Source organism: Cyanistes caeruleus, chromosome 2 (genome assembly GCF_971803275.1).
Source record: "Cyanistes caeruleus chromosome 2, bCyaCae1.hap1.1, whole genome shotgun sequence".
NCBI lineage: Eukaryota > Metazoa > Chordata > Aves > Passeriformes > Paridae > Cyanistes > Cyanistes caeruleus.
In genome coordinates, this window is record NC_141702.1 from 78,175,113 (window position 1) to 78,247,201 (window position 72,089).

General features: G+C 39.3%; 1 protein-coding gene across 5 annotated transcripts; it reads left to right on the forward strand.

Annotated features, from left to right (window-relative positions):
- Window positions 1-909: 909 nt before the first annotated feature.
- RMDN2 (regulator of microtubule dynamics 2) lies at window positions 910-55,505 on the forward strand. Of its 5 annotated transcripts, XM_086878089.1 has the most exons (12): window positions 910-1,298; window positions 4,550-5,440; window positions 9,767-10,239; window positions 16,358-16,553; window positions 17,513-17,615; window positions 21,299-21,359; window positions 32,567-32,642; window positions 34,305-34,382; window positions 43,335-43,433; window positions 45,222-45,275; window positions 45,364-45,444; window positions 55,253-55,505. In XM_086878089.1, the coding sequence occupies exons 3-12, from the start codon at window positions 9,785-9,787 to the stop codon at window positions 55,304-55,306; spliced, it is 1,257 nt and encodes a 418-aa protein (XP_086734215.1). In that variant the 5' UTR covers window positions 910-1,298; window positions 4,550-5,440; window positions 9,767-9,784; the 3' UTR covers window positions 55,307-55,505. The 5 variants fall into 5 exon arrangements, with proteins under 5 accessions (XP_086734215.1, XP_023779544.1, XP_086734214.1 ...); XM_023923776.2 differs by lacking the exons at window positions 910-1,298; window positions 4,550-5,440 and adding an exon at window positions 8,884-9,024; XM_086878088.1 differs by lacking the exons at window positions 910-1,298; window positions 4,550-5,440 and adding an exon at window positions 9,177-9,300.
- Window positions 55,506-72,089: the final 16,584 nt, after the last annotated feature.

Here is a 72,089-nt window from a genome sequence, read left to right on the forward strand (position 1 = left end):
GTGACACATGTCACAGGAGGTAGGAATCCAGGTCATGACCACTTTCATTGCAGAGACAAGCTCTCTTGGCATTTAATTTTTTACAGAGACTTTCTCTACCTTCTTTGCTTCTGCCTTTACTTTTCATTTGTGGTTATTCTACTCCTGAGCATCTGTTCTACTGCTTCCATTTATCTTTGGGGTTTTTTTGTTTGTTTGTTCGTTTTTTGGGGTTTTTTTGTAAGTTTTGGTTGTTTGTGGCGTTGTTTGTTGTTTTTTTAAGAATCAAAGGACACAACACTCTGAGCTGAATTTTTCTTATTAAGGGACATCTTACACAGAGCCACACCATGATAATGCACTGTCATTCAGATCTACACTAGAAACAACAGCATATACTACAAATACATGCTGCTCTCTTAACTAGTCCTGAGATACCTGATAGTCTGACTCCGGTATAGGTACAGGATACAAGGTGTAGTCTTTCTCGATTTGTATCTCTTGTACCCTTTCTCCTACAAAAGCTGCAATTAGAGATGAACTTGCATAAGATGAGCCAAATCAGTAATTTTTCTACTTCAGCTCCTGGCCACGAGCTCCTGCCTTTGTTTCTCACCAAGGGCTTTACCTTGAGCTGATTCAACCCAGCAACCTGGCAGAACAGAGACAACAAAAGCGCGGTTTTCTCATCCAAGGCAGTGAGCTGAGCTATATAATGGACGCAGGATTCAGGGCAAGGATGTAAAAGCACTGCTTTGGATGGCAGCAGGAAACCGTGGCACGCTATCTGATCTCTCCAAATCCACCCTAAAGCACGCGGACGAGTGAGGAACACGGGGGATGGGCGTGCTTTAGGACGTTTGCTGCGGGCTCATATCCAGGGGCGCCGCCGGACTGCGGGAGAGAGCCAGGGAGCGAAGGCGGCAGCGCGGCCCGCTCTGGAGGCCGCGGCCCTCGGGCGCCACCCAGCGGTGCCGCCGGGCGGGGCCGCGTCTGAGGGCGCCCAGGAGAGGCGGAGGGCGGGGTGTCAGCGCCTCAGGGACAGGGGCCGGTGTGGCTGCTGGCCCTCCCCGAGAGCCTGTGCCGTGTGGGGAGATACTCGGGGACACGGTGGGCTCCGCGCCCCTCCTGCCTCGGAAGCGGGAGCGCCATGTATGGCGCAGTACACGGTGTGGCTCCTGTCCCCTGCTGTCCCCTCACGGCCCCTCTGAAAGCGACGCTCCTTCTCACGCTCCGCCGCCAGGCTGTCGTGTAACCCGGCTCCTCCGGCAGCTCGAGTCTGCCCATGGCTAGCACGGACCGCTCTGCGTCTGTGCCAGGTGTGTGCTTTGGCACGGGTATCCCTTCTGTGCCAGGTGTGTGCTTTGGCACGGGTATCCCTTCTGTGCCAGGTGTGTGCTTTGGCACGGGTATCCCTTCTCCCTGCCAGGTGTGTGCTTTGGCACGGGTATCCCTTCTGTGCCAGGCGTGTGCTTTGGCACGGGTATCCCTTCTCCCTGCCTTCCCCCGCCGCGTGTGATCCCGGCAGCACCCCCGGCTGGAGGTGGCTATTGCCCTTTGGGGTGAGGAGACGGTGACAAATGGCGGGGCGGTGTGGCCCTGAGGCAGGTGTTGTCCCCGGGGCGGTGTGTGGCTTCGGGGAAATCCCATGGGCCACGTGTGCCTCAAAGCAGCCCTGCAAAAGCTCTGCTGTTGGGAGGAACCGGGCTGGAGATAGGGAGCCCATGATCCAGGCGTTGCCTGAACTGGCTGGTGCCCTGACCTTCCTAACCTGGTGCTGCTCGATGTGCACAGACCCACCTCGCCCTCCAAACTCCCACTCGCAAGCCCGCAAGCCGAAAACAGTTCCAAATATCATGGCCCAGAGGCGTAATTGCATCATGACGCTGGCATGATATTGTTCTCAGGGTAAATACCAAAGAATTTTTAAATGTTTTTGCTCAACATTAGTTTGCAGACCAACACAAATGAGTCGACAATGCCCGGAGATGAAACAGATTTCCAGTTCTGCACATTTACAAATTCTGCTTGCATTCTCATTTGGGATAAGTTAAAAAATAAGCACATTTTTTAGCATTCTTTCTGTATTTTGGAATCAGGTTCTGATGCAAAATAGTGCAATTGTTACCTTATCTGCATCATTTGATGCCTCACATGCTGTTGGCTCTTCAGAGTAACTCTTGATGAGTATCAGACTTGTCCAGGGTGTAGTGCTAAATTTTATGCATATTTCAAACTTCTTGCTCAGTAGGATTTGTAGTTGTGTGAGGAATACATATCTCTAGACTCATTTAAAAGTGTTTTAAATTTTAAAAATGTTTTTTGAAAAATAGGAATGTGAAAAAGGATTGTTTCACAATTGGAAGATAACCCATATTTAAGGGCAGGGCTGTATTTGATTCTTCTAGGTGTTTTGGTTGCTTAAGTCCTGCTTTCACAATCTAAGACTATTGAGTAAAATATAAAATAGTTTTTATGAAAACAGATGATCTTGAAAAGCTGCTTAGTAACTTGGTAAAGTGGACTATAACAGTATGCAATAGAGGTCTGTCAAATACTCTATGTGCCTGTTGACATACAAATCTGTATTTCCATGTGCTTTTGAAAACTGGAAAACAATAAAACAAACCAAATAAAAACATGTTTCAGTTGTTTGTACAATTTCTTCCTATCTCTGGAATCTTAATCTGTTCTCAGAAAAAAAAACACCTGGTATTTCAGTTTGACTATCAAAGCACGTGCCAGGGAAAATGCTTCTAAAACAACTACTCTGGCCAAAATCTGTCTGCTTCATAGAAATATTATAATGTTGCCCAAGACGCTTTTCTATCTTTTCATTAGATGTGGATTTTTGAAATTGCATCTTGCACAGCCATGCAGTAGCTTTAAATAGTGTCTCTAAGAAGTGGCAATAGAAGAAACAGTTTCACTGCTTTCAGGGACAGCAGTACTGCTTTTACTCCAGAATGTCCTGGGAGGAATTTTTGTTACTTCTTCTAAATTTCAGTACAAAATTCTGGACCACACTGAAGAGAGCCCAAGTTGCAATCTGGACCACACTGAATAAAGGTTCCCCATATAACCTAATGGATTAATCACACTAACACAATTTTTCTAAATTAGAAAGAAACATGCAAACATTTAAAAAGTCATCATCACAATTGACAATGACTCAATATCAACTTTTGAAAGTATTGCAGTTGCTGCTGCCTTTTCTCCCACAAGATAGCAGCACTGTAACTATGAATAAGCAAAGGACTTGTGATTCCATCTCACCAAAATTCAGAAAGGCCACCTGGATTATTTACTCTAGGAATCTGCAGCTCAGAATCACAGGGAAAGTTTCTTAAACACCAGGATGGGGTGCAAACACCAAGTAAAAGAATAAAATCTACATTTACATTTTACTTTAATGGACCTAGCTCCTTACAAAAAAGCACATCAGGTGTCTTGAAACCATCTGCAAAACTAAAATGCTGTGTACAGAAATATATTTGGGTAAGTGTATATGTGTGGGTGCATTGCATACTGTAATAATCTTGTCTTGTTATTGTACATAGCAAAACTCTTTTAAGTGGTTAGGTGTTTGTTAATGCTTCCCCTTAGCTCACCTGGTTTCACCACTTTTCCTCGTGCTTTTAGCTGCACTTATTGATTGTCATTGTTCAAAAGCGATCACATGATGAAGGAGGAATCCCTTTGCCAGCACTCAGCAATTGCCAGTGGGAGGTGAACTCCCTGTAGTCACCATCCTGAATGATTGTGTAACCCACATCAAACTCTCCTGGTGTAAATATGTATGTATACAGTAATAAATTGGGTTGGGTCAGGTGTGCACCTTGAAGGCAAAACTCCCAGCTTGGCAAGCTTTGATTGACCTTGTACCAGGCATGGAACACCTGGTTGCACTTTGGGAATATCCATTGCAGAAACACACCCGAGGCTCTGCAGCCACAAATGGGGACACAGCCCCTGTGTTCAGGCTGGAGTTGGCAAAACTTAACCCAGGGCACAGCATGGATGTCATGGCATCAGCACCAGCTGCCCAGAGACCCACTCCTGTCAGTCTCCCCTGCTTGCTAATGTACATGAAGTCTTGGTGGCCTAGATGGAAACTTGAAATCAGAAAGGAAATTTTTTTAAAGCTCACAAGTGGTAGCAGAGAAGAGGGACAGAAATGATGGAAGAACAGACCACATCACCTGGATGATGATTTTTTTTAATGTGAAATTGCAGACATCCTAGGGCCATTAGGCAATATTTACTGGAGTTCAGGAAGGGGCATGCTGCCATTTGCAGGTAGAAACAGTAAAGCTCTAAAATACTTCAGAATGCTCTTCAGCATATTTATAGAGAAGCTGAAAAAAAGGACAATTTCCATCTAGTAACAAAAAAATACAATGGGTCATGTGGAATAGTGTGTACACACACACATCTTTATAAAGAGTTTGATTCTTTTTGAGTTTTGACTCCCAAGGAGCATGTACATATACATATCAAATATACATTTATACACACACATTCTTTTTCTTTTTATGACTGTTTATATGTTTTTCCTCTTTTTACCCAGGCCCTCCAAGGACAATTTCTCTTTGTGAAGAAATCAGGCAGTCCTGTGGAATTACATCGGATGTAGCCCTGCTTATTTTTTCCTATTGGTTTCAACACAACATAAGCAAACTCTTTTGGGCTGCCAACTCTCATCTCTTGCATCAAGGAAACTGAATCGTGTACCTTGGCCTAAAAAAATTAACAGAGCTTGTATAAATATATTTTGATATTGTCCTTGAGATTCCTGAGGACATAAAGAAGCAGGAACAGTACATACTTTTTTTTCTTTTGCTGTTTGAAACGCCACGCCATCAGTGACCATTTGCATTTAGCTGGAATTGCAGCACTGGATCCTATCAACTCAATTAATAAATAAGCAGATGGTTGTGAGTGCAGCTGAGCTAATGAAGCCAGGTTTCCTATCAGGTTATAACTTGTAGTTCTCTTCATTCACATCTGATAAACTGAACTCTGCTTTAGCTTTTCCTGACCTTGCAAAATGTTTTTCTCCTGTGTGAATTCTCTGTTGTGTGCCAAGGGATAAGCAATCTTCCCCATGGCAGTGACTCTAATTCAGGGGTTTCTTCTTTAAAAGATCAACTAACTCAAGGAAATTTTATAGAGTTTCTCTGTTGAATTTGACTGAGATTGGCCGAAGATTCAAGGGAGGAAGGAGAAGTACAGTTACATTTGCACACACAGAGACAAAGGCAGAGGCAGCCTCATCTCCCCAGGGAACTGTGCTAAGCAGTATATCTTTATTTCAAGAAAACAAAAAAGATCAGTGTGCTATTACCCATCACCTTTTAACTTCAATTGATTAATTTTTCATAAGGGCCACTGGGCAACTGTTCAGGCCAAATGCAGCAGAGAATACTGACAAGTCTGACAGTGAGTGCTTCTCTTAGAGGTAAGATATAATTTTCTCTATTTCTACAGCAAAAAATTCAGAAGAATTCAACCAAACTCGACAGAGCAGTGATTTCTGACTGTTCTGACATCCAGACAGGATTTCTGGCAGGCTGGTTGCAGGTCTGGTCAAAGGTATTTAAGCTTTCACAATGTTTGGTAACATATTAACAATATTTGACTTTACGCCTACAAGACAACTGCTGAAGTAATGAGTATGAACAGCTACTAGCTTATTAAAGATTTCTGTATCTGTTACAAGATTAATCTCTCAGGGGAGGAGGAGGGAGGGGCATTTCAGAAAGAAGAGCATATCACAAAAGAAATTGGATGGAAGAATTACAGCTAAAGAAAACTATGAAAATTGTAAAATTGCCTTCCATAAAGAAATACAATTACTTACTATGTAATGATGCCTCTCTGATCCATTGAACACAAACACTCAATGATATGCTAACTTTTCTAATATGACACAAAAATGCTGTCCAAGTTCAAAATTTCCCAAAAGGCCAGTAAGTTGCCTGTCCTGGTTGTACAAAAATAGTGCTATAAGAAGGCTGGTGCCCTATGCAGGTGTGTCAGTGTTGCAGCACTCGTGTGCTGAGCTCATTCCTGTACATCTCCCTGGGGATGGGGGTGGAGGAAGGCAATGTTCACAAGGTCTTGCCACTCCAAAGCTGCTGGCCTTGTTGAAACTACCTGGAGTGGCCTTTCAATATTTCAAAGAGTCTACAAAAAAGAGGGAAAAGTGGCTTTTTACTTGGGCAAATAATGATAGAACAAGTAGGTTTTGATTAAAAGAGGAGAGATTTAGATTAGATGTTAGGAAGCAGTTCTTCGCTCAGAGGGTAGTGAGGCACTGGAACAGGGTACCCAGAGAAGCTGTGGATGTCCCTTCTTTGGAAGTATTCAAGGCCATGTAGGATGCAGCCTGGACAATCTGTTCTAGTGAAAAGTGTTCCTGCCCGTTACAGAACTGTTGGAATTTGATGATCACGAAGATGCCTTCCAACCCAAACTACTCTATGATTCTACAATTCTATGATCTTGACACATTTCTTTTGTCACAGTTGGCTGAAATTAAGATCCATGTTCAGGAGCTACTGGGTGGAGGAAGTGTCATGGTATGGCTTGTCAGGAGGACAACACATGGACAACCTGGGGGCATAAACTTTGTGTTCTTAGGAAATAAGAAAATACAGAAAAATATTTGGGGATAACCATTTTATAACAAATGGTTGTCTGGACTTGTTTTTTAGGACTTCAGGTACAAAGTTTCTTTTGAACTAGGAAAAATCCATATGTAGAAGAACAGTACTTTTCTAAAAACATTTATTTCAGTTTTTTAGAACATTTGTCATATTTAGGCCAATTGAATTATGTCAGATCTACATAAATTGATATTAAGTTCTCCAGCTTGGAAAGCTGCCGCATTCCAGCAAGTTTCTACATATATGTAGTAACTTTTATGATTTCATGCTGCTCTGCCTGGGTAAAATGGCTACAGGTAAAAAGCAAACAAGGAGTTTGGGACCAGACAGGTGACTTGATTTTCATAGTTGCTATGTATCCAGGCAGCTGCAGATGGCAGTTCTCCATTATTTTTGAAAACAGTTCTCCTTGCCTAAGGCCTGCAGCCTGAGACAGTCACTTTGGAAAATCTTTGAAAACACTCACTTAGCTTTTTGCATCCATAGTATTTTGTTTCAGCTCTGTTCTATGTTTGCCCTCCAATTAATTCTCCTTTAAAAATCCTTTCCTATTTTAATTTGCTTATAGAAAGATTTTAGCAGACTATACTGAAAAAAAAGAAAACAAAATCTGAAGGTTTTCCGACACATTTATGTTACCATTCCTGAACACTTGAAACATATATGAAACATATATGAACATATATGACTTGAAACAGCATATGGAGATTTATGTTTGCTTGTTCCACTTTAAAACACTGTACATCTTAAAACCATTACTTATAGTGAAATTTGTTAAAATAATATGAGTTTAGTGAAGTTTCCATAAAATTGAAGAGATTTCCATCCTTGGTTTAAAAATTTCAAATTACAAACATATGAAAAGATAATACATTTTGTTATTGGTGTATTGTAAATGGGAAACCTGTAAAATACTGAAACAGTATTCATTTTTTCCTTCTAGCAAATTTCTACCTTTGTAGATTGTAATTTGGTCTCATAAGGGTAATTTCATCCTCAGATTCTTAATGAAGAATTAATTTAGAGATGTAGTTGTTTTAAACTAAATTCTTTGAAGATGATTAGACATTAGACTGATTTACAATTGCTAATTTGTACTAAGACTGAAAATTCTTGAGTTCTTGGTACCTGTTTTAGGTACTTTTTTGTTTTGAACAGTACTCTCTTGACTTTTTAAAGGCAATACGTATGTTTTTTAAGAATTGTGTTCTTTTGTTTCTGATTGATATGGTTGAGGACAATTTCATCTGTAGAAGAGCTTTTTCCATTGCACAGACACAGTGGTTTCCACGATGGTTTCCTTAAGCCCTCACACAGAAAAACTTGAGTTTTATGCCTGTAAATGCTGGCAGGATGTTGTGCACCGGCCCTCCACAAGCCTTCAGGAAGACAAATGGTCAGAACCAGTTGTCTGTAATGATCCCTCTTCCATTCTAGGCAAGATATAGGGACCAGCTCCTTTTGTCATAAAGGGCAAAGAAGTGCCTTGTGAGAGTCACCAGTAAAAGTGACTTCAGATGGGGCACAGGAGCAATACCTCCCACACTCTGATAAATCCAAGTTCTGCCCCTCTGCTCTGCTCTGGTGAGACTCCACCTGCAGTGCTGCATCCAACTCTGGGGTCCCCAAGACAGGACATTAATCTGTTGGAATGAGTCCAGATGAGGAACACCAAGCTAATCAGAGGGATGGAGCACCTCTCCTGTGAAAAATGCTGAGAGAACTGGGATTGTGCACCCTGGAAAAGAGAAGGCTTTGTTGTGACCTAATTGTAGACTTTCAGTACCTGAAGGGAACTTAGAGGAAAGATGGGGCAATATCATTTACAAGAGCATGGAGTGACAGGACAAGGGAAAATGGGTTCTAATTGAAAGAGAGCAGGATTAGATTAGACACTAGTAAAAAATTCTTTACTGTGAGGGTGGTGAAGCACTGGGACAGATCGCCCAGGGAAGCTGTGGATGCCCCGACCCTGGAAGTGTTTATGGCCAAGTTGGATGGGGCATTGAACAACCTGTTCTAGTGGAAGGTGTCCCTGGCCCACCGCAGGGGGACTGGAATTAGAGGGCGTTTAGGGCTCCTTTCCACCCCAAACCAGTCTATGATTCTATGGTAAGTTCCTCCAGACTCTGAGCAATCTATAATGGACTTTGGTGAAACCAGGCTTAGGCCCTTAGATGGCTTAAATTGCAACGAAGCTTTTGCGCCGGGACTGCCCGTCTTCCTGGCAACTGGGCGGGGTTTATCCGTGATTTTGCAGCTTCAGGTCTCCACCAGTGCAGTGGAAACACAATTTCTCTGTGGCCTAGAAGTAGCAAAAGGTTAAATCGGTGAAATCGAGCGGCCACCGTACCGAGGACAGACACACGAGCAGGTACACTGGCCCAAGGACGGCGCATTTCCAGCCGTGTCCGTGGCAGGTGCAGCCGGCGTCCCGCAGCGGCGCGGCCCGCCGGGATTCCCAGCGCTGCGGGAATCCCTCCTCCAGCGGGCAGGGCGCGTCACCCGGGCGGCCCGGCCGGCGCTGAGGCCGAGGCCCGGCCCCCTCGATCCGGGTATCGCCGCCCCCTGTGCCGCGGCGGGAGAGCTGCGGGCTCCAGGGCCGGACGCGCCGCTGTTCCCGGCCCGGCCCGGCCCGGCCCGGCCGTACGTACGTAGCGGGGGCGGCGCTGGGCTCGGGGCCGGCGCTGCCGGGGCTGGGGCGGCTGCGGGGCGGCGGGAGGCGAGCGCGGGGCTCCGGCTGCCCCTCGGCGCGGCGGGGCTGGGGGACCGGCGTGACGCCCCTCCGGGCGGCGCTCCGGCCTGACAGCTGGGTTTCCGCCTCTCTGCGGTAGAGAAAAATCCGATTATGTGAGTTTCTCGCATTAAAACAAACTAATCCCGATGCCGGGACGGTTAAGAGTGAAGGCTGCGGTCCTGCCCACGTGCCAGCGCCCTTCACACCCCCAAACCCGCTTTCGTCTTGTTTTTGCTGCCTTGCATTGCAGAACCTGCAAAAAGAGTAACTTTGTGTCTGCAGTTCTTCCTGCTTTACACTTTCGTGATTTCAGAACAGAGCAAGTCGCTTGCGCGGAGCAGGGGAAAACATCTTAAACTCTGTTATTGTTGTTTCACAGTTCTAGGAGCGTGCAGAAATGTCTCCCTTCGAAAATAAAGGACTAATACTGGGAATAATGGCAGGGACTGCTGGATTAAGCCTGGTACTGGTTTGGTACCACAAGATCCGAAAGTCTGGCGCAGCTGTGCGTATACGTGCGTTCCAGGATATAGGTAACAGAATTAATTCTGTGGTCTTGCAAAACGAGGCTCCTAATGAGCAAGGAGCAGTAATGGTTTTACATGGAAGGCAATTGCAGATACTAGAAAAATTAAACGGCCTGCTACTAAGCGTAGATGAACTGAAGAGAGAGGTGGAATTTCTGAAAGAAGCTATTCCAAAACTTGAAGAGCTTGTTCGAAATGAGCTTCAAGGAAAAGGTGATGTTCAGAGAGTTAGTCCATCACACAGAGCAACAAGGCGGAGGAAAGCAGAGACAGCTTCTGGTGCAAGAGAAACTACCAGCTCTGAGGAGGCAGAAAGTGAAGGAGGGTGAGTTAATAATTGTATATTCTACTGTACACATGCAGTGCAAGTTGCATCATTACCTATATGAAACTGTAAACAGGAGCCCTTTAAAAGTTTAATATAGGTTTTATACTTCTGGGAAAAGGATACAAATGTTCAGATTAACGTTTTTTAGATCAGAGAAGATTCTTGGTGACCATCTCTGAATCTGCACCATGGCTGAAGTTGGCTTAGTGCCAAGCATAATACAGATTTATTTTTTTTTTTTAAGAGTGTGGTAACACCGATGCAGTATTGCTACATAGCTATGCAATGAGAGGCAAAGTTCAGAATAATGGTGTAATTTTAAAAGTGCTTCTAGTGCAAAGTGTGTCTTCGACAGAGTTTGTTCAAACTGTATGATTGCTCATGTGCTTTTCCTGATAATTGGTTTTTATCAGCCTCACAGATGAGTTATTACAGTGCTCTGCCTAGAGGCATCGTATACTATGGGAGCTACGTCTGAGCAGAACCTCTGCACAAATGGCAATGTTTATGTATATGTGCTGCTGTATACACTTTCTGGTGGCTCAGGAGAGGCACTATATTTTTGTCTTGACATTAATCTCCTGTAATTACAACTTTGTTTTGGTGTAATCAGATTAGATACTTATATGCAATTTACTAATACTATGTTTATAGCAACTGAGTTTTTTTGAGCCATTTCTCAGCATGTCTTACACGTCTGTGTAGGCAGCATTATGTCTGAAAATTGCCTATCATATGTCACCTTTTCTCTTTAAAATATTTTAACTAACTGTAATATTCTGAAGACAGCTAACATGCTGTATATTAATGGAATTCTATATTTAAGAGTTTCTCCACATTCATTTTCAGTTCCTGTGAGCAGAATTTTTTTTGTGTTATATCCCAGCCCACATGGTTCACAAGTCTTATATTTTGATACCATATTTTAAGACCTGTCAGTTCTATTATGAACCAGTTCTTTATTTTAAGTATTCAGGATTGGCATAAGTATTCGATGACATTCCTCCTTCATCTGGTGTGGAAACATCTTGGTTCTCTTAGATTATTTTATCCATTGGTTGGTTTGCATAGGCCTTCATGTTATGAATAAAATATTCAGAGATGCAAATAAGGCAAAGGGACAAGTTTATGAATTACCAGGTCCACAGATGCAGTGCAGGGGTTATTGCAAACGTAGCACTTGAGAAAATCCTGTTTTCTGATCAGGAGTGATGTGTTGCTCTTTGAGAACAAGCTGAGGAAACTTGTGTGTTCAGGTTCTTCTGTGTGACGAAGAAGCTGATGTGGTGACCCAATACAAGCGATTATAGTGTGCAAGAGCATTGAGTGTGTCCTTAAGAGAGGCCTTCTCTGACAAGTATTTGTGTACAGTCAGAAGCCAGGAAGATAATTCAAGGTTATAGTTAGCATTAGTCATTTGGCTATGTCCTTTCCTAATGCTGTTTTTCAACCCCTTTTGAAAAGAGGTGGGCTTTTTTCCTATTAACACCTTGTACTTGATGTGCTTGTTTTTCATATCTTCTCTAAAGTTGAGAAAATTTGATTTCATTTATTTAAATAGTATTTTTTTTTTCTTCCTCTTACAAATAGGTTGTTAATCTTAACATGTACAGTTGCAATATATATAGCTTTTTCTGGGGTCTTCTATTACTTTAATGGCCAGGAGGGTCAATAGCAACACTTGGGGTTTTTCCACTTACTGTACATCACCACTTCATATGCTGTGGGTGCTACACCATGTGCATTGCTTTATATTCTTCTGTGGTGAATTCCACACACGATGGTGCATTCAGTGTTTGTGCACTACAGAAAAAAAAAATTTGCTCTTTGTTACTGATAAAACATTTTTTCACCTTTCTGTACTACCATCTAAAGTACGTGCAATGCGTTTCATTGCCTCAGCAGTAATTTCATGATCTAGAAGATAGGATTTTGCTTGAGTTAAGCACTTCTGGTTTTAATTGACAAATGGGTAGATGCTGGGAACTGACAGATAAACTAATCCGAAGAGCATTATGGATTTTTGCTGGATGAATACATTGTTTACAGGTTTATAAACTTCTTTCAGAAAAGCTTTTAATACTACCTAGTTTTTTCATTAAATGTTGGAAGGTGACAGTCTCTGATAAGGCCCTCACTGCTTTGATCTGCTCTAGGTATGTTTTCAATGTCACTGTTTGTATTCAACACCTTAGGAAGAGAAGCTTTCTGTTTATCCTTACAAAAATTATGTATTTCTGTAAGTGGGGAAAGAGCATATGTGTTTTAATAAATGAGCTATATTTTTACATAATGACAATCTGAATGAAGGTGTACTGAATGGATGAGACATTAAATGGTAAAGGGTCTGTGGTTTCTAGTCTGTGCTTTTCTGTATACTATTTTTTTTTTTTTTTAATTTGTTTCAGTTCCAGTAATGTTGTAGTAAAAGCTTCAATGTTTAACGTTTGGGAATTTGTAACAAGCACTCATTCATTTACAAATACAATAAATTGTGTCTAGATGATCACCTGGAATGGACCATGTCACCGAATTCTCCTCTTTGTGATTTTCAAGCTGTTTCCTCCCTGATATGGCAGTAATGAACCATGGAAATCAGTGTCATGTTCAGCACCCATCTTCAGCTGGCCCAGCATCCAAGCTCTTCAAATTGCATTTGGCATCAGGCATCAGAAAGATTCACTGCAGTAAATTCTTCTCTGACAGATGTTCTATTTATAATTTTTCATTGAAATAGTTTCGTCAGCAGGGAAAAAAATTTCCCTTGCCTGCTTCTGACTATCACTTAGCATTTTCTAATTTGTTTTTCTGTTCATTTCTTTTAAATGCAGCCTTCAATTGGCCTAAAATCCAATTTGACAAACTTGAAAGCCACTTATCATTACTGATGCATATGTACTTTGCTGGATCATACAGTGAAAATTTGATCCTGATCCATCTGTGACCTATAATCACCTTTCTGTGGAATTAGCCAGAGCAGATGAGAAGGTGTTTGTGTCAGCTTGTGATTTTTTTCTAAGTTGGCAGGGAGACAACGACAAATGATATTTGATCTGTCTAAAAGCTGAAGTGTTGTGAACAAATGATACCTGGCTAGGCCCAATGTCTGCCAATTTACGAACACCCCAGCACAGGTTTTGAACCACCCAAGTGTGTTTATACCACAGGGGTGTTTTGCACCATGTAGCCCAGGGTTTGTTTTTATCTGGTACTAGATGCTGGGATTTACTGAGCTGCTTAGCCACAGTGGGGTGAGTCTCCAGCGCTCACAGTTTCCATTTGTTCTTTGAACTTTGAACAGTCCATTGTGATACAGCTGGGTCCTATCAGTTGATTGTTGCTCCTCACATTCTTATCACTGGTTTTCTTTTATTTAAAATCGGTTGGTAATAAAGATGAAAACAAGCTGGCACTGACTCTCGACATTTTTTTAATGTGCTTCTATTTTCTCAAATATTGATCAATATATCACAAACTATTGTGTTTATCACTTGTAAATACTCACTTTTCTGCTTATCATCTGATAAAACAGATGCAGGAAAATACCAGGGAAAATTGCAGATTTCTGTTGTATGAAATATTTGTAAAACAAACTATAATGACTGTTCCTTGTTTTCTGTTTATTTCTTTTTTTGAGGAGGGTTATCAGTCCTTAAAGTCCCAGAGTTTTTAAACTCTACTAAGAAGAATCTCCAGTTCTGTTTGTGTCAGTACTGATTTTAGTGCTTTAGAATGGATTAATGTGTAAGACTTTTAGCTGCTTTGTTGAAGGCAGATATTGTTCAACAATTAAATTGAAATTTATGACATTCTAATCAACATTTAAGAGGGCCTGTTCCACATTTAAATTCATTGAAGGTTCATAAAGCAGGTAAATAGAGGAGGTAGGAGAGGGAATAGCTAAGAAATGATCCTGCCCTTTCTGCTGTTTTGTAATTGGCTCCTTTTGGGTTTACGTGATCTGTTAGATAGTGATCTATTTCACATTTTTTCTATAAGTCTCCCAAGAAATATATGAATTACCTGATGCCATGTGAATTTGATGTTTGGCCTCAATTTGATGTTCTGTCATAACATTTCATATAGTGCTGCTGGAAATCTGCTGGGCTTGTTTGGACTGACAGCCCAATGGGCTTGGGTGTCAACCCAACCTTGTATTTGTCATCCAGCCATTATGTTTTTGCATATATAAATGCAATTATAGCATTTTCTACTAATCAGTTCTATCTGTTATCTAACACTGGTGATCATAGAAATTTTAGCAGATGTTTATGCAGCAAAGGCAAAGAATACAACATCCACACTGATTTCCAAACACTGATTCCTCATCTTCATATCTACCTGATTAAGTAACATTTGATGCAGTCCCCAAACTCCTGTAACTAAGGATATTGTCTTTATTGCTTAGTTGTTGCTCTTTTATATTATCTAGTGCCCTTATTTTGGGTTGAGAATTGACCAGATCCTCAGTGTATTTTTCTTTTAATTAGGGAGAATGGAGCATCTAAACCATGTGAGGAAAGATAATTTCCAAACATACTTCATGTCATAGAGTTTTGTATTGGTGCTAAAAGATTGTTCCGCTCCCCAGGAACTCTCTTGTACATTTGATTGGCTCTTACAAGTGCAGCCATGATACATTTCTCTGCCCGCTTCAGAAAAAATATGAAAGAACAATATGCTGTGTTTACTAACATCCTTCAGAAAATTAACGTAAGTGTTCACTGGCTGAATATAGTCTCTGCAAGATAGACCACAGGATGTGTCATCAGCTTCAGCATCATCAAGATTATGTAAAACAACTCTGTATAAACATATGAAGTTTCCCAACTCTGTTCTGCTCCATGATATTTTTCAATATATACACATGGTCTGTGTATATATTGTTTTATCCAAATGTAATTTTGACTCCTCTTTCCTTTGTCACTGGGTTAATTTTGCAGCAAAACTGTCATGCCACATCTAGCACTTCTGTAGCTTCATAAGCAGTTGTACTTGTTCATTTACCAGCTGTAAATGTATCTGCTCTGATATACTGATCTGTTCTGAAAGCAACATATTGAAAACAAGATATTTGAAAGCCATGATTAATAACCTTCATTTTGACTTCTAGCATTCTGTCCTGGTTATATTTCTGAAAAAAAAAAAAAAATTTATATAGTCTGACTGTCATGGCCTACTTAATTTATTCAGTTACTTAATGTGTATAGTATATTCCATGCTTTTCATACTCAGAGAAACCACTTAGAAAATCTCTGAACCTGGCAGCAGCTGATAGGTTTACATTATTACTTCTACCCAGAGCATTATTTTCAAAAGTAGAAATGCAGAAAAATGAGGCTTATCTGTCCATTTTTAGTCCATAAGCAAAAGGCTGCTTCTTAAAAACAGTGCCATCAGCTGCTTCTCTTTGAAATCAGAGTACCTTAATGTATTCTCAGCACTTTGGACAGTAATGCCACCTGCTTATCTCTGTGTGATATTTATGCTTTTGCAAATATTTCTTTGCCCTTGACCACCTTGTGCTAAGTACTTGTGCACTAATCATCATGAATTGATATAAGCTCAGTTTCAGATACTCCAAACTTCAGAATGCTCAGAAGAAATAAGGAATTTATAACAATGATGTTATTTTTATTGGCTTGTATTTAGATTTTAAAAGTGTTAAAGAAAATATTGCATAAAGGGTTGCAATAGCATTTATATTTTGGTAAGTAAGCTCATTCCTCTTTCAAAAAACAGGGAAATTGAGGTAAAGAGTTGAAGAGGCCTATTCAGGGTTACAGAGCATGTCTTAAAACACATTCATGATTTCAAGTGTTCTGCATTTGAAACACAAGGCTACATGTGTTTCTAATATATATCTGCATTTTTTTAATGGAGTATTAGGCAGCAGGACAGTATAATTACTTACCTGTTATGTTTGGAATATGACTGTGCTGTGCCTTTGAAGATAAGGGTTTTGTAATAATAACAATAAGCTTGATATCATTAATAAAAATCCTTTAAAGTTGGACAACTGGGATAAATTGTGCTCTGAATTTTTTGCTTTTTAATTTAGCAATGTCCTTTTTTAAAAAAAGAAAGTAATGGTTATTATTTTCTGTGATTTTAGTTACCTTACCGCTCATACTGATTCTGAAGCAGACTCCGAGGAAGAAAAGAGATGTATGAAATCACTTGATGCCATGGTGAAATCAGAAGAAGATGAAGACTTATTTAACTTTTTACAGCAGGTGGACAATTTGCACAAGGGTTCAGAGGATGATAAAAAGGAGGGCTTCAGACTGCTGCTTGAGAAAGATGACAAGGTATTGTGGGTAAACTAATATTATGTTGCTGTTAACTTCTACTTTACACTGCTTTTGAGAACTAAATACAAGCTTTAAAATGCACATAGAAATGGATGATGAAATTTCAAGCATAATTTTAAAATACAGTCAAAAAGCAGTATTTCAAAGTGGTGTCAATATTCATGTGTGGGCATAAGAGTTCTACTATTTTCTATCCCATTCTAATTCAATAACTTTAAGAATTTGTTTGACATAAGAATTCTTGCATAAAACAAAGAAAAATCATGGGCTTTTTTCAATGTAAATTATACTTACTTCCCCTGGTTTTGGAATAGTCTGTGTGAGAGAATCCTGTAGAATTAAGTAGTAACCAGACCTACTGTTGTCAAACTATGAGCATCTAGGCTGCTCATACCTTTCTAATATCCTTCATGTGAATTTTTCCTTTGACTTTACTGGGCCCATATGTAACTCCAGATAAAATTTAAAGGTGATTTGATGTGCAGTACTCAGTTCAGTGTACCATTTTATTCTGGTTTGGCAAGCATTAGTTCTGATTGTGTTTTCATCTGAATATTGGAATACCAAGGAAGATAAATGAGATCTTGTGTGTGAGTGTGGTGCTTATGGCTTCCCTAAAGAAAATACACATCACTTTGTTCAGGGATTCGTTGTGCTTTACTGGATTACCTTGTAAATGTGTATATTAAAAGAAGTTTAAACTGATTCATAAAATAAAACCTCTTTAGACAGTCTAGGGTGTTTACAAAAGCTGTATTCTCTTGTTCACTGAAAATTAGTCAATTGGTTCTCACATGAACTACAAGTATTATGTAGAAGGATGGAAAATTAACAAAATATTATGCCATCTTCTTATTACTTGCTTTAAGCATGTTATTAATTTTAAGCATTGTGGGAGTAAACTGTTTAAATCACATTCTGATGAGTTTAATTATGTAGCTGTCCTCTACTTTCAGTATGAAAACTGTGTGGACTTTCTTTGGAGGCTTGCACGTGCTTATGGAGATCTGTTTGAGATGACTGCTGATGCTGAGGAGAAAAGGAAATATGTAACTGATGGTAAGAGGAAAAATGTTTATGAAGAATGTCATTTGAATGTAGTGAAACATGCTCTGAACTTTGGTTAAGTTTTCCAATATAAGGAATTTGCAATCCAATAAATGGGAGCATTTGTACTGTAATGATAATGTTTTGTGCAGTAAACCACCACAGTTTACAACTTCAGTTAATTCTTTCTTCAATGAGAGATCCAAAATCAGTGGCAGAGAAGTATTATGGGTCATAATTTGGAGGCTATTGTCTCTGCAGATTGCCTTAAAATCCTGTATTTTGTTGAGAAACAGATGTGAAAACTCCCAGATGCTGTCACCACGGTTTCTTAATTACGTCTTTGGAAGAGCAAGAGGAATAAATAAATGCTGAGGCGGGGTCAGGGTTTGTTTTTCTGCTTCCTGTGTTCAAGGAGCACTCCTGCATATCAGCAGCCTCTTTTGTGGTGATGGCAGGGATGAAACTTTGTGAATCTGGAAGAGCTGTTGACCAGAAACAGAAGTCATTTGTGACGATTGGTGTTGCTTCCAGACATCTCTCCCCATGTGTCCTGTTTGACAACTTATCTCCACAAGATTTTAATTTTCTTCATCATAGTACTTTTTTTTTTTTTGGTTGCTTTTAAAAGCATTGCCCTTTCACTGTCTGGATGTGTATTGGCTAGAGGAACAGTTTGTTTCCCTTTTTACTTTGGGCCTTCTTTTTATTATATTAAAACTTACATCTTCTCTACACTGTGTCACTCTCCTCCAGTCAAGGCACTGTTCAAAAATAATCCTTCTTGCCTTTATCTTGGAGTACTTCTCTCTTTCTTTTGTCTCTTCATTGCCCCTTCCTTTTTAGCTACACCAAATCAGGTTTTATAAGTATAACCCAAGTTTGGGTTATTTTGTCTTTTGTGACACCTCTCATTGACTTTTTGTTCTGTTGGCAGTGACAATGTCACTGAAAAAGCAGTGTCAGCTGTTCTTTGTCATCTTTAAAGGTAGTGTCATGCCTTCATGCTGTTGTAACATCTTCCACAGACAATCTCAATTTGTTCAAGGTTCTTTCTTTTTCCAATCCTTTTGTCATCTAAATACTCCTGAAGACTTACCCTGTCTTAGCAACTTAATTTATGCTGTCTTTGCTTTAGTAACAACTTGGCTTTGTACATAAATCCTAGTGTGCAGTGAGGATTACGACACAAAGTAAATGGAAACAGTAAATTCTGTTGTTGGGTCCTTTGATTTTACTAGTGACTGGACTTGAAGGTAGCCAGAACTTTGGGGGACAATAAAAAGAATTTTTTCAAATGTATTAATGGCAATAGGCAGTGCAAAAATAACATCAGCCCATTACAGGATGAGGGTGGTTGGCTCACAAACAGGGAGAGGGACAAGGCAGAGATGTTTAATGTATTCTTTGCCTCTGTCCTCAACATGGATGATGGAACAAGGGGTTATCAATACCCTGAACTGGAGGACTGTGGCTGCAAGAATGATCAATTCCCAGACAACTTGGAAATTGTGTAGGATCTGCTGCTCCAGCAGTATTCCTAAAAATCTGTGCCTAGTAAAGTTACGGAGAAGATAATTCTGGGAGGTATAGAAAAACATATGGAGGACAATGCAGTCATTGGTCACAGGCAGCGTGGCTTCATGAGAGGAAAGTCCTGCTTATCAAACCTGATTTCCTTTTATGACAAAGTACCCCACCTAGCTCGTCAGGGGAATCCTATCGATGTAATCTTTTTTATCTCAGTAAAGCTTTTGATACTCTCTCTCACAGGATCCTTCTGGACAAAATGTCCAGCACACAGCTGGATGAACACATCATGGGATGGGTGGGCAACTGGCTCACAGGTCAGGCACAAAGGGTTACAGTGAATGAGGTGACATCAGACTGGGGACCTGTCACTAGGGGTGTTCCAGAGGGCTCCATTCTCAGCCCTCTGCTCTTCAAAATCTTCATAAATGACTTGGACACAGGGCTGGAAGGGATACAGGGCAAGTTCACAGAGGATGAAAAACTGGGAGGAGCTGCTGAGTCCCTTGAGGGCAGAGAGACCTCAACAAATCAGAGGGCTGGGCAATCACCAACTGTATGAAGTTCAACAAGGGAAAGTGCTGGATTCTGCACCTGGGATGGGACAACCCTGTGTGTACAGACAGGCTGGAGAATGAAATGCTGGGAAGCAGCACCATGGATCCTGGTTGCTGTCAAGTTGAACCTGAGCCAGCAGTGCCCTGGCAGCCAGGAGGGGCCAACTCTGTCCTGGGGGGCATCAGGCACAGCATGGCCAGCTGGGCAAGGGAGGGGATTGTCCTGCTCTGCTCTGAGCTGGGGCAGCCTCATGTTGAGTGCTGGGGACAGTGTCAGGTGACACAATGTAAAAAAGACATTAAACTATTGGGGAGCATTCGAAGGAGGGTCATGAGAATGGTGAAGAGACTTGAGGGGAAGCCATATGAGAAGCAGCTGAGGTCACTTGTTCTGTTCAGACTGGAGGAGACTGAGGGGAAACCTCATCGCAGTTACCATTTCCTTGTGAGTGGAAGAGGAAGGGCAGACACTGATCTCTGTGGTGCCCAGTGACAGGACCCAATGGAATGGCCTAAAGTTGTGTCAGTGGAGGTTTAGGTTGGATATTTGGAAAAGGTTCTTCACTGGAGTATGGCTGGGCACTGGAACAGGTTTCCCAGGGAAGTCGTCACAGCACCAGCCTGACGGAGTTCAAGCAACATTGGGATAATGCTGTCAGGCACATGGTGTGACTCTGGGGTGGTCCTGTGCAGGCCAGGAGTTGGATTCAATGATCTTTGTAGGTCCTTTCCAACTCCATATTCTGTGATTCTGTGACTGCATGTAACCTCAGCTGATGAACGATAATGGCATAGCAAAAGACAGGGAGAGATAAAGAATGATGGAATGAAAGTGGGTTTTAGGTGTTTAGTAACCAGCCTAGTCTGGCTTAGTTTCTCATTGAAGTGAAGGTGGCAGCCTTTTTCATCTCAGTTTTTGGAAGTGCTGCAGAGGGCTTGAGACTGCAGGAGAGCTGGCGGTAGTTCCATGGTTATTTTTCATTCCACTGGGCTGGAGGACTGTGTATGCTATTCTTTGTTTTTATGAAGTTAACTTACAATACAGAAATGTCAGTGCAGCTTAATTGGTTGCAGCTGAGAATCTGCAAACAGCAAGCATCTCATCTGAACTTCTTACTGGGAGCATGGGTTTGATCAAATCACCTACTGTCATCTTTATTCAGTTACAAGTGGAACTTAAGGGAAGGCTTTGTGCTAGAAAGGAACTTCAACTAGTTTATTCCTGGATCCAAGGTAGGAAACAGCTCTGCTGGTTCTTCTGATAGGTGCTTGTCTGACCTGCTTTTAAGGCTCTTTAGTCTTCCAGGCACCTTTGGTATTCCAGTCCAATCCTTCCCTGATTTAACTGCATCTGAACTGGATTTTAAGGGAAAATACTGAAATTGCATATATAGTTTATATATACTTATATGTAACGGTATGACTATGTAAATGAAATAAAGCCAGGGTGTTACATTGTTCATCTAAATGTTTCTAAGAACAGGAAGGAATTTCTTTGTTGCTACAGTAAATCAGATGCTTTGTTCTTGGGAGTCATCTAAAATGTGAAAGAGTACAATAAACCCTTTCATATACTGTACTTTCACATATATGTACATATATTTACAGGAAAGATTAAAGCTGAAAAGGCTGTTCAGCTGGATGCTGGGAGTGCTGAGAGTCACCAGTGGTAAGTTTGAAAAAGTTTTTACAAACTTGTGTGCATTTATTAAGTTCAAGAAAAAAAAAAAACCCTCTCTGATGTCATAAGTTTCATAAATTAGTCATTAATATATTTTTCACAGTTTTATGAAACTCAATTATCACCAGTTGCTTCTAAAAATTACATTGAAATATTCTGTGAAGCATTTACTATGGCATGTGAAACTACTCAATAACCATACTTCAGTAAGTACAAAGAAACGTAGATAAGAGTATTTGCTTAAGCTACTATTTTATTGCTCAGAGAAGCCATAGTTCTCCATTTACATTGCCTTTCAACAATTCACAAAATGATGTCATTTGACCTTGAATTATGTGCTTTCTTTTCCTTGTAATAGTCGAAATTGTAATAATAATAGACATAGAGGATTACAGAAACTTGAATTAACTTCTCAATTTTTGTTTTATCATACAGTTTTTCTCCAAGTGTGGCACTTAGTTTAGTTTTGTAGACCTTGCCAGAACTAACAAACTCTGCAAATGTAAATATTTTTTTATCAAATCATTATCAAGTAAAAGATAATTCTGCTGAGTTCTAGCTGATAGTTCCTGACTGTAGTATTTCATTGGTAGATTTTACTGAACTCCTGTTTTCTTTTCTAATAGCATTAGCTTTTCCTTTCCATTTTGGTTTCTACATTCTTCATTAATTTTGTCTTTGCACTTGTGGGATGGGATTTCACTAAACTTCTGCATATCTAAAACAAATACTTCTACCCCAGGCTCCTGTCCCAATCTAAAGAGAAGCAGTCACTTCTGGAGTGCAGTTCACTGGAGCGAGTTTTGCCCTTTTAGTCTTGCATGAGAGTGAGATAAATTTCTCCTGGGGCTCAGCTGACCACATCTCCATTGCCAACAGAGGCAGCATAAGTCAGCTATCTCAGGTTTAGATACTTAATTAGACACAGACATTGTAATTTAATTAGGTAATTCTCTGTCTTGCTTTCTCTCTTTCTGAAAGCAATTTACAGCCATTTCTGCTCTTTGCCTTGACCACAGTCATGGCCACTTCCTCAGGGTGATGCTGGTGTACCCATCTCAGCTAGAACTCTGTGTATAAACAACCACAAAATCACATTCAAGTATGAATCCTGCCCTTCCCTTCCTCCTCAGGCCACAAGACTGACAAAATATCCTACTATAAATACAACTTCACTGGCAGAAACAATGCTGATAAACTCTTACATATTGTTCAGGGAGATGTAGGTGGTCTGCTGGACTTCACACGTGAGATACTGTCCTGGCAGATGCATCTAGCAGGGGAAGAATTATGAGTGTAAGGGAATGTGTTCCAGAGGTTAGCTCAGAAAGCCCAACTGAGAGGTTTAAGAGGAAAATCTTACATTTTTTAAGCTACTGCTTCTTGTAACAGCCAATGGATTTCTGGATTATGGTTTGCAGTTTTCATCCTTCATGTATCTGGGTTGCAAGTGAACATGAGGTTTTATCAGTTACTGTTCAACTGATGTCTTTCTAGAGGTATAGATGGACATGATAGATTAAAATAGCTCGCTATATATATTTCTTTCCTGAATATATTATCTGCTTGTCTTTATTTTCTGACGTCCTTCTGACTTGCTGCATGACATTTTAAGTGTGATATAAGTGTAATGGTTGTCCCAATCTAACTGAGGCTCTAAATACTGGTCATAATGGACTTCCAAGCTCCAGAGGGACATGGGTATATTTTTGTTTAGCATAACAATAGTTGTTCAATCTGTGGTCCCAGTAGATATTTTTCTGCTGTGCTGCTACTTAACCAGTTTGATTTATTTTGTATTTTTTTTAACTTGTTTTATTCTATTTTATTCTTTGTAAAGTATTCTACACACATTTAATTGATTTCATGTTTATTTCTGACCATTTTTCAGGTTTGAGGCCATTTAGGCTTGAAAATGCATCCCCTTAGGGATTAACATTTTGTTTCAAAAGTGGTTTTTGTTGTATGGGTTTTTTTAAATCATTGACTTAATTAATGAAATTACTGGTAGATAATGGACCCAGCACTAAACTTTGGCTGACACATAAAGTGATGCTCAGGTTCACATGAACGTGGTTCTGCAACCATATCTACAGGTGATTTAATCTAAACAATATTTCTGTGGTTAGATTCTTGAGGCACATCGGGCAGAACAAAGTCAAAGGCCACATAAACAAGGTGTATCTCATTTGTTGCATTCCTTTTATAGTCCAGGCTTTGTATCTTGGCAGAGTTATTTTTTTTATACTGCTTGTTCACAAAAATCTTGTGCTAACTGCTTTGTATGCTTATTCTTCAGGTTAGGCTGGTTTGCCTGTAACATTTCTTCTTCTCCTTCTCCCTGATAGCAGCTATGTTTGCCTTTTTGCTTGCTGTTGGGGCTTTCTGCATTACCCATGAGACTTCTGTAGTCAGCTGTGTGTCAGATCTATATTATCTGAGTCTGGCCTAATGCAAATTTTTCCAGTTTATCTAAACATTATTTCACATGTTAATTCCCATCTTCAGGAAGTAAGACTTCAGGGAATCTTCCGTATAAAAACTGTGCTCTCAAAGTTGTACACAAACAGAATTCTACCTGAGATTATAAGTAGATAAGACTGTGTATAAACATATAACAGTGCAATACAGTTAAGTCATGAATAAATAATATGTGAAAGTAATATGAAATCCATAGTTAAGAAGAATATTCATAAGAGAAAAAACAACTGAAAAGAAAAAAATAGGACAAATATTTATACAAAAAGGTGCTAGGATCACTAGTGGGTGGTCAAAGATCAGAGCTGAAGGGCAGTACCCAGCTCCAGATGGGATACCTGGATGATCTGTATCTGTCATATGTGCCTGCATGTGAGCAAGGGCCTGATCCTGCACTTAGGGGATGGAGACTGAAAGGCAGCATGTGCCATTTCATGTGCCAGGATATTTGCATGGCATGACAGATATCACACAAAATCTTTGGAGTCTCTACACTTCCAGGCCATCATCCAGAAGTGGTGAGAAACCCTAGGGCATCTCCAGTGGCAGGAGGCACCTGTGTCCAGGCAGGGATCCTGTGAATTGAACAGGGTCTCTGCTGGCTGTAATAGGAGATTAGATACACAAATGAGAAGCTCAGCATGAGTGCAAGCTCAGTGTGAAAGCAATACTGTCTCAGACCAAAATCCTTCCTTTTAATCTCACTGCCAACATAAAATTTTCTTAGAAAATTAGCTGTACAAGGTGAATAATCATAGCCTATGTAAGATGAGCCCATCTGTTTGTTGCATGTAAGACTATGCCAGTCTGTATCAGCTATTGATGACCAAGCTGGTGTTCTGACCTTGACTGAAGAAAGTTTTTTGTTCATTTCTTACTAATTTCTGAGGGGTTTTGATATTTCCAATCAGCACAACTGAGGTTTTCATTCATGTTTGATATAGCTCCTATCTTGTTGTCCACTCATACATTGTTTATAGTGTTCTCTTAAACTCTTTAATATATTATGGCTCACGAAATAAGTGGAGATTAAATGACAGCCTATTCTTTTCCTGGTCCTGTAACTTGCTCTCTACTTACAATTAACCCTCATGGAGCAGGAGGGGTATAAGTGAGAAAGAAGTTGAATTCAGCCTCATTGGTTTCATCTTTTGCTGTTATTTCCTCATTGCTAATTGTTCTGCACTTTCATTTCTGTGTTTTTTCCTTCTGGTGTATTTATAGAACCTCTTCTTAGTGTCTTACCAATACCCCTGGCTTAAATGTGTACTCCTGTTTTCATTTTTGGAGTCAATTTCTTTCGGGTTTTAATTGAGAATTCCTCACTGGAGGTGAATTGATCTTTAAAACTATTCCCTGAAGGGTCATTTGCCATTGTGCTGTTGAATATTGTCTCTTACTAAATCTTCTATAGAACTTTTTCTAACGTGGCATTTCTTAACGATTTCATTTTTTCCATTAAAAATGTACACTGTGTCTGTCATGCAGTGGTTAGGTCTGTGGACCTGTTTGGAAGTTTCTTTTAGAAGCTTATCCCTGCTGTGTGAAAGCTCTATTTACCAAATAAACAAGTTATTGAGACACCTTGAACCCCCATAATTGTCCTAGTGTAGACAGAATCATACAAGCAAAAGCATCCCTTTTCCAGAGCAGGTATTCTTCTGTTTTGTGGAACTGCTAAAAGGTGTCTGCGAGACAGAACACATTTTTTGTGTCCACCAATGGAATTCAGTGGAATGGTTCCATGAGCAAACTTGCTAATATAAGCTTAGAGTTCAGCTGTCTTGCATTACTTTCGATATTTAGTTACAAACAAAAAGATGCCATATATCTTCTTAGTGTATCACCTATATTTTTCTGTAAAATTGTATGATAAAATAGATCAACGCTTGAACTGTTCAACTTACTGATCAGAATACTAACAAGTAACCAGTATTCAGCCTCAAATTAAATTTGTGGAAACATATGTAGAACAAAGAAAGCAAAATATCTTGAGGAAGTCAGTTGGTTTTGGTAATGAATTGCAGCTGGAAATACTTTTCATATCTGAATCCAGATTTTTGAAAACATGTGATCATGCTTAATCTCATAGTTGCCAATGAGATCAAAAACCTTCAGGCTTTTTGAATGTTGACCTCTAAATTACTGGAGTAAATGACAACACTGGAAAGGAAAAACATAGCTTTATTATTTGCATGGACACCCTGAAGAAAGATAAATATTCTAAGTGATTTGTGCCTTTGTTCAGTCAGTGTCAATTTTTCAAGGTGTGGAGGAACTCTCATGTAAAAGTTATCATCAGCCATTGCAGGAGGAACTCTCATGCAAAAATTATCATCAGCCATTGCAGGTCCTCTTGTGTTTTCTAAGCCTCAAAGTGATTTTGTGAGTCTGATTCCCAGAGGACAGCTGTGAATCCTCGCAGTTCATCTTGGATCATGGATCATCTGTATCACCCAGATTTTAATTAGAAGTGCTATGTGAACAATTTGGTGCTGCCGCTGCTTTACATAGTTGTGCTGTTTTACAACTTTACAATTACAGAAAACAAAATGCAGATGCATAAGAACAGTGCTTTTATTTAAAACTAAACAATCACTTTTAAATTCTTCTGCAAAACCACTAAATTTTTATATTTGTGGGAGGTTTGTTGCTGTTTTTTCTTTAAGAATTTGGGGACAAGGTCTGGAAGGTTTCTCTGCTGTTGCTCAGATCCCCACATTTCCTTTTTTGTTGATGAGAACGAGTTGCAGGCTTTGCAAAGACCAAAAAGATTACTGTTGTGGCAAATTTTCAGGACATTTACTTAAAATGGTCATTCTTTGCATTAAGCTTTGGTTTGTTTACCACAAACAAACTTGGTGCTTCTCTTGAGCTTGTGTTATTCTCTAGAACTCACCTCTTGGTGGGAGTCGTATCGCACATCTCATTTAGGTGCAAGTGAAGTTAGTTAAGTGAGAACCCAGTAGCTTTAAGACTTCCTGAACACACCTTCCCCAAGGAGTTTTCTCTGTCATGTCATGTGTATGAGAGTTAATTAGAAGCACAGATACTGTGGATTCCAGAGCTTAGGGAGAGTCTCTCACGGGCAGGCAACGCTACAGAACAATAGTACAGCTTGGTTCCATGGGGGACACGAACAATCATTGTCATTTGGGTATTTTGGTGATTTTACACAAACTTCCTACAAAAAAGTGAACATTCCACCTCAGTAATAGAATTCTAACAGATAATTTGTCAGGTTTGTGAAGTGTAATGGCATAAAAATGATTCTCCAGTGAAACAAAACTCTTCAAATTTTTGGAATATGTCGTAGGATATGGTCATACTACCGAGACCTACTAAAATTAAATCCTCACCTGTTTCTATCTAAATGCTTATTATCTGCTGCCCTTAATTATCCCTTATTTAAACTTAGATGAGGCAGATTACTTGCAAGTGACAAGCATCTGTTTCTATCATGCAGCTGTAATTTTCAGGAATTGATAATTTGTGCAGAAATACAAGGTTTCCAGCTAGTAGTTGTTTGCCCTGTATTTGATTCATGGAAAGACCAAAGAAATTTTACAGCAATCTTTGTTCTTAATTATGTGTAATATTAGTCAGTAATCTTTGAATTATGTAATGATTTTTTAAAAATTAATTTAAAATTTCAAATTCAGAAGCCATTTCTCAAAAGCTGTAAGTTGTCCTGAAGTAAGTGGATCAGTGAAACACTGCAGCATACTCATGCAAGTGCGGGGAAGGAAGGTTTGACTTGTGAAAAGATCTGTTTACTACAAGCTTTTTTTGCCAGAATGGTTGCAGAATAAATAATTCTGACAACCTAATTATCCCTATTACATTTCTGTCAAGGAGAATTGTGTTACTGTCTCTGAAAGCTATTGTTTCACTCTGTTTCTACATTTGTGAAGACTATCCTGCTAATTTCTTCAAGATTCTATTTCCATCTGCAACAACTGTCTGTTATAGAAATAAAAGTTAAATTTCTGGAAACTAATTTAAAACTGTTGTGGGTTTCACAGCCTAAGGAATGCAGAACATGGCATCCACATGTCCTACCAGTGAACTTCTGTGAATACACATTAACAGCAGCATTTTCCCTTGGTTTGGTATACGGCATGTGTTACAATAAATTAAGCCAGAATTCTTAATGTCCTTACCTTTGAGGTTTTTTAAACCAAAGTAGAGGTTTGTTTCTCATGTTTTTACAAGTGTTACCTACACAAGTGTGTGCTACATTTGATGTTTCCCTGGAGCTCAGCTTCAGTGCTCTGGTGAATTTTTAATACGAAAAGTGTATTTCTGCCAATTTCTACAGTGTAGACTCAGTTATATTCCAAAAAGAAGGAAAAGGAAATGAAATCCCCATTAACAAAAAAACTCTGCAAACAAAAAAATCATCTGAACGCTTTACTTTGCACCTTGGCACATCTTACTTGGTGTACTGGCAATTTTAGACATTCTCAGCCACTGTTTCCATATCCCCATGAGGGTGATCATATCAAACCAATACTTTACCTTTCCATGGAAACTTCGTGTCAGATGCATTTTTGTAGATTGAGTATCTTGGTAGTGAAGTGATAAAACATGAAGTTTGCAAAACTGGGATCTCAGGAAGGGCAGTGCAACGGGGATAATATTCAGTAATTTAAGTTGCAAAATCTCCCTACATAGAAATTGGTATCTCATTGAAATCATGTCAAAAGAAATCCTATGGGTCTCACTGCATTGCAGAGACTATCAGAATATGTAAGTGGGTGAAACTGGTGAGTGGGGGAGTTGGGGGCTAAAAAATAAGAGGGCATGCACAGAACTGAGCCATGCAGAGATGGGGAGATGCAAGAGCACATTTAGAACTGGAATGGAAGTGACCTTCCTTTTCACTGGGCCTCTCGTGTGCTGCCCACACATTTGCCTTAGCACACGCTACTTTACATGTTAAATATTTCTCAGATGAGGAGGAGTGAAAAACAGTTATGAAACACTTTAATTAAACTTTGGTAGGGGTAAATATCACAAACTCTCCTCCCATTTGCAAAATCTTGTCAGATACAATTAAGAAAAATTTATATTTTTCTTCCCTGTTGATACTGGGATGCTAAAATGGAGATCTAGAATTCTAAATGTAAGCCCTGTACCCACACATTTCCAAAGTCTACATGACATAAAAGGTTATTTTAGAATTGGGATATATAGAAGTGTATATAGAAGAGGAAGGAGCAAGTCTGGGAAGGTGCATGTTATTTCTGATTTTGACCATGTGAAATTTATCAGGGCAAACACAGATAATGCTGTATTTAAATGCCCTAGTGTGGCTTAATCTTAATTTGAGACTTCATAATATTTTCTGTGAATCTGTCTCATGTAGAATAAGATGTGGATGACAGTCTTAAGTGTTGGTATCATTTTTGATATGAAAATTCAAATTGGCTTGATAAATTTACTGGATCAACCTGCTTCTCATTTTTTGGCAATAAGTAAGGTGTTCCCTTTACAGTTTTGCCTGGCCTGAATACACATAGAAATTCTGTAGCACCAGAAGGGAAGATGTTAACTCACTTTGATCAGGACCTTCTGTGTGTGGGCTACATAGGTACTTGGCATCCATCTGTCAGCTAGAGTTTCTTGCAAGTCTGAGTTTCAGGACATCATTTGTAACAGAGGAACATGGCGCTGACCTATTATATCGAGTTTGTTTGATTGTGTTTATGCTTAATAAAGGTTAGTTAATTGTGGTGATTAGTCATATGTTTCTACACTGTGTTCAGTAGTTTTTCTTCCTTCTGGAAATAACATTTTTTTTCACCAATTGAAGTACTGTGTCTGTCTTAATGAGGTAATTATTGTTGTATTTATCTAGGTGAATGTGTTTGGGACTATTTTTTTTTCATTACCCAGGAGTAACATCTGCTCAGCAAATAAGTCATTAATGGCAGCTCTTTGCTGATATGATTTCCACTTTATTTTTCTCAGTGAAAGCTCTGTAAGCAGTACTCTGATATTCAAAGGGTGTGGGAGAGGTAATGGCTGTGCAGAGAAGCAGTATCGCTTGCACTTCTAACAGACATGTGCTTTTTACCCATTTCATTAGATATTTGCGTGTTGTTGTATGAGCATTTTTTTAGTATTCCCCCTGTCACCACGAGATGGGGCAGGTGACCAGGGAGCGCCGGGGCCTCGGAAAGAACGACACAAACCAAATGGAAGCGTTTCTAGTTACTCCCTGCTTTGCTTTCTTTGGTCATTTTCTTCACCATGAGAGTGGTGAGGCAGTGGAACAGATTGCCCAGAGAATGGGCATCCCTGGATGTGTTCAAGGCCAGGCTGGATGGGGCTCTGGAGCAACCTGGTCTAATGGAAGGTGTCCCTGCCCATGGCAGTGGGGTTGAAACTCTGTCTTTAAGGTCCCTTCCAACAGACCATTTAATGATTAACATTACCTTTTGCACCACTGAAAATAAAAGCTTGCCTTGTGTTTTAAAGTCTTTGAAAATTATTAAAAATGTCTAAAAATTCTTTTCAGGAATGGAAGGACACAGTTTTTGTTTTGTTTGGGGGATTTTTTAGAAATGAAACAAATGTCTAAAATGCCATAGAATTTCAAAAATTAAATAATTAATTTTTATCAATTTGCTGTCTACCCCATTTCAAAAGTATAAAATTTAAAACAAAACAAAACAAATTTAAAAAAACCAAAACCAACCAACCAACAAAAAAAAAACCAAACAAAAACACCCCCCCCCAAAAAAATAATAAAGATATAAAAGGCTTATTTTTTTTTTTCCCTTGGAAAAATAATGGGTATTTAAAATTAGTAGGTTAGCTTACTTCTAATTCGGTGAAAATTTCATTGGGATTTCCCTCCCAAGAGATTTTAGCTGTAAGTAGAAGTTTTTCTTTGAACTAGTTTAAACTAAGGCCCTCTTTCTTGTCACGCACAGACAGGGAAATACTGCAAGATGCTGGATTAGCTTGTTCGCTTTTCATTGTTTTCTTTTGTAGCAGCAATCCGTTTAGCTATGGTATGCTGAGTTTATCTGATTAGCACTTAATGAGTGAAGGGAATAGGGGCAATGTTGCTTGAGTTACTTAACCCTAATAAAGTTTTCACTACCTCCCCCCTCTTTCTAAATACCTGAACTTTCCTGACCCCACCCCTTGCCTTTTCCATCAACTGCGGCACATTCCCATAGGAAATGCATTCTGGCTGCAGCTCTGTCAGCAGTAGTGCTGCCATTAGCTGGATTTTGTCCAGTGCACATTGGTCACAACAAACACCCAGCTCAACAGTGTTTGACAGTCTGTCTGGAGCTCTCACAAACTCAACTGCTGTTCTGCTGATGCTGTGCCTTACCCGGGAACACTTACTGACCAAAAAATATAACAACCTGTAGCATGAGCATTTCTAACTTAAAACTATTAGGTATAACTGTAAGCAATAAAATAATTTCTTGGATTGTGCTTGCAATGACATTGTAATGAGGATTCACTGGAGCTTGAATAATTACATTATATAAAGAAATTTGAGAAAGCTGATGTTTAGTAGTGCTTAAAAACTGTGTGTGCCATACAGATTGTGGTTGTGTTACCATAATTAACTCAGTAAGCTTCTTGCATAACTCATGTTTTCCTCTAAACTTCAAGTTGATTTTCCTCTTTTAAAATTATTTTTTATTTTCATTTGGTGTTGCATTGTAAAATATTTGATAAAAAAGTAAAATTTTGAAAAACAGTAGAAAAATAATCTACATGAGGTTTTGCTGCTTAATGATTATTGTTCTGTTAGTTTTATTCAGAGGTGCAAAGTTGTCTTAATACCCATTAAAATAGGTCCGATATCTATATCTGTTCAAGAGATTTCTTATGCATAGAGGTTCTATAACTATTGAAGAAATAAGGAGAAAGCAATAAAAATTTAGGTGGAGTGTCAATAAGATATTAGTGTTGCTTAGGAGATCTGAATCTTTATAGGTTTACCTCTGAAAATATTTTCACTTATAGCTGCTTAACAATAGAAATATTTTATAGAAATTATCTCAGATTTCTTTTACCATTCAATGTCCCCAGATAATAATAATAATAATAATAATAATAATAATAATAATAATAATAGAAGTAATAATGATCCTAGCAAAAGACTAGTAATAGCAGTAGTGATCCTGTTAGAGAAGAATGTGTGTATGTTTTTAAATTTTAAGGATACTAGAAGAAGGTCAGAAGTCAAGGAATGTACTGGGGTCCTTGGGAAGGTTTAGAAGGCAACTGTGAATGTTTCTGAGGTGTGCACAGCTTCCTACTGGGCACACCCCAAACATTTGCCTTCATGGGTCAGGTTCTGCAGCTGGTGGTGCTCACATTCCCTGTGAGGTGCAGAGCACAATGTGTCGAGGTAAACTGCTGTCAATGGTAGAGCCAGTCTGGAAGTGTCACACTCTGAACTAAATGGCTGAAATTTTGGAGGAGAAGTCTCTTCACTTAACTGACAACCCAAACAGAGTCATTTAAACTTCTCCTTGTTTCCATTGTTTTGTTTTAGTTTGTGTTTTTGTCTGTTCCTGAATATGTATAGCTCATGCCAAACTTCCATACAGCCAGGCAGAAAAAAAACCAGGTGTAAATGTGTGCATTAGGTATTGAAATATTTTGTAATTTGATTCAAAGGCTTATTTAAATCACAAAAAGTATGTGTGTATGTTTTTCTTTTCCCCTCTCAGGTTTGCAATTATGTGTGGCTATATGTCTCAGTTTGAAAGTGTACAAAACAAAATCAGGAATGGTTATCTCTTTAAGGTATGTTTTTGTAGGATTTGGGGTTGGTTTTTTAAAGCTATTCCTTTAAGTTTAAAGCTATTCCTTATATAGTGTCAAAGACAGGTTTTTCCAACACAGTAATTCAGCCTCACAGGTATATTTTGGTGCTGAAGTTAAATCGAAAAGGTTATTATTATATATGCAAATAAATTATATGCTTGCAAAATACAAGAATTGAGGTAGGATTCTGGGAACAGCATTAAGATTTCTGATTTCCTTTGTAGTCAAAGGAGGGAGGAAAAGCAATAATGATTCTGTTTAGAAAATCAAAACATATGAAATAGTTAATGATGAACTAACACAGTTTTGCAGTCATCCTTCATGTCTCCCTTAAGTAATGTTTGTTTTAACACTGTCCTTGCCAAGGTAATTGTGTTTTTTAGAGTTAGCTGTTTGTGTTACATGTGCTGCCCTCCCCCTCCTTGTCCTCAGCATTGCTTAGACACTTCCCATCCGTCCCTTGACCCCCAAGCAGGCGTCCTCCCTTTCTGGGTGACAGTGAAAGGCAACAGACATGTTCCAGTTCCTGGGGAATGCCTGGGATGGGCTCCTCCACACCGTGTCCTTGTTAGGACTTGGAGTGTGGCGGAGCTTTCCTCTGAGAGAGCATTAATTACATCTGAGCCGTGCGAGTGAGCTAAGCCCCGAGCACTGGGACGAGCTGGGAATGAAGGGAAAATGACAAATAACACAAGTGCTGCAGCTGTTTGAGGATGGAGTTTTAAGAGTCCGCGGTGTGAGCAGTAGCCGTTTCTGGGAGGCTCTCCTCCTCACAAGTAAAACCTGAAACCTCTTGATCTTAGAAAATAGTAGTACAAAAACATAGCTCCTATCTGAATAGTTTGTGGCTATGATAATATAGTAGTCTTTAATATATGTGTAAGTCAAATACTTTTGTGACTGGCTTAATTAGAAAGACAGATATGTGGAGGTAAAAAAGAAATGTTCAAATGAAATTTATTTTGAGAGACAAATGGTAGGGCTGAGATATTTATTTTTTCTTCCAACTCAAGTTGAGCAATGAGAGCTTTTTTTGGTAAATTGAAGAGAGAAATAAAGGTATTCATGACCTGAAATTAAAATGGTTTTGGAACGAGGACCTCATTAGATACTTTATAGGTTTTGTAGTTTCACTGTAAAAAGAACCATTTTATTTTCTGAATTCCACATTACAACAGCAGTTGGTTGTGTCCCCATTTCATTGGAGAAGTCACATTCCAAGGTGGAAGGATCTATGCTTCAGTAATGGGTGCTGGCATGTAAGATATATTCAAGAGTAGTTGCTTCCTCACTGATTTGATCTGTGACAGTTTCCTAATGATCACTGTAAATGAAATCAATTTAATTGAAGTTGTTGCCTTTTTAAGACAAAAGTTCTTGAATTATTTGAGTGAACTTTAGAGTTATTTAGTCACATTCTAAATACAGCATACCTTCTTGCATTGTGCGCAACATTGCTAAATAATTTTGTGGTTTCCCTCCATGAGGAAGGGATTTGCTAGTTAAAATATATTTAGGTTGTTAGACAATTGCAGCAGAAGAGAATATCTAAATTTGTTTCTGACTTGCAGCAAACTACTTAGAATGTAAACACACTTGCCATACAAACATCTGAAGTGATACTAATTTTTTTTCCAATAGGAGCATCTAGACAAAGCAATTGAACTTAAGCCTCAAGATCCCTTTTTGTATTACCTAAATGGAAGATGGTGCTATTCAGTAAGTTGTGTTTTATTTATCTAACATGTGAATTGAGTATTCTGAAAAATTATAATTAATTAGTGGGACTTAAGACAAAGTAGGTGTTTATTTAAGTAGATGTTTTGAGCTAAATGAAGTAGACATTTACACTTCCTAAGTTCACTAGCAGATGCACGATTCTCACAGCTGACCATTCCTGCCATGGAATTAGGTAAGTTGTGCTTGTATGACCCTCATTGTTGTGTTCAGCTGTTTTTCTGAATGAATAAATGAAAAGTAACTGATATTTGGAAGGGAGGAAGAATGACCTCTTGAGTTCACTTTGTTCTGCTGTAAACTTTTTGGGTGAACTTGGGCTGGTAACATAGCCTTGTGGTAACTTTATTTCCCATCCATTACTTAAGTTAAAGGCAGTTACATGCAGCAGGATTATATCTGTGCCAGCAAGGCTACCATACTGGCTTGGTAAATTCCAAGGGAATGTCCAGAAAATATTCATGCATAAAAATCTGTATTTCACCAATGAGTTTTGCAAGAGATGCAGTTTGCATCATACCAGTACTACAAGTGCTTTTAAAGATTGTTTTATTTATACTTACACTTTTATTTATATTTTACACAGATTTTATTTGGTTGTAGTAGATTCTGTAGTGATAAGTATTCATATATGAAAAAATAAAATAATTGGTTTACAAGATTAACTGTCAATAAATTTTTTAGACAAAATTGTGCTTGTGCTATAATAAGAGAGTTGTCTTTTTGGTAATGCACATCTTTGAGGGCTCATCTGGCTGTCCATACTGGTTGATCTCTAGTGCTTTGAGGAATCTTTTGTTGGAAGAAAACATTCTTGCCTTGTCTATGCTGTAAAAGATCGCTGTGAGTCTTCTTAGAATAATGACTGCTAATGGACAGTGAATTCCAGCCAAGCTTTTTTCTTTTGGATATTCCCAATACAAGTCACTACAAAGTGCCTGCAAACTGGAAAGAAGGTTTTGGTGTGACACATTGCAGACTTTGTTTTTATCTGCAACAAGACTTAATGCAAAGTAATCTTTCATCAGTTTTTCAGTTCATATATTCAACTTCCAAAGAGCTTTTAGCAACCATGCTTTTTTCTCTGTTGATTTGAATAAGGAACGACACCAACTTTTTCAAGGAACTTGGCCTTTTGCTTTTTGTCACAGTCTACTCTTGAATATCAGCATTAGCTATGCAAAAATAAATTGCTGAAGATGATCCTATGGTATGCCTGCTGTCCTGCCTCTGAGAATTCACACAGAATTCACAAAATGACTAGGCTGGAAGAGACCTTCAAGATCATAGAGTCCAACCCATGCCCTAACACCTCAACTAGATCATGGCACCGAGTGCCTGTCCAGAGAGAAGCACCTCCCTCACCAATGATTACTTAAGCACTTTCATACTGTGATGTGCCCAACAGCTGACTGCAGCTTCCATTTATGCCAAATACTCACAGATGTTTTTCATGGCTTATTTCTTATGTGAGCTGCTGCTTTTTGGAAACACAGGATTTCAGTATGCCTCACTTTGTTCTTACTGCACTTTTTTTTCACTCATTTCATTTTTGTGATAATCACCGCTTCCTGACTGAGTAATACATGTGGTTGGTTGTATTGGCTGTGTCTTTTCAAATTCATATCCCACACTTGCAACATCTATGCAGGGCTTCCTTACTAAACACTGAAACCGCAGATTAGCATTTGCTTTAGGTTATGACCTGACCTGCATTTATTTAATTGAAACAATGTACCTAAACAGATGTAGCCACTGAAATATGTAAGGATTCATTTCAGATTTCTGTTCTTTTTTTTTCTTTAATTCTTGCCTTGTGTGACTGCCATGACAAAATAGTAACCTGAAACACAGAACAGATTTTTGTACTCTAAATGCAAATATAGGACTGAATAACATCTTGTTCAACTTCCGGGGCTGTCAGCTCTTAAAAACTTACTGTCTTTGCACACTTTCAGTAGCAAGATGAGGTCATTTGGAAACATTAGTTTAGAGGCATTACTAGCTTTTAACCCTTGCCCAGTGAGATTGGAAATATCCTCACTAGTTTTAGCAGAGGGAGATGTTTCTGTGCTGATCCACTAACCCAGATTTTGGCCAGGCACGTGACGTAGGTAATCATAGGAGCTTGTGGAAGATCTGCCAAAGTCCTTGCTTCTGTTCTGCAGACTGTGAAGTTTCATGCTGTGGTAATTATCCCAAAAGAAGGCTGTTGGCTGTGGTATTGATTCCAAATACTTTGTCAGGGTAGAGATTATGATGAAGTGTTGAAAAATTCCTTTGTCACTCATCTGGTACCTGTAGATGGAATGATAATGCTCTTCTTAGATGCTCTGTTTCTAATGTTCAGTCTCACTGTTGAGGCTGGGAAGGTGTTGACCAGTGTGAGAGAATTAAAGCAGAAAAGGGGTGATTCAGGCAAGAAGGCGGGTTTTCACATTTAGCCTAGCTGACTTTGGGATCAAGTTAGGATTAGCCCAAATATGTGTTCTTTCATAGGTATTGCTTCCAAGGGTATTGTTGTCTAATTTTGTATGGATGCTAAATCTGAGCCAGAGTGCCTGTAGTTATTACAGGCCACATAGCTCTCAAGCCTGACTTAGAGCTAGCCTGAGAAATTCATGAGAAGGAATTAAAACAATTCTCAGGAACAGTAAACAACCTTGCAGGTGTTGTTTTGCAGTCTTGTTTTCTCCTTGCAGGAGAGAGTCAGGGGGGGCAAAGTGCCCCTGACCAATGATGGTGATGTAGTACTTTGTTAACCAATAAGAGTTTCCTTTCTGTACTTTTCCATGTATCTGTCTATAAGACAGAGCTGAAGCAATAAACTAGGGAATTCTCCTGTTGTGACTCCCTTGAGAGTCCATTGTCGTTCTTTAAAGCCGTTCCCAATCGGAGCGACAATTTTGGTTCCATATTCCTTTACTGAAGCAGTGTAGTTAAAAAGGATAACAAGTTTTTGATATTTTATAGGCTTTGATGGCAGTTTTGTGAAATCTGATGTACTTAAGTCTTCCTAGTATAGTCAGAGATTTCCCTTTCTCTCCTGATTTAATGTTAGGGGATCTTACTGCTATTGTCTAGCATGCTTTTTTTTGGATGGCAAACAGGAATTGCATAAGATACTGTAAATGGGGATGCTTCAAGTGTAACTCAGGGTTACAAATGAAAATCTGTTGAAAAGACTTTGTGGTAAGAAGTATAGAATCATTGAATCATCAGTGTTAGAAGAGACCTTCAAGATCATCATCAAGTCCAACTGTCAAACCTGTCACCCCTAAACAGGGGAGACAAATTCAGAAGATTTTTTGGAGACTGAAATATATAAGCAAAGACTGTATACTGTTCTAGTAAAAGCTGTTTAATTCGTGGAGTTTAATCTGGCCTGACTGCCATTTCCCACCTTCCTCAGTGTAGTGCAGTCCTTTGCAAGGAGCAGTGGTATAGCTCTGCCAAGTTTCTTACTCAGCAGTTATTCTTGCTGGGCCAGAAATGAAGCTAATGCCAGGTGTCATAGTACCTTCCAGCAGAAAGGATCAGCTGCGTTTTCACTGTGTCACAGCAGCTGGGGTTTGTCTGTGATGCAGAGCCAGTTGTGAGAGACAGTTGCGCACCACCTTGTCTAAAACTCAGTTTTTGTTTTTGCTGTTTCTTATTTCTCTTACCATTATAAAGGCAGTAGATCTGTATAAAAGAAGAGGATCACAGAATCCTATCAGCTCTGTTAGAAAATTACTTCTGGTATCACAATCAGGTAGGCAAGATTTTCCCCAGTCATTTCACAGATGTCATGGTGGGCAAAATTTTGCCTGTGGAACCTGCTGTGTATACAAGAAGTGAATGGATCTATGGTACATGGTATCTAAGAATTATTTCCTTAAAGTTTTGGGCACAATTATCTGATAATTCTTTGTAATTGTATGCTTTGGGTTTTTTTTGGGGGGGGAGGGGCGGAGAGAGGGTTAAGTGTTTTAATGTTTCAAATAGCTTATAAAACTAAGACGTCTACTTGCCATTACAGGACAGGCACAGAACAGCTAGAATGTGCTTGTGAAACTGGATCACAGTCCCTGGTAAATGCTAGTAGTGTGTTAAAAATGAGATCTCCAGGGGTTTTCTTTCTGCAGGTTGCATGCCATGTTTTGGATTTGTCTCTGGTCTATCCCAGTATCTGTTTCGGTCACATCAGGGAACAAATTGATCCAGTTCCTTTGCACGCTCTTTAAGTGGGCTTCCCTTACTGGAAAGTGAAAAGCCCAATTCAAGTTGGATAAATACCTAAATGACTGTGCAGATTGTCTCAGTTCCTCAGTTGGCAAGAAAGAGAATATTTTTGTTGGAAGCCAGTATTTCAAAATTGGTGTCCAGTTACTTAATCTCTTCCAGAAGTCAAAACACTGCAAAATGATTTAATACAGTTTTACATTAATACATTGTAATGAAAAAGAAAAAGAAACTCTCTGGGGATATTTAATTAGGTGTCATTAATATTTTACTGAAGCTGGATCAATGGTGTGATTTGCCTTTATGGAAGGCAGTTGTGTGATATGTCTTCAGTGAGCTCTTAGCAAAGAAGCATTGGAAGAGGATGTCCTTTAGGGCTGAAAGTCAACCCTGGATGGTTTTTCAATTCAGGCAGCTTAGTTTCCTTCGTACCAACATCCTGGAATGTGAAAAGAGGTGTCATGGGGCAAGGTTTGCCTTTTATAAAAAACAAACAGAAGACAACAATCCAGTCAGTGTTTATATATATATATATGATTTTTTTCTGATCCTAGGCTAAGGAAGAGAAAGGGATATTTTGAAATTCGTTTTCCCAGTATTTAGGGGAGAATCACATTTTTTGTCTTGGCCTTCAGAGATAGAAGAGGCCTGATGGAAGAGTACCAAGTAAGAACTTAATGTTCAGCCTCAGTTTAACTCTGGGAGTGTCTTCCTTCCATCTCTGGATAGAATAGAAATTTTGGTAGAATAAATGGATGACAGCTCCTTGACAGATAGGAGAGGTTGGTTGAGACAAGCATCTCTATTGGCTTTGGGATACTCTGGATACTCTGGAGTGGCCTCCTCTCCTTGGCAAAGGCCAGGCTGTCAGGATGACCTACTAGCCTTCAGCTCTAAGGGAGATCAGGAGTTGGCTGATGGTTCCTCAGGCCTTTGTTTGTTGCTCTTGAGTGGGTGGGACTAGCTCTCCTTATGTATGGCCGCTGGGGAGTGATGTTCCTGAATGACCCAGTACATTAAAACCTGATATTCTCTGGAAACACAGTGTTCCTTGCACTGCTTCTCTGAATTTTCAGGCTTCTGGCAGGGCTGACATCAGGGTTCAGGAGATCTAAGAAACCAAATCTTACTTAACATTTGGAAATCATCTATAGGGCAATACCAATCTTCATTCCTTAATTTTGTTGTTGTTCTTATTGTTGTAGCTATTACTTGCAACAGTGGCTGTTTGCCTTATTCCCTGATACACTCTACCACTCTTGAACACTCACTAAGTGAAATCATGGCTCTGCTGTAGCTGGTGACAGTTACCCTCTCTTTATATTTGATTTTGTGTGGACCTCCAGATAGACTTTGCATATTGGAGTAAGCTTGACTGTAGCAGTCAATTCTGCACTACACTAGCGCGTGTTATGCCTCGAGTTCTGTTCCCTGTGCTTGCCCACAGTCAGAGAATGATTAGTAACTTGGTATAGTAGGAACGATGTTTCCATTTCATTGAACGTGGTGTAAGAGTTACTCAAAGAAAGTTATTTCAGATTAATTATTCCCTGTGTTTAGGGGAAGGGTTAATTTCCTGTTCATCACTATTGCTCTGGGAAACAATTTTGTGTATTGCATATAACAGGACTTTTCCATTTGTCCCACTTCAGTCGTAGAGGAGTGCACACAGACTCAGGTGGGGCAGTTAAGCTGTTGGGATGGGATTCACCCCAGCTGCCTTTAGCTATCCCCAGGATCTGTGCACCTTTTGTAGTTGAAGGTAGGAAAGAAAGATAGAAGTGTTCATCCCAGGCTAATGTAGGTGAAGAGGAATTGCCTAATGGAAGTGCCTCTCTGTATTGACCATGCAAGGAACCTGGACAGCTTGTGTGAACTAGGCACTTCTTATACGGAGGGCTAGAGTTGCTGAAACAAATTCATCAAGCCAGCAGCATGTAAGTCTGACAGCTGAAAACATCACGGAACTCTCAGATTGTCTCTGGAATAGTCAAAAAGTATAATGCTGGATGGAGTGAACATTGACAAAACCTCACTACTGCCATAGAATTATAGAATCATTAAGGTTGGAAAAGACTTCTTAAGATCAAGTCCAACTGTTAACCCAGCACCATCCTGTTCACCAGTAACCCACGTCCCCAGGTGCCACATGTCTTTGAACACTTCCAGTGAGGTGATTACATCACTTCCTTGGGAAGTCTATTCCAATGTTCAACCACCCTTTCAGTAAAGAAAATTTTCCTAAGATCCAATCCAAACCTCCCCTTGGTGCCATTTCTTCCAGTACCATCACTTGTTACCTGGAAGAGGAGAAATTAAACAACCTCCTACAACCTCCTTTCAGTGGTTGTTTTTGTGTGAAATGTGCTTACATGGATTTCACTTTTAAATATTGTTTTAGCTTGATGGGATTTGTGAAATAAAAATGGCCAACTGCATATATGTTTGGGCTTTTTAAAAGTTTGAGTAGTGCAAAGCAGCACCCAAGCCAGACAAAATAAAGACTAAAACCTCAGTAAATCAGTTCTGATTAAATCTCATAAGAAAATAAAGTAACTGCCAGGAAGAACTTGTGTTTTCAATAGTTAATTATACTCCACATGGAAAAACTGCAATTTTGTTTCCTCACTGTTGCATAACAGCGGACATGAGTGTGGTAATTGTATCTGTGCAGTGTGTATCTCCAGGGTGTTGTGTGCTCTTGCAGAGAACGGTGTAACGCATTCCCTTAATTTTTACCCCCTCTCTTCCTCCCTCTTGATTTGAGGGTCCTAGGAGTATAGAAATGCCCTTCCTCTTCCAAAAGAAGTGAGAACAAGGCAACAGTAGATAGACATGAAGAAAACAGCACTTTTGCAAAAGTTCTTTTAATAACTCTTGCAGAATATGTCTCAGAAACTGTACAACAGTGAGAGAAATGAAATGGGGAAGGAATTACGTACATACCTACAATTAGAAGTTTTAAGCAGCATGCTGCAGTTTGTAACGCAGTGGGAAAGCATGGCAGGGCCAACATCTTGTTGCTTCAATGAGTAAGAACTCCATGATTGCTGGAGAGGCTTTGTAAAAAGCATTTTATGTTCTTGGAAGAAGCTTCAAGAGTGAGATAGGTGAAAGAGGATGAAAACAAAAGCTTTATTTTTATGATATTGTTTCTCTCTGGGTTATAATTTTTTGTGCTTTTGTGTGCAACACTTACTGACAACATGTAACAAAGAAGGCATCGGGACCTTGCTAAGCAGCTAGCTGGACTAGACCAGGATGCCTTCTGTCTTCAAGCAATGCTACTTATATGTAGCTAGAGACATTGGGGCCAGGTGAGAAAACACAATCCTATGCATTTTTCTGTTGCATGCTGACCTGTATTTCTAGTCTTCACAATGGTATTTTTAGGACCGTTTGCAACAAGAAGTAGATAGAACTTGGTGTCTGTTCAAAGCAGAAGCATTCTGGTTGGTACTTGTGGATAGTTGTAAGAAAGTGGAATCTTGTATTTTACAATTATTAACTGACATCTACTGGATAATTGCTGGCTATAGGTGGAGCTGGTAGGGGGAGCAGCAACAGCCCATCAGATATTGAGAAGCCAGGGAATGAGGCAGAAATAATCTAAACCCAAGCAAAACCATTTTAAATTGTATAGCAATAGGAGAGACTTGACTTCAAGGCTGAACTATTTGAATTGCAGCTCCTTTCGAAAAAGAGATGTCCTTATGTGATTCATATTTCATCTCCAAGTCTCTGGTGAGAGGCTCACTTTCTTTGCCTTTTTGTGTCTCTTCTCTGTGTTACCTCTGCAAAGATCAGGCCAGAAAATACAGAACCTTGTTTTTCACCATTTTTTGACTCATCTGCTCTGTGCCATCAGTGCTGTGGTTCAAATACTGATGTGAAGTAAACAAGTCCTGACTTTTCTTTACGGACGTGATAGAAATGTCCAAGGGAAAGTAGCTTCACACCTAAACTTTAAACAGGTTCTTCTTTCACGTTGCATTTCTTAGCAACTCCATCCTTTGCTTGAAGCGAGAAGGTTGGGTGATGGAGCCCACATACCTGATGGCAGTAACCAAAGCAGTTTCTGTTAGGCGTCAGTGTATGTAAGGGAGGAAATCTTGTGCAATGAGTGGCAATATGACAGTTCCCTAAAGTCCTTTTATAGCAGCTCATCTTCCTGAAATGAGAAGAGGTCATTGGCAAGTGTTATTTGTCAGACTGGAAGAGCTAAAAATGAAGCCTCTGACAACAGTGGTTGTCACCAGCTTCTGTGTAATAAATGAGCTTGTTATACATGCTCCAAACACACATACACATTTTTACTGAAGCAACAGCTTTTCATAATGTAGGAAAGTAGTCAAGTGCACAGATTACCATGCAAAGCTGTTTATCTCATGAAAACCTTTAGCAAGTTTCAAGCACTATTTCTAGCCTTACGGTCTTAAAAAAGGCAAGATGCTAGGAAATCTAAAATGCACTTCAGGCTTTTAACATGGGAGTAATCTTTTACTGAGGATGTTGGTGTTTGGTCATATGACTCTAAAATCCAAAAGACTGCTTTGAGCTAGCCAAATTGACAGTATAAAGCATTCCTTTACAGATTCTTTTCCGAAATACACTGTATAAATTGTACAATACAAAAGACAGTATTTACTGCAAAACTGAGAAGCAATTCTAAATAAATCTGACTTTTTAATTTATTTTTTTTAATTCTAGGTAGCTCAGCTGTCTTGGATTGAAAAGAAAGTAGCTGCTGCTCTCTTTGGGACTCCACCAACTTCAACAGTAGAAGAAGCATTGCAGAATTTCCTTAAGGTAAGTTCTAGCCAAGGGTTTTCCTGTGTTGCTGTCTACCAGCTGTTATATGTGAATATTGTCAAGATGTCTGTTCAATAGACTATGTTCAGTAGCTATAAATTCAGGGCTCTTCTAAACACTACTGAACTTTCTATAATTTTTTATTTGTTTTTTCTTTTCAGTTTTAAAGTTAGTTTGGACATGAGTGGTTAGCACCTTACTTTTCTTTATTTAGTTTCAGGAAATTTTCCAATTAATTTCCATGGTTAATAGTTATTGAATTGAATGTGATATGGATATAGATTAGTTACATATGCTTTTGGAACAAATCATCCATAGTGATAATGATAGTTGCTGATTTTCCTGTTTCTTTCAAGAGGGTTGACACAGGCAAGGAAAACTTTGACATTGTGATGCTTCTCTTTTTTCTGATCTGAAACTTTCTTCCATTGAATTTTGGTAGAAGCCTTTCTTATTTGTGGAGATGAAATGTCTCTTGTAGTGAAGTAGAGAAGGAAACTCTGTCACATAGGTTGCCTCATATTCCTGGGCTTTCTACTTGAACACAGTTACAAGAAAATACCACATGAATAAAATTAATCTATCTTTTAGCACTTTCCGTATGAATTGTTTCTGCTTCTGGAGCTCAAAAACCTCCAAGTTTTTCACATGACTGGATTCAAAGCATAAACTTCAATCATTACAATTACTTTCAGAAAGGTTTTCAAAGAAATTGGACAGGCATATTTTCCTCACTATCAAAAATACTTCTTTTCTGTGTTCTTAGTCTATTTAAAGATTGAATTATCTCCTGAATTTTAGACAGTACAATACATTACCATCTTCCCAGTTTAAGAGATTTTATCTTGAAGGTCAAATTCCAAAAGTGGTAGAAATAATTTGAAACATTCGCTTTAGCTTCAGGGCATTTTGTGGTTGGCTGCAGTGTGGCTGTGGTTTTAAGTCATTTTCAGCAACAAAAATCAAATTACTGTCTAAAAGACAACTGTTTGGGTTTCTTTTTCAGTTGTTTGATTCTACACAATTGTGGTGAAAGCAACATTGTTTTGGTCCAAGGATTACAGCTACTATAAATTTCACTGATGTAATTTTTCTCTCCCAAAAGCTGTTTATTGATTAAAAGATGCTTCTTCATTAGTAAATAATTAGTAAGGGTTTTACTCATCTTGCAAACTTCTATATCCTTGGTTTGTTTTTTAAAAAAAAGACATTATTGGACTTTTTTAATTACCTGAATTTTTTAGAAGATGAATATTTGAAAAGAAAGGTGAACTGAGAGCCAGACAATAAGAGTCTGTGGAAGAGAAATAATGACAAAATTTAAAATTTTAAATAAGTAAGTTTTAAATTTTAAAATATACTTATTACACAAAGTGTGAATGGTCAGTTGCTTTCTTATTTCTTTGATGAGGAAATAAATATTAATAATCTAGAGACAGTGGTATCTTTAAACCTACCCTTTGAATGAATCCAATAGATCTTGTACAGAATGACCCTAGTTCTTTACAGAGCGCTTAGGGAGAGAGGAGAGCAAGTAGTACAGAACATTTTTATGTGTTCACTATCAGCATCTCATGTGCCTGGTTTAGGGTTTGAGTTTTGTATTTTCTTGTTTTCTTGATTTTTTTTTAAGTGCTACTAGACAGATTGCATTACACAGAGTAGGGATGATTCTATCTGATGTTTGAGGAAATGTAGTGCATTGCTAAAAATGTTATGCAGACCACATAAATCTCATCACACAAGTTTTATGTCTATTTTCTTTCCTGTTTTTTGATTATTTAGGCAGAAGAAATGCATCCAGGATATTCCAAATGCAATTATGTGTATTTGGCAAAGGTAACCAAGTTCTTTTAAAAATAATGATTTGTAGACTCTGGTGTTCTTACAGTGGTCTGATTGGAAACAAAATGTTTTTTCTTTTCAGTGCTATAAAGATCTTGGCCAGAAAAACAATGCACTGAAGTACTGTGATTCTGCACTGTCAATTCTCTCAGTTACTAATGAGGTGGGTATTGAGAGTGATAACTTGCTCCCTTGTGACTGCTCTCTTGTCTTTGGCATCCATTACTGCACTGCCGGTAACAACATAATGTTTCAGTTTTTCCTCCGAACACAGAACATTCCTTTTCCCTTCACTCTAGGCTGGCTCATTACAGTTGTCTGTATCAACAGCTTTAAAAAAAAATCTTTGTTTGGGGAACTGTCATAGACTTGTCTGTATCAGAAATTGAATTGTACTCTTTGTAATTCAACCCACTTCATTAGATCATCTTAAGCATAAGCAGTTGGGTGTGTCACTCTAGCTGTGCTGAAATTTTGCCCCAGACCTATGTCTTTCTCAGTTGAAAGCACTGTGAATTTTTGTCCTAAAATCTCTTTCTCTGCTCCTGAAAGCCTCTGGTTTGTGATTCTTGTCAAGGGCAGTATGCTAACTCCAGCAGAGGCAGACGGGTTATTCAAGACTGGCTTTGTCTTCAACCACAGGGCAGTTAAGGAGGCACAGTTCTTCAAGTCACATCTGTTGGCATATTGTTTGTTCTAAGAGATTATTAGATTCTTCTTGAGGCCCATTAGAGTGTTTTATGCCCATTAAAGTATTTTTGGTATGTGGACACAAAATTTCTACAAATATTTGAGATATTTTAAGTTGTTTAATTTCTCAAATATAAACCATGTCATGGCAAGAAGCTTCACTCTGTCTGATCTCATGTAGAAGCAAGTTCCATGACTGACCTATGACTGGAAACATCTTACCATCCTAGAGCATGACAAGTTCAAACCTGAGCTTTTTCAGCCTAAGGGACCCCCTCTGAGCACAGCAGATGTGGTATGGAGAAAGAGAGGGTGATTCCTGAGAGGAATTGGCCCCATCCCATTTAATTCTTTGAAGTCAAGGGAAAAGACCATTAAATAACTCTGTAACTTGATTGACAATAAATGCTGTGTGTGGAGCACTAACATGTTTATGTCAAGTGTTCCTGCTGGGAAGAAAGACCCCTGCATGCCTCACCAGCCGCTGCTCCTGGGTGGCCTAATTTTTGGCCCCAGTTATAGTATGTACCAGTCATAAGTTAAGTAATCATTGCTTAAGTTCAGTGTTTCTTTAAATATGTATTGATACTGATTTGACATTAACAACTATTTCATTCTCCTTACTCTTTGCTTACTGTTAAAATACACCTTCAGCTTGCCTATTACGGAACATAGGAAAGGCTGCTATAAATTATCTGTTTAATATCCTATCACATTCCTGAAGTATCAGCAGACCTGAGAAGGAGAAGTAACCCTGAAGTGAGAGCAAGAATTCAAGAGGAGTTGGAGGGATAGGTGTATGTATTCTGGCAAGCAGGGTGGTGATGAGAATAAAAATTACACTGATTTGTAAACAGAAGAGTGAGCGTCAAATGGGCCCCAAAAATCGTTTGTCCCTCTGAAAAGGACAAGATGATTTAACCTCTCCTGTTTTGACTAATTCTATAAATATCACAGATTTGTCTTCTTTGTCTTGTTTACTTGTGCTGTGTTTTGAGTTAAATTTAGAAAAAAATAGTCCAGAAGAGTATGGCATTAGGGCAGTAGTATGTAATTCAATTAAGAAAAACCAACCAAGCACTCAGTTTCAACACAGGGTAAAAAAACCCTTTCAGTGCATGCTGAAAGAAATTACTGTGAAATGGAGATCTGGAACATGAACTCTGCTATTGCTGACTGTTACCTCAAATCCCATCTGAATTTGAATATTACATGTTGTTTTGGTTATTGTGTTACAGAAAGACTGTTACTGATTTTTGGGAAAACTTGTTGGAAGTGATCTGGTTCAGGGCTTGGAGCTGTATGTAGGAATAACATTTAGTGAGGTTAGTTTAAGAGGGGGAAGAGACTGTAATAAGACTGAAGAGGCATTGGGGAGAGAGTAATAAACAGATGCTAATAAAGTGCCTGAATTGACTGCAGCTCTGTAGAAGATGGGGTTCATGGTCTGAAAATAAAGCACAGGTCAGCAGCAGTCTGAGGATTTGTTTCTGTTTGCCACAGCTCAGGATCTCAAGGTTGTCAGCAGTGTGGTATTTTGTCACAGTCATGTGAAACCCATCATTCCCAAGTGTAGTCATAGTTTCTCATATGAGTTTTCTCTTTCTTGAAGCAGGGGAATTCCTTTATTGTTTTTAAATGTTGGCTTCTACTGAGAAACATGTATTTGTATAAAGGCATCAAATCAGGAGCAGACTGAGAGACAAAGTTGCTGGAAAGGTGCCACATTGAGGAAATGTATAGTATTTCATGATACAAATCATCCCACAGAAAAATAATCATAGACAGTGGTTTACTTTTTATTGCTTCTGAACATCCACAATTTCCAGTGATTTCTGGGAACCAGAGGTGCTTGGCATCAGTAAAGTGGCCCATAGTTCATTTTAATCCTCAGGTGAAATTCTCAGCTGCTGTAACTCAGGACACTTCTTTGACACTTTTTCTAGGATTCATTTCATGTAACATTTTGAGTTAAGTGATATTATTTTTGTCTTGAATGTTGTGTCACATCCAAATATCCCTTCTGTGCATCTGTTGTGCCATTTACAGAACTTGTTTTAATTCAAGGGGTAAAGGGATTTCCAAACATAGCTAATTCTTGTTAAAGAAAAAAAAATCAGATGGCCTGTTTCAGACTTATTCTGAATCTTAAAAAAGATACACAGCAATTACAAAAAAAGAAACAAGTTCTGATTAAGTTCATCCTGTAAATTAAGAGTTACAGGAGGATTTTTAAAAATAGGACAGTTTTTAAAAATAGTTTGGCGCATTTTTAACTTATCAGTATATGCATTTTTTTATTTTAAAAGGAAATATATGAGATTTAGTTCAAATTACATCTGGAAAAACAAAGCTGATATTTCAGTGCAACATTAAAGACCTTTCTCTGTCCTCTCTAAACAAAAAGCCTCCAATGAATCATACAATCCTTCCTTGGCCATAAATAATGTAAAGTGGTACTTCACTGCTGGAGGTACATGGGACATTAAATTGTCCAGTTTTTCTCTGGTTGCTACCCAGGTGGATAACCTCAGGGTCCTGGGAAACATTTGCCCCTTCAGTAAAATAGATCCCAATGTTCAGGGCTGCTGTGAGTTATTGTTAAGTGCTTAACAGCTGCTCTGTTCATCGAGTGGATGTTGCATTACCCTTACTGAGACTCATTACTTTGTAGTGTGCTCAAAGCCTTGCTGAGTATGACTATATGAAGGACTGTTAAAACCAGATGTGGTGCACTATTGTGGTGGAACAAAATTACTTTTTTTAATTTGAAGACAAAAATGTAATTTAATTTTGAAATCATGAGTGCCTGTCTTGCATACAGAAAGACATAACAGGTCTGTGTGTGTGTGTGTACGTATGTGTATGGTTAAACACATGGTTCTTTGCTTGTAAGGGGAATAAAGCCCTAATTTCTTGTTTATAATAAAGATGGTTGGAAGTTTTCAAGGCTGGAACTTGTAGAATTTCAAGTCTCAATGTAGGATTATAAAGTATAATAGTCACTGAATTATTTTTTCTTGTGTCTGGAGATGAGCATGAGCATGACAACGAACTCTGTGCTTGTGTTGCACCACAAAGGAGTTAACAGCCTTGCAATGAAAGATTAAAATTTCAAGGTTCTAGTCTCTATTATATTCTCTATTACATTTTTAAAAAGTTAATCTGAAAAGCAGTAGTTGCAATACAAAAAGTGTAGTCTTGGAAGAGATGAAGGCAGGAGAGTAGGAAAAATGCAAAGAAAATCTTTTTGCACTGAGTTACTGGAAGTCTTATTTAAAATGTAGATAAAAACTTCCCTAAAGGTAAGAAAGTGTTTTACAAAATTATTGGTGATTTTGGGCACTCCATCCTTCCCAGTAATTAGAAATGATGGCAATTCAGAGTTGAAATTAAGAAGTGAGGGAGATTTAGATATTACAGAAATTCATGATTGTGGCATTCACTTCTTACAGGTGTAGAATGGCAGGGAGCAAAGACTTGTTAAAGACTGCCTTCAGCCTCAGTGACATCTGAAACTCATGTGGAAGAGGTGATAAAAGTAATAATAGGCAGCAACAATGGCAGAATGCTTACACAAGAATGCAGCTGTTGAGGAGAAATCATGCTCACAATTTTCCTACACTTTTTTTTACAACACCATAATTGATCTCCTTGGCTATTCATTTCATTTTTAATATTGTCTATAAGGAGAAAATTGGGATGGAAGAGAGTTCAGAGTATAAAGTTCAGCATCCATCAGCTGTTCTGTTCCAACAGACCATTTCTGCATTTGGATTTTTCAAGATTTTCTGGGAATTAACCACTCCAGCCACCATGGATTGGTCATATGAGCAGACCTTGTGGTATTTCCAACAGGTCTTATTTGAAGCCACTATTGTAATCTGTCCTTCTAAGTAGGATTTTGAGGAGAAAAAAGTAATTTACACTTGTTTTTATGGTGAAGTTTACAAATTATGACTTGGTTTTGAAAAAAAACTATCAATTGAAACTGAGGAATTTGGGCTAACCATATAAAAGTGTTCTTGTTTTCTCATCAACCAGAATATTTTCTTTTCACATCTTCAGCTCAAATATGTCAATCTTTTCAGAGAATATTTGTTGCTTTAGATTTTTTGCACATTTGTCCTCCAAATGGCCAGCAAAAGTAAATGGTGTTTCAATTGAAAAATAATGTAAGTGTTCAGATTTGTGTTAATTTTGAATTCTGGGCTATTGTTTTCCTGCTAGTGGAGTTGAACAAGAATTTCCTAATAGCTACCACCAACTCAAAGCTTAAAAAATCTATTGCTTATTTAGTGGTTTTGTATACAATGAATGTGACTGCTTCAAGCTCAGGGAATACACTTTTTAAAAACTCATTATAAAAGAGATCAAATTTTAAACTAAAATTCAAGGAGAAAATGAGACATTTGTTAAAGAGTTGATAAAATAATTTGAGACTGTCCATATTTTACATTATTTTGCACTTCAAAGAATAGTCTATTTTTCTCTGTCTTAGTGATCAGATCAATTTTCTATCTGCATGTTTTTGAAGTTCTTGAAAAAAGGTTTGTTTGCATTGTGTGCTTATTTCTTCTCTCCCTCTGAAAATGATTCTGAAAAGTGATGAAGGTATTTTTTTGTGGTGTCACAGTTTCATACATAAGGATGAAGTTTACCCTGAGAAATGCCAAGCTTATTATATTTAGTATTAAACTGACTATCACACAGTATTTGTTTCAACATCCTATTGAAGCTAACACAGTTTTAGCGTAGTTCTTAGTCCAGCAAGACTGGTCAACAGCCAGTTCCCCAAAGTATTGAGTGTGTCTCCTCCACTGGCATTCTGATGATGCAGGGGCAGAGTGGAAGAAGTATTCACAGAGGTGGTGGTACACTCCAGGATTACAAAACAGATTGGCAAAATCCCATTTTGAATTTTTGTAGTGTAGCTGGGCCAAGTCAAACTCCTGGGATTTTAAATATGTTGTCTTGGAGGCAATATACAGGGTGAAGGAAAGCCTTGACAGGCACCTTTCTGAGGGGGCTGTAACGGTGTGATTGTGTTCAGGCTCTTTCAGCAGAAAGAAAAGCTGTAGGTCCCATCATGGGAGAGGCAGCAGCCAAACAGAAAGAGGAGAATAGAATGTCTTCAACACCAAAAGCTCCACACTGTATACAATAGTAAAAGAAAACCAGATCATAGGGGAAGTTTAGTCTTTCAAGTCAGAAAAGAACTAGCTGATTAAAATTTTACATGACTACTATACTGAATTGTATTCTGATGTTTTGTAATTTTTCAACAGTAGTCCTTGAATGAGCTGAACTCTTTATGGGTGCAAAAGGGTATTTTCCCCTCCACTTGAAGTAATATCCAAAAATCTGTATTTATTGGCAGCTGCATATTTTAAAGCTGTGCTTGTCTTGATCCTAAAAGCCTTGAGAAGTTATGGTTAGTCCCCAGAGAAGATAGTGATAAAATGAAAGAACACAGAATGCCCCAGCTTGTGACACACATCAGTCACATAGAAGGTGGCACATGGATGATTGCATTGGTGTATTGCAATATCGAAGGAGAAAACGAATGGTATTATACAATCCTTAGTGCATACTACAGTCACACCATCTGTGAGAATCTGTCAGGAAACTGAGAAGGGATAGGATAGCATTTATCTTCGTATGATTTATACTGTCCACAAGAGCTATTGCTCTCTAACAACCCTTGTGCATGTTTGGGAGTCTCTTCTGCTACAGTCCAGGATTTCTCCTGGAGCTGTGAGGGAATGATACAGCTGTACCCAAAAGCAGGAGTGTCTCTCAGCACCTCATTGCTGTTACTGCATATCAGAGTACAGCTTTGGACCACCCTTGCAGCCCAGCTCATTTAATATACCATACTGCCCTGCTGACTTCAGTGAAACCCTACAGGATGCATGTCAGCTTGAGATTTGGCAGTGGTTGCACACAATTATGTTTTCGTTGGCTGGTGTAACCATTTTGGTTGTGGTCATGGGGGTGTATCATTCTCTGTTGACAGTTGGGACTTTGTCAACAAGTGCACACATGTGCAGGGCCTGGGTTGAGTGTGTTAGCACATAAGGAAATAATTAGCAGAGATGGAAGGTAAAATCATTATCTTTCTGTCTTGGCTTTAATTACCGTTTAATTTTTATGTGCACATTTATATGTGTAACTCTCCACGTATATGTATCAGTAAATTCTTTTCAGCAAAAATGAACTGTCAAAATGTGGACTACTTCCAGTTAAGCCAACATTCCCTTTTTCCCACCAGCTCTCTCTTCCTTCTTGCTCTTGTTTTCAACTCCCTCTCTCCCCTTGTTCAGTCCCTGGCCTCCCAGGTCTTTTTTTCCTGTGCATATCCCCTGTGAATGTTGAAATATAAAAGTAAAGCAACAAAATAGGAATAAGGCGAAATATAGTCCCTGACCCTGTAATCTGAATACCTTTTGTGTAGCAGTTTGCAGAACATTTTGAACTCATATTCAACTCTGAAAATTATATAAGGGGTGTTTAATAAATGTAAGCCTTGACAGTAGAAAGACAAGGTTGAAAATGGCTCAGTCAGTGCTGAACTAAGCCTCAGGGTGAACAAATGGGACTGACGCAAGTATATTGCATTCCTCCTACAGCTTGCACCTCTTCTTCTGCTTGCTGCACTTTAAAGAGAGAGTCTGCTCTCTGGAGAAAAAAAAATAAAATATAAAATAAAAAAAAACCAAACAAACAAACAACCCCCCCCAAACAAAAACAACAAAAAAACCCCAAACCTGACCTTATTGTTCATTTTCAGAAAGCCACAGGCCCAGAAATCAACAAGGAAGAGAGCTGGCCCATGATAGGATTTATGGCTTTTTCTTTCCATTAGCAGACAAGCTTTGGGCAATAATGAAGTTTTCACATTTCGAACCAGAAACTAGTACACTGAACAGAGTTGTGGCTTCTCTCTCCTTTTAGCATGACACACCTCTTGGTCTGGAAGGACTCTCTCCAAAGGTGACATAATAGTTCCCTTCACTGACCATACTCAGCTTTGTTTTTAATGCCATTACTGATATTTTTCAATGTTTTTGCCATACAAGTTCTTATGGACTGGTAGCTGCTGACTTAATTAATACAACCCATTAAGTGGTTTGCAGCAATAACTCCTGCTTTAACTGATGTAGTCTTGTTTAGAACTGGCAAACCAGAGGAAGAATACTTTGCACGTTTGCAGTTTCTTCTCCAGACAGCTCTTACAACAATCATGGGTTTGTTCCGTTCTTTTTCCTAAGCCCAGAGGAAGATTCAGGGAAGATTGCCCAATGTTTCTGGACCTTTGCAACTTGTAAAGCTCATTGCCCAATATAATCCTTTACTTCTGAAGACAGAGACAATTATCCAAAGTTTTTGGAGATAAATTTTTAAAATGCTGTATCCTGCAAAATGAGTAGAGTATCCCATCAACTCATGAAATGCTGAACACTATTCAGATATGAGAAAACTTGCACCTTTATAATTTTCAGTTTAGAAAACTGTCATAAGAGTACAACCAGATACAATGAAACTTTTCCATTTCTTATTAGCATGGGACAATATCTGTCTTTTTACTTATTTTATTCAATGGAGTCTAGAATCATTTTCATAAATTGACCAGTGTCAGTACAGAAAAGAGTGTATTTTCCCTGAATTAAGGGAAAACTTAGAATTTTTCAGTTTTTGTTGAAAGCAGTGATGTGGTGCTCCAGACAGCCTGTAGTGACGTGGAATTTAAGGGGTGCTCAAGGCCATATGACATTTCCTTCTGTTAGAGTATTTTGGCAAGATCTTACTGGCTTTGCAGTGTGTGCCTTTTAAGGCCTCTGATAAATGATTAGGCAGATAGTTTAGCCTATTGTTGCCAGTAGGAGTAAGGCAGTAACTCCAAGAGAAGCATCCAGCTAATGTATTAATGCCTTAATCCAGACCAATAATATGATGTAGTTTGACATGTCTGGCATATGGTTTCTATCATCTCAATATTCTTCTCTGTTCCTCCATGACATTATAGACAACTAACCAAAATAAAGAGAAGCAGGAATTTCTTCACCCATAAAATATATTCTAAAATGTTCTGGTTTTTGTTCCAGCTCTTTGGTTGATTGGGTGATCCTGAAGTTTAGTGATTACTTTACTGACTGTCTAAAGTATTTTCTTTCAGAATATCCTGTGGCATTACCATTACTGGTCCCTGTCATTAGCAATACTTACACAAAATCTGTGCTGTGCAGGCACTTTTCACTTGCACTGTTAAATATGAATGGGTGCATGTGTTGGGTGTTTGGACTCTTGCGAGCCTGCAGGCATGAAGTGCTGACATGTTAGAAATGTAGTTTTAAGCTAAGATGCATTTTGCAAGCTAGAAGTTTTGCAGCAGCAGCTAAAGGAAGGAGATTATATCCAGGGGACATTTAAAAATAAGTAGAATAATGGAGTTTTTGTACCGTGGTTATGTGCTTATATGTATATGCCCTTTTCCAAGCAGATTATACATGGAATAGCCAAAATATGTATCACTGACTACCTGTGAGACAGTCTCAGGCCTGGCTTAGGTTTAAAGCCCTGTGCAAACTGTGCACTTAAAACATTGGCCTAAAAAGAGCCTTTTCCTGCTGTCCTAGGAGTACAAAGTAGTGGTGGCTCTGAGCACAACAGGTCACTTGCCTCTTGCTCCCACATTGGCCCCACTCTGCTGTAAGCCCAGTAGCACAGGCTGAGCTCCATCTGGAAGATAATGAGGGTGCAGTCAGCCCATGGTGGTTATTCTAGGTAAGTATGGCTGTATGCACTGAAACCACAATCTAACCCATGTCATTAATTACATTTCCCAATGCCTTCTTCTTAGTTGCATAATAAATCATTAGCAAACATTATAGAACATCCTTAGAGAAACTGCATGTGGTCAGGATGCAGGATTATGGCAGGTATAAGGCAAGGCACTACATTATGCAAAGTATACCAATAAAAGGTGTATCCCCAGCTGAAGGGCTTACCGGTCTGCTGAAAAGGCTATTTGTGGGCTAACATTTTAAGTGCTTTAACAGAGCTGTAAAGGGAGGGCTGCCATCTGGCTCTTGTTTTCACTTCAAACTTTATTTTTGTATTCACTGATAAATTAACTTACTACGCAGTCTTTACATTTTGTGACTGTTGCTGTTGTATGTTATGTCTATTGTTAGTAAAGAAATGTGGATAGGCACGTATTAGGCAAATGAAGGGATTTATCTTCTCTCAGTTGATGCATGGTTGTCTGTTTCTTTCAGGATAAAGAGGCCCAGAAAGACTTAGAGGCTTTACTTCTTACACTGAAGCTCTGATACTACGTACTTTTAACTCTTCATGCTGTAATAAAATTGCAAAACTAAAATGAGAATCTACAGTGACTGGAAACTGCGGGTGAATTTCAGCTAAATCAGTGGAAAAACAGTCATTGATTTTGGTTGGATTGGATCATGGCCTTTAAGTGTATGGTGATTATGATATTAAAATAATACATTCGTTTTTGATTATTTACAATCTTGTACTGAAGTTTAATTTTAGATTTCTGACACTGTGAGTCTGATTCTCATGAACATGAAGTCCATTGCTGGCAATGGACCTACTGGGGGTTAGAATGCAAAAGGAATAAATCTCACTCTTCAAAAGATTATTCAACTAGTACATGATGCCAGCATAGAACTGTGTGTAGCATAAACAAACAAAAAATGTTTCTACAGTAAATTATATTTATATCAACTAATTTACACAGATGTGTACAGAAGAAAATCATGAATATTTATGTTTACACATTTCTCTACTTTTAAAAAAGTTACAGTCTTGTTGAAGTTAAACAAAGCTGTTGCCACAACAAAGCTCTTTTTACTTAAAACATATTGTTGGTTTTACAAAGAAATGTGAAAATTTTATAAATTAAATATTATAATTTATTTGTAGTATCAAGTACAATATTAAAGATCAGACCAATTAAATGAAGTGGTTAGATTAATATGTTGCAGATGTGATGTTTAATGGATTTGTATCAGGACCTCCACCAAGTTTGTGAAGTCTGACTATCTTTGAAGGGTTGCCTAATGTGGTTTCATCAGAGTGTCTCTGGAGAACCTTCTCCAGCATGTGTCCATCACTAACCTTTTATATCATCTGTGTAACATAACCTGTACATAAAAATAGACTACCAAAGACCTACTACTTCTGTCTGTTTTGGACAGCAGTGTCCAAATATTTTCAATAAAATGTAGCAGATAGGGAAAGAATTTCCATTCACCACTGGAGTGATCCAGAATATACCAGTCTGTAGAAGAATAGAGGCCAGTTGTGATTGGCTTTTAATTCAGGATCTTAATCTAGATGCAGGGAGTGTACCTGGAAGAAGTAAGCATTTCTGTTAAAGAACATAGAATTGAGTAAAGACAACTAAATGATCCCTTGATCTATTTGATGTGTAAAATAATGTGGACCAACTTATGGTAAAGACAGGGAGATCCTCACAAATTGAAGTATGCATAATGCTCATCCTGTGGAAGAACAGTTTCTATATGTCTCAATTCAAGAGTTCTTTTTTTTTTTCTTAATACATAGTTTCAGAGAAAAGGGAAAATACTGTGAAAGATTAGTCCTAACCATTTGTTCTGTGGCAGAGTGTTGTGATTCACACAGAGTAACTGACTTGTTGTGAATGGGGAAGTGGGAAAGGTGACACATTGTGATTTTGGTAAGGGGCTGTTGGTAAAGTCTGGTTTTGATCTTTTCATAGCCAATGCAGGAAGCATTGTTTAAAAGTATATGAGATTTGCACTTAGATTAGATTTGCACTTAGGGTTGTTGTTAACAAATCACTGTCACCTAGGAAGATGTAGTAAGGAGGCCTTTAATGAAATCAATTTTATGCTAATTTATATAATTTATAAAATAAATTGGATTATGCAATAGATACTTCATTTACAAGTAATTATTCATGATAAAAGCTGAAAATGTATTGGAGGAACAGATTAGAACAAGAAGTTACTTATATTAATTACTGAAATTACATTATGTAAGTAGGATTTACTTCATTAAGGGCAAATATAAAGTCTTGAATTGAAGTAATTAACAGAAAGAGACTGGAGACCAGGCTAGTTGTAATTCTATGGAAAAGGACTTGGAAAATGCAGATTCCAGTGAGTGGCAAGTTAATCATGGGTCAATAATGTTATGTTTTTGTGAAAAAGCAAATTTCATACTAGACTGAATAAATAAACATTCCCCATTAAATTCACATGAAATAACCTTTTATCTAATTAGGCCTAATATGTTCTAATGAGGCCTGAGCTAGTATAGTGTATCTGGTTTCAGGCACCCACTTGAGGGAGGTTGGGACTAACTGGAAGGAGTCCAGTGGAGAGAAAGACAAGAAAGATGACAGTGCTAGACAACATTATTTTGCTTGTAGAACATGAAAGAATTTGGTGTGTTTAGTCTGCAGGAGCAAGGACTAAAGGAGTATTCACATTTGTAAAATGTTTTTGCCGAGAAGACAGTGAAAAAGAACCCCAAAGCTTGTTCTCCAAATTCCCTATTCATAGGATGAGAGGTAATAGCCTACCTTCAGATTAGGCACTGGGAGAAAATAATCTTGATGGTAACTTTACAAAGCCCTGCAATATATTCCCTGAGAACATTATAAAATCATTTATTAAGTTTTAGTATAAAAGTTCAATCAGATTTCATACATTGGCAGTGTTTAAGGCACAGTTCATCCTCTGGCAGAGGTTGGACTAGATGACTTTGTAAGATCCCTCCTGGCCTTGCTGACTCTGGGGAGCGCACAACTCCAGCTCCCTACGAGCCATAGGCACTCCTGCAGGGGTTCAGGAGTCTGTGTCTGCACACACTGGCTCAGCATTTGGGCCCAGACTACCAAATGAGTTTGTACTCTGAAGTATTTATCAGCAGGTTTCAAGACTTGAATTTAAAGATAAGCATCATGACTGCCATTGACCATTTATTTAATTGTGGTTTTAATCCACATGGTTACATTGATAAATAAATTTATTATTTTATAAATGAAATTACTGATTTTTCTTTTCAGCCTTCTGAATTAAGCCCATTGTTCTGTTTTAATTTTTACTCATTACTAGTGTATGTGTGGGATTACAAATTAACGTCTGTGAGACAAAAGGCTGGGCCTTTATTTCATTCTAAATTGTGTCTAGCAGTTTGCAGAAATATTAATCACACAGGTAAGAAACGGCTAAGATATTTTGTACTTTTAAAAGTTTTTACTAATTAATATGCATGAGCATTCTCAAATTTTTTGTTTCTGATTTGCTAATCTGAGAACTTTTTAAATTGAAGGACATTCCCTAGATTGTTCCCTAATTGCTCTTTGGAATAAAGCTTTTGCGTTTAGTTGTAGGCTCAAGCTATCTGTTCTCTGTGTCATACCAGCTGGAGAAAAAGCAAGCATAGCTCCAGAGGGCCATATGTTTTCTTTTTTGTTTAAAATATCCACAAGCAGACAGTCACTTCCGTAGTTTTGTCTCTGTGGAGGAGCTAGGTTCTGTGATTCTGTATTAACCCCCTGCGGGTTTGAAGCCGTATGGCGCAGATGGAGCTGCAGGCTTCCTGAAGCCACTGGACCTCCTTCAGTTCTTCTACTGTGGCATCTCTCGTTTGGTCTCTGCTCCAGTACATACACTGCAAATCCTCTGTGGTAATTTGTCTCTTTACATACATGATAAAAAGTGAGCTCAGGGGCCTGGTACCAGGATTTATGTGCTTCATTACAGTTAAAACAGCTAGTTCTGCAGTCCATGATATGGAGGTAAGTTTTATTCCTTGTGGTGAAGCTCAGGCTTCTGTCACTGATCCTAATCCCTTTGCAGTTGTCCCTCTGCAGCCCACAAAGCATGGGATACATTTTTTGGTAGCAACGGCACAGACACATTGTGGAAATGGTAACAGAGATAACCCTGTCATACTGCTTTGTTTAGAGCACTCTTTTCTTCTGCAGAGTCAGGGTGAGATACGCATTTCTGTGTAGTAATATCAGTACACTGACTTCTGCAATCAGTTAGACAGCTGTCCACAAGTGGTGAGTAGCTGATGATCTAGCAAAGAAAGTGACAATGTCCAGTTCCATTTAAAAAAAAACAAACTTCACCTAATTCCATGTCTACAACTCTGTTTTTATAGTAGTAAAAGCCTGAACTAAAAAATAAACAAAAAAAGACCTCCCCAAACCAAAAAAACAGCACTGAAACCAAAGCAACAACAAAAGAAATGCAATGAAGAAATGGGTACCAGAGATCCAGCCATGTTGAATGCAAACATAGCAGCTTATTTGGATCTACTTATCTTCAGCTGTTACTACCGTACCACATTCTTTTTGAAGTACCTAGAACTGTAGGGAGGTATTATGAATTCCAGCAAGCTTGGTGGGCTTTCTGGAATTTTCCTGGACATTCTGGAGGTTAGTTTTGTGGTGTTTTTTCAGTGGGCATAGTAGTGTGTTACATATACTCCAAATCAGAAAGTCTTGTGGTAATGTGACAAAATTGTATTGCTGCATTCATCCAGTGCAGACTCAAGAAAGAATAGCTCTGGAGGGCCAACACTATTATTTGCTCTTTTTTTCTTCTGCACATAAGGTTATATTCTTATTTTCCGGCACTTCTCCTTCTTACAGGCTTCCAAGTTCCTTGGAGAAGAAACAAATCAAACTTGTCTTGACAATACAAAAAGAAGTAAGCTTTTCTGGCCCTGTCTATGTTTGTGTAACCCATGCATGTGTGATGCTGGGAAATGAAGCACTGGAACTAAGAATGTGAAACATTAATAATTTTTTTTATTTTTTTTTTAGGAAATATTTTACTCATTTAAATAAACAACCAGTTACTGTAGAAGTATCTGTGGGATCCAGTGCAAACTTGAATATGAATAATCTGAGCTCTGTGCATGGCAGTGCTGCTGACCCATGATGTGACTGTGGGGTTAAGCTACTTAGCTACATACCCAAGTTACACACACGCAAACACCCTCTGTCCACTCTTCATATGTTTTGTTTATTAAGATTAGCTGGGAGCTGGTTTGAATTGCCTACGTGTATAAGCTAAAAATAGAGCCACACAATATTTACAGGGAATATTGTAACCTAAACATGTGTCAAGGATGTGGGCATGAGTATGGATGGGCTTTTTCCAAACCAGGTCCAGGTTTCTGATTCATGGTAAAGGTAACCAACATGGCTGTTGAAATTTCAGTCTCCAGCGAGAAATGTTCTTGTTCGTTCTTCAGAAAAATGTGGCAAATCAGCAAAGTAGATTCAGCGATTTACTTCTGTATTCCTAATCTTGGAAGAGAATAATTTATGAAGAAATGAAAATTCATTTGTAAAGCTGACTGTGGCTCTGGGCTAAGGATTACTGCTTTGCAGAATGTTAGGCCAGCTTACATAGTGACATAAAATCATTACATAAAATCATATGTGAAGTCTTAAAATGGTAATAAAATACACGTTTTTCAAATTAGAACAGCAGAATACATCTAATGCAACAATTCTAAGTGCAACGAGGGGTTCATACAAAAGCACTGCTAGAATATGTGTGTTGATTTTAAAGCCACCAGTGTATGAGTATTGGCAGTTTCAAGCACAAGCGTTCCTGGTGCCTTCACCATGGATCCTTGAGCAAGAACTACCAGTGCACACTCTCACAAAGGACTGTAATTGAGTGTGTGATCCCACATTTCCCATTTGACATCTTCTTTGTTTTAGAAGTGTTTTTCTTACTGAAGAGTAGATTCGTGTGATTTGTCCTGTGACATTTTGGTGCCATTAAGAGCATGGCAACACAGCCTCTGGACATCAGTGAGTCCCAGGCTTTGTGCCAGGATGAGATTTTTAAAAGTACCTGCATGACCTTGTGTGACGTTTGCTTCTGCACATCCTTAGCACTCGATCCAGCTTGTTCCAGCGGTGCAGTGCTTTCATCCCCCTTTACAGCCAGTCCTACATGTCTGAACAGGTTGATTCAGGAAATGAGAAAGCAGGTATTTTCAGATGTCATGGGGGAAATTCAGAGCAATAGATCAAGAGCGAAAAAAACCCCAAACTCCTTGACCTGGACCTGTATGGTCGTTTGAGCAAAACTTTTAATTAGTTGTCCGCCATACATGATTTGTCTAAAGGTCATTAGTTTATTTTCTCCAGAGGGGGAATTTTGTGATTACTCTAGCCTATCGCATACCACAGAATTTTTCCTCCCTCCCACAACTTATTTCCCAATCTGAAAAAAATGGGGCTGACAAGGCTTCTTTCACCATGAGGGTGGTTTGAAATAAAACATAAAAGAAAAACACATGGGAAACACACAGAGCAATAAGTGGTAAAATAGCCTTCACTTTTTAGGCATCTTTTACTCTTCCAATCAGCTGTCAAAATGCTGTCAGGTAAGACGAAGCCTTGGGAAGCATTTATGCCGGTCCCAGTCTGGTTTGGAGCACGTGGAAAGCCCACACGGTTGTGTCTGCGGGCACACAGCTGTACCTCTGGCACTGAAGTGTGTGAGCAAGTGCCCCAGCTGGTGAGCAGCAGCCAGGCAGGCAGGAGAGGCAACACACCTGGCTGAGCAACGAGGGCAGCGACCCCTGATGAGGTTCAGGAGGGCCCTGGCAGTGGGGAATGGGCACATTCGGTGTGTGAGCAGTGCCTAAGCATCCTTTGGGGAGGTGTGCTGGTGGCTCAGGAGCTGTGTTGCTGCAGGAGGCTGGCTGGGCCTGTGGGCGCTGCTGGCCTGGAGGTGGAGGAGGGGTGGGTATGTGCTCCGTGGGGTATCCAGCTTCACCCTGCTGTGTCAGGAGCAGTGTGTGTGGGATACGTGTGGTGGGTACTGTAATGGTGGGTGTTCCACAAGCCTGCCTGTCTGCTTGTGGCACAGGGCGGCGTTAAGTTAAAAGAAAAAATCTGGAAGCTGTCCCTTCGGTAACCGAAGGTCGGCAGGATTTGGTAACTCCTGTGGGAAGGCATGTTAAGTCTTGGGCCTGTAACTACAGGTCTTGTACTACGTGCAAGACTTTCTTCTGTTCGGGGCTTTGACTGCCCTCAGGCTGCTGTGGGACCTGAGGGGATGCTCCAGGGCTCTGCCACTACCTCGTGCTGTGGGGCACTACTGCAGTGGCAAGTGACAGTGAAGCAAAAATGGTCATTTTCTATTTTCCTCACTTCAAAAGATGTGTTTGTTCGTGTTCACCAGCTTTAATTTATATGGAAAAATACAAGGCAGAAAAGGCAGTTCAAATGCATTGCCTGTGAGCTGTCGTTTTCCTGTGGTAAGAGCTTGTCACTGTTGAATGTGCACTCAAATAAAGCCAGGACACCAGTGTGAAAACATTGCTGTGTCTGGGGTTTGTGGGGTAGGATGTATTTTAACTGCCAGTAGTTTATTCCATTTCTTCCATAACTGGTTACAGGACTCAGTTAAAATCCCCCCGACAGCCCTGTAGGCAGCCCCTGGTGGGTGTGAGGCAGCGAGCAGGGCTCTGTCTGCAGCGCTCTGCGTGCCCTGTCTTTCCTAAATGATGGGGGGGTGTGGTGGTATTTAATCCTTAAATTCAGGCTAGAGAAGGAACTTAAATTAAGGAGCTTTTCTTATGTCAAACCATGAGCAGCAGAACAGAAGCAAATGTTTAGTGTGTCCACAATGGTACTGACTGAGGGCAAACAGGCTGACTGGGTTCAGCTGCATTGCAACTGTGCTGGATTTGCTCAGGCAGGATTGCTACGGATCCTGTCTGGTTTTGAATGCAGAACTGTAATAGCATGAGCAGAAGTTGTGTGGAGACCACAGCTTTTGTGTTTGGGTGTATATACATACAAAAATATTTGTGTGGATAGATATATTCATAAGTTTAATGGAAGAGTTAGAAGTAGATATAACTTGCTGTGTTTTGTAGTTTCAATAAGCAACTTGGTTACTTTGTGAACTTTTTGAAATTTCTATCTATGTGTGAAGTGAAAACTTGAGAAAGACTCTGCCTGCACATCCTTTTGTGTCATAACCTCTAAATACAGAGTTAAAACATGAAAGGGAATTTCCACAGCACACAGTTGGACCTCCCTCTGAGAGGAAAGACAGGAAAAATACCTGTTGAACACAGGATACCTTGTGTGCTGGAGAGGAAATGCTAGATGATAACCCTCCAGGCTCATCTTTATATAGAGCAGTTAGTTCCTAATGGAAGTCTCTTATGTGTTCAGTTTGGGCAGGCAGATGGTAAAGAAAAAGGTAAAATATGCCGTAAATTAATATATCAGCTTCCTTTGCCTTGCCTTCTCCAAACTGCGAGCTTGTGAACTCCATGAAGGGGTTACTGAGTCAGTAGGAATCAACACATAACCTACCAACCTTTAATCTGTCATCTGGATGATGGTTCCCAAAACATCATATCTGCTTCCAGGGAGTCTGTGGCTGAAGGGGAGGATGATGAGAAGGAGGGGAGAGCTTTATGTGTTGAGGTGGGATTTTGTCTTTTGAGGGTGCTTTTTCGTAAGTAAGGAATATAGTTTGCAGAGAAGTGCTCAAGGAGGATTGTACCCATCTGTGGTATCTCTTTGGTTTCCTGAACTCAGTACTTGTTCACCAAAAAGTGAAGTAAATCCTGTAGGAGTGGGGAGGGGGAAGAAATTCCAGGCAAGGCTGAAGCTGTTTTAGCTCTTAAGTATGTGGAAACTGAAGTGCATCCCTGAGCGGCTCCTGCTGAGATGCTAATAACTGGTGCACTCACCCCTATTACACTGAATCTCTCCCAGTTTTTGTGCCAAAAAGAGCAGTATTTTCAGTCATATTCCAAGTAAGGAGAAGTCAAAATGTAACCCTAAACCAGTGAGCTTTAGAAGCAGCTTTGCAGGGGCTGTGAAGTGCTTTTTTTGCCAAGTGTATGGGCAGAACTTTAAGCAGGAACCACAGGCCTGTCAGTAGGTTTGACCTGAGACAGACCTATGACCAGAAGGAAAAGTATCCATAAAAATTAAACCTGCAGCAGAGCTGGGTACATCTCCAGGACTTCAGTTTCCATGTGTTTTGACAAATTCTGTTTTATTATGTTGATTTTCTATGACTCCTCTCTCGAGCTGGCTTTGATTTTTATTCTGATTTCTCTGATGCTTGGCAGTCAGAAACAGAGGAATTTGGAATCTTAGTTCAGCATTTTATTTCTGCACTGGTATTTTCATTACTACGTACAGCCTCCAAAATATTTAATGCTTAGTGCACACAGTATGTACAACTGAGATGGGGTAATGCAGTGTTTACTGAGTTACTCAGTCATACTTTTAATTATGTACCTGTTTTTTCAGATAGGGTCCCTTCTAATCTCCAGGGGCAGCTTTTGCAACTGAGTGGAGTATCTCTTTTTTTTTTTTTTAATCTTATAAAAGCTGCACAAGTATTTTTTTTTGCACCAGAGATGTGGGAAATTGCAATCAGTTTCTCAATATAATTAAAATAAAATACAGGTGATATGGAAACTTGGGTACAAAGCAACCCAATTGCTCAAATCCACTTTTTTTCCAATGACAATAGATTTTCCAATTGTTATTGACAGAAGTATATATCTCATATTCAGACAGGTTGAGTAATTCTTGATATTGCAGGCATCAGGGCAGCCTTGGAGAGACTCATGGTCTTTCAGCACAGATGGAATTTGCTGTTAGATTTTTCACATCACAAAAGCTGCAGTTTCTAAGCTGCTGTAAACTCAAAGGATGGGAGGAGCTAACAGATTTTCTGGTGTAGGAAAGAAAACAGTTTTCAGCACAATGTTATCATAGTGATAATAGTAAGAACTTAAGAAAAATATATTAATAGCAGGATGAATGTGCTAACTTTGAGTTATATTTTTCTTAATAATTAACTCCTGTTTTCCCTGGTGAAAGTAGCTTTAACATTTCCTAGAAAATGATTTGCAAGGAGGTGTGTCCATCAATTAAATTTTTAAAGAAATATATAAATGCGCCATGACTATGCTTCCATTAAACAGAGCTCACATGGCAGCCTGTTGTATCCTAATAAGCAGATCAGCCTGCAAGGAGGTGTGTGATGCAAGGAAACGGCGGTGCTGGGCAGCCACTGAGTCACCAGCCCTGTGATTCCCTCTCTGACCATGTGCTGCTCTGCAGAAGCCACATCCATTGTTTCAGCTCTTCTCATTAGTCACATTCAAGGCAGTGTTGCAAACATGAAAAAGGAAAGGAAGGAGAAACCCTGGCATGTACCAGGACTTTTGCTTTGAGTCTTGTGTGTTCCCAGCCGTCATTCTGCTGGGACAGTGGGACACTGAGGAGGCTCAGCCTCTCTCAGTGCCGGGCAGCAGTTGCTGAGGTGCCTGAGGCACAGCGCTTGTTCCAGGAACACAGCGTTTTGTTGATTCCACAATTAAATGCTATGGGATTTTAATTTGCTCTTTACTCATTTTTCATTTCCTTCATCTTTGGCGTTCAGATGCAATTTTGTTGAAAAGATTGCCTGGGGACAAGAACACTTTCCTGGAGCTGAAAGTGTGATTAGCAAAGCACTTCCCTGGGATCTCCTTCTTAACACCCATCCCTTTCCCTGGGGAAAGGCTGGGCTTGCTGTGAGGACTATGGCTCAAAGTGCACACCTAAGTTTTGTGGTTACAGGAAGCCCCAGAGAGAGGTTTGCTGAGGGGCTTGGCTGCCTTGATGTGCTGGTGTTACAATTAGCTCTTCTGTTTCTAGATTGTGGACTGAAATTCATGAGCCTGCCTGGAATCCCAGGCCATGCAAGGAACAGAAAGAATTAAGGCATCACACAGTGTATCACAGTGTTGTTCCTCTCAGGGTCTGCAGCCTTCCCTGTTCAAATGCCTGACAGAGCATGTGTGTCTGCATCCTGTGATCTGTTCTCAGTCCATGCTGCAAACCTGGCAATGAACCCCCTTATTGGAGAAACTGATGTATCTGCCCTTTGGGAATGATGAGACTTTTTTGCCCCTAAATCCCATGATTGCCCTTGCCTTTGGTGTATAAGTGCTACCCTAAATTTGTTTTAGGCTTGCATTTTGTCAGACATTACCAGTGGTGTATAATTTAAGGGATTATATTTAAGTGTTGGTGACTCTGGGTTGGTCCCAAGCAAGGTGGTCTACTAAAATCACCTTGTGTTTGGGAATTGGCCTCAGCATTATTTACTAATTCCTGAAATACAGGGGAGAAACAATTCTAATGTGCATCTGTGTAGAAGATGTTTGGCAATATAACGTTTTTCTGGGATAACTACTTATTCAATGACAAAGTATTGCAGGGGCTATGTAAAAAGTTTGTCTTCTTCCTGCATATGAAACTCAGCTGTGGCACTTGTATCTCCTTACATGAAAGCTTTCACAGAAAGATTATGGGCAGGCTGTTGTCCTCCTTTTACATGGGAGTTAGGTGTCTAAAGGACTTCTAGGGCATATTGTCTTGAAAGCTTGAGGACTCCACCCTGAGGTAAAGCAGAAATATATTGGAAGCATCTGGTATTTTTTGTGGTTAGGCATAACCAGAAGTCTTGTCCTGCTAATGTAATCCATCTTCTGTTGCTGTAAGGACCAGTTGAATTTCCTTGGTAACCAACACCCTTCCTCTGCTCCCAGAAAGCTTCAGCTTACTTGAAACATCCAGAACCAAGGCAACTTCAGATGACCCAACTCTGTAGTATCAAAATCTCTGTGATCTGTTCACAATGGGAGAACAGTGTTCACTCCTACTGCAGCATCAGGCTGCCTAATAGGATATGTGTGTCTTTTTCCAAATAGGAGTGAAGTATGAAACAAAACATAAATCTGGCCTTGTACTTCTCAAAGAAAAAAAAAAAAAAAATGTATGAGAGTATGGTGATCTCATTATTCCTAATGTTTTTTCATTAAGAAATAAGAACAAAGCTTGTGCTACCAGAACAAGTACTGTCAGAAGATGTGGGCATCCCAGCTGTGAACTAGGACATGCAAGAATGTTTAAGGTTTTCCTCCCAGCCAGCTTATATGGACAAACTCTGCTACTCCTTGGAATGTTCTTTTTAATTACTAAAACACATGCTGGTTCTTTAATTTACCATGGATTAGACTCTCGAGTTTCATCTTGCTGGGCAGACTGAAGAGCAGTGAGATGTCTGGCTGCAGGTGAAGATTACCCTTTGCTAGGAGATGCTGAGTTCTTTTTTGAAGGGAACCAAGAAGCTCTGTTTCTTATATATTCCTGCAACTGCCTTTTGCTGTCCCCTGGGCCTTGTAGACCAAGATATAAGGGGCAGATCAGTGAACTCCAGCCCCAGCTTTGCTTTTAACAGCAGAATTTCTTCTGCTGGTCATAACTCATTTTCTCCCTCTGGAAGGATAACTGTGTGTGGAAACCTCTGATGCTGGCCTTGAAACTGAAAGCCCCAACATGATTACAGGGCTATTGCTTTGCTGTGTACTTCTGCTCTGAAAAAAAACAGTCTGTAGGCTCTAATGCAGTGAGTAGCCCAACATGAGGGAGATGTTTCAGCTAAGCCCTGGTCCTTGATTATCAAGGGTATGATACATCAATACATCCAGACTTGGAGCCAAAGATGAAGTGTGAGGCCTCTCTTCCTGGCCCATTTGCCCATGTATTTTCCAGCAAAGGTATTGCTCCCTCCTGTGTAATCTCTGTACCTGTCTTTCCTTGTTTGAGTTCTTCCCTTGAGTTTGGGTGGGCAGGATCCCAGATAGCCTTGCCTCCAGAAGGTGGTGTCCTAAGATGAATGAATGTGTTTGGTTTTGCATATGCAAGTTTCTCAACAGATTCACAGCCATAGGTGTAGAATACCAGGTTCATGGTCCCAACTTTTCTAGAAGTTTACCCTCTAGATACAAATTCTGCAGGAGCTGAGTCTGGTGTCACAGAGCCAAGTGCCCCTCTGCTCTCTCTTGGCTTTTCTGTCAGTGCAGGATAGCTCTGTAGACAGCACAAACAATTCATCACAGGTATTGAGAGTAATACAGGGACATCTGGATGGCATTCTAGGTACTATGCTACCTGTGAAACTGCATTTTTTTGTTGTTGTGGCCAAGGCTGTAGCAGAACAATTAGAAGAAGAATAATTTGCTAACTAGGATGCAAGTGGAAGTTTTCTAGGCATTTAAACATTTTACAGGATACTCCATTTTAATTGATGTAAACCCTTCCAGCAAAGAGGCAGAAGGGGATTTACCAAGCTTAGAAATAATTAAAATCATGCTGAAATTTTCCTAACAGGTACTAAATATGACATAGTGTGTGGTCTCTCTGACAAGGTTGCCTTTCCCTATAAAGGGAAAAGTGCAACATCAGATATTTCAATGCATGCACATAGATAAACAGTTCTTTTATTACATATTAAGAACAGTTTGGTTTATGGCTTTTTAGAAGTATCTGAAAATCTTGTTTTATAATGACTTTAGCAGAGCTGTCCAATTTCCAAGATGTGCTTCTAAAGCAGGATGAGGTTTGTACCTGGTTTTTATTAAGTATATTACCAGCTAAAAATAAACCAAGTTATGACAGCAATGTGGACCCTCAATGTGTTTCATTAAAAATAATAATAATTCTTGGGGGCATGGAGGCAGAAATCAAGCTCTTTGTCTCCTGGACACTGTTTTGCTCATCTGGGAGAAGAAAGTAACCTGACAGTCTTTGAAATTTGAATACTGATATTCATTAAGATCACTGGACTTAGAATGAAGCTTTAGTCAATTATGAACTTTAACCCCATGTTTTAGTGTATTCCTGGACAAGATAGTTGGCTTTTATCATGCCTTGCAAGCCTCTGGCAGAGAAGTTCTCTGGTAGTGTGTATAAAATTATCTTGGGGTTGTATGTCAGAAGTTGAAAACCACAAGTGCAGAATTACAATTAGGGTGGTCTGATTTTTATATTTTTTTTTGTCTTTTAAACCAGCATAGGGATGTGGTGATTCTCTCTAATTTGTTCCTTACTCAAGTCTGAGTGCCTTTGTGAAGAAGGGACTCAAACTGATTTAGGAGTTAAAGTTTCAGTGGAGGAATTCATAGGACCTCTGCAGGAGGTTGCTCTGTTACTGTGTTACTGAGCACAGGTACCTTGAAAGAACCAGTATTAAAAATATGTATAATCTGGCCAAAACTAGACAAAGGAAAAGAAATTTTCTAGAAAAACACTGGGCTACTTTCCAGTCTTACTGTGTAAGCCTGTGCTACTACTGAAAGTCATTTATCCAAGAATCATATGTCGCTGAAGCCTGTCTTTTTAAATACTGCTGCTATTTAGCAGTCAGAACTAAAAAGGCAATAAACCACATGCATTTAAGCTGAAAACATGATGTACCTCCTAATAAATTTGGAGACCACTTTTGTAGCACACTTTAATCATGCTGGGTTTGGTGAACATCAGTAATGACATGTTTTTGTGTGCTGGATAAAAGAAAGACTCCAAAAATTTGAAGTAGAGTTTTGATATCTGTTTTTGGAGCCTGGGAAAGCATGTATTCTGCAAGGGATTTTCACCAATATCTATGCAAGAATGAGAGAGCAAAGGAAAAAATTCCAACCCACAAGCCAAACACTGGAAAGGAAAAGGTAGAGTTCTAATTTCTAGTTATTTTTGAAGAGTATTCAGCAGCCTGAATTCCCCTGCCCAGATCTGCATTGGCATAAATTGTAATTTGTTTCCTATCTTTAAAACTTAATTTTCAGTGTGCAGTAAATTTAAAAAAAAAAAAAAAAGTCAGTAAAATGTAATGGCCAGATTAGGGATTTAGGTGTTTGCAAATGTGTTGCTCTGTAAGTTTTCCTCTCTTAAAGCCTGACCACAAAGTTTGACTGAAGACATGCTATGCATTGACCATTGTGATATTGATATTTGTAAACATGAGAACAGATAACAGTATTTTACAAGGTATTAGTGTTTTAAAAACTAAGGGGAAAGCTTAGATCCTTTGATTGCATGATGACCATTACAATAAACACAGACTTCTACACTAAAATTCAGTGAGCAAACAGGGCACTGTTTATTATCCATGTCTTAAATTGCATGGATGCTTCACCTACTGCCATAGGTAAGTTTGCTGCCTGTAGTGCTTACTTGATACTACAAGTATCAAAGTGCTATTTAAGAGTTTAAAATGATTAAAATATTTTGAATCTTTTGAAAATGGTCCCCATTTTCAACAGCTGGTCACACCTGTGGCCTCTTCCCAGTGGTTTGGGAGTGGTCCTTTGTTAGAGCCTTCACTTGGGAAGCATCCTGTGCCAGCCCTGCTCGTGCAGGCGCCTGGATCCTGAAGTCAAGTGGGGAATTCCCCCCTCCTCTGTTTGTGCTGGCCCAGATCTTCGGGGAGAGCCAGGAGTACATGTGGTTCCTATTAGTTCAGAAAACAGAAACATCTGGGGAAGACATGAACAACTTATTGGCTCAGTTCAGCGGGAGGAAAGTCTCTGACAGTTTGTGCTGGACAGAGAGATCTTCTCTATTATGTGCTGAAGCAGGGAGCAAATGCACATAAAATCACATAAAATCCAGCTCAAAACGGCAGGAGATGGGCAGTCATGCTGTCTCACACAGCCTTTCTCTCTTCCTGCCCATGGGGATGCCTCCTAAAGAAAGTGAAGGGAAGGATTTTCTCATCCAGTGAAAGAGGGGAAGGATGCTGTGGAAGAACACTTCCTAGGGACAGCAATGCCTTCCCCAGAGTGATGCCCATATGGGTTTAACTTTAAGAAGAAAGGAAAGTGAACCAGTGGTGAACATCTTTGCTATGTGTTTACTGTAAAAAAACCACTATGGATAATTGTTATTAACATGAAGGTAGAACAACTAGACCAGTTCCAGGAGGCCCTGCTTCATCAGGGTGTCAAGTCAGATGACTTCCAGAGGTTCCTGCTCATCTCCACCAGTCTGTGATTCTGTGACATCAGGCAGTTGGGTTAGACAGTGCAACATGGCCTAGCTAAAATGGTGTGGCTTATTTCCTCAATCCCTAAGGAAATGTGTCTCACCAGCAGAAGAGTATTGGTTTTTTCCTAATCTAACTGCACCACCAATGATGTTCTGTAGCTTAACATTTCTATTTCTAAGCAGAGCAGAACAAAATACAGTTCTCTAGCATTTGATGTGGGAGTAGCAAGGGCAGGACATGGCACATCAATTACCTGAATATGTTTGGTATGGGCAGGCTGGCTGTGCTCTCTTGCCTGGGGAGATAAAAGGGCAGATGGGACAAATTGCCCTTTGCAGGTGCATGTGTGTGTCACAGTCACATCAACCACAACTTGTGGTCCCTAGGGTACCCTGGGGAGCTGTTGTATGTGGGGATGTGGCAAATTACCATTAGCAAATGCTCACATTCTCTTTCCTTGCTTTCATTCTTCTCCATGAGATAAAAATAATTATTTCCATTAACTTTGGCCTGTTATTTCTCCTTCTCTGATGTGTTCTTCTTCTCACTTCTCAAGTGTCCCAATTTTCCCTGTACTTATTCCTCCGAACACAGAGAATCTTCTTTGCCATTGACCCTGGAGAGCAACTGCTTCTATTGGCATATGATCAAGCTTTGCTGGATTTTTCCAGAAAGCAGAGTGCCTTTATTAGAAAAATAAAAATTAGTATCTATGCCTTGGGTTAAGTGAGATAATTGACTTTTGCCACCTAGAGTTGTGTGTATTTCAGTGAAATTTTTGAATAGAAGAGAGGTATGACAAATCCTCAGGGAGGAACTTGGTCACAATTACATAAAGAGAGCTAAAGAAGTCCAGTCACTTCATTAACTGACTCTTCATAAATCCTAAGAAAAGCTATCTGTCTTCTTGAGAGCAAAAGTTAACCTTACTATCCAATCCTCATGCATCTCTTCTGCTTTCACAGTTTCAGTCATTCAAACAGTTGATGGAGCATCAGTTTATTCCAGGAACTTCCCTTTCTGTTCTACTGAGCAGTTTTATAGCTCTATACCCAATAAAAACTACTGTATACACTTAACTCTGGGAACAGGCTAGAGCTATTTACTCAAGCAGAAAAGTATTGTATCAGGGTGAGAGACCCCTTGTGAAGATAGGAAATGATTCTTGCTGGCTTGAAGGCATGAAGATATT

Coding starts and splice junctions, on each gene's coding strand:
- RMDN2 (XM_086878089.1), top strand. CDS start 9,785: ATGTCTCCCTTCGAAAATAAAGGACTAATACTGGGAATAATGGCAGGG. Junction 10,240..16,357: donor GAGGCAGAAAGTGAAGGAGG/GTGAGTTAATAA, acceptor CTGTGATTTTAG/TTACCTTACCGCTCATACTG. Junction 34,383..43,334: donor ATGGAAGATGGTGCTATTCA/GTAAGTTGTGTT, acceptor TTTTAATTCTAG/GTAGCTCAGCTGTCTTGGAT.